The sequence below is a fragment of the Asterias rubens genome, chromosome 11 (assembly GCF_902459465.1).
Source record: "Asterias rubens chromosome 11, eAstRub1.3, whole genome shotgun sequence".
NCBI lineage: Eukaryota > Metazoa > Echinodermata > Asteroidea > Forcipulatida > Asteriidae > Asterias > Asterias rubens.
Window position 1 is genome coordinate 11,243,733 of NC_047072.1, and position 56,646 is coordinate 11,300,378.

The following is a 56,646-nucleotide window of genomic DNA, read 5'->3' on the forward strand; positions in this document are numbered from 1 at the left end:
GGTAACATGTATATTATGGGTCGTAAATGTACGATTGGTGAAACTTTTTGAGTACAAAAAGTAAATCATACATGTTCGGAAAACATAAAATAGATCAGATATGTAGGAACTTGGGGACCCTGGTACTGAAAGAGTTAAGTTTGTGAGAGTCAAGGCCATTCATTGGCCAAACATGTGCATCGCGTGGACAAATTTGTTCGTTTTGATTGTTTTGTCTTCGTTTTACCTCTAAGATGGCGGCCGGATAACGTCAATGCATAAGGTCTATTGTCATGATGCTGATTTCCCACACAAAGCGTGTTTTCCGTTTGGCTGTATTCGGAGGACACCCATAATGATTACTAATGCATAGTTGGTTCTGGTTAAAGGCAGTGGACACTATTGGTAATTGTAAAAGACTAGCCTTCACAGTTGGTGTATCTCAACATATGCATAAAATAACGAACCTGTGAAAATTTGAGCTCAATCGGTCTTCGAACTTGCGAGATAATAATGAAAGAAAAACACCCTCGTCACACCAAGTTGTGTGCGTTTAGATGGTTGATTTCGAGACCTCAAGTTCTAAATCTGAGGTCTCAAAATCAAATTCGTGGAAAATTACTTCTTTCTCGAAAACTTTGGCACTTCAGAGGGAGCCGTTTCTCACAATGGTTTATACCATCAACCTCTCCCCATTACTCGTCACCAAGAAAGGTTTTATGCTAATAATTTGTTTGAGTAATTACCAATAGTGTCCACTGCCTTTAATGTTGTTACGCATAAAAATTACTGCGATAAGAATAATTGTGTGTTGCAATATTTGATATCTATCTTCAAATCATAGAGGATATTTTAATAGGTTGCAAAAAATGTTGTTATATAAATATCTGCCATCTAGACTGGCTTATAATGCACATTGGTTGCTGGAATGCAGTAATAACCTTTGTCTCAATTATTGCATTACAATTTGTATTTCTTTTATGTCTGACTACTGCGTCTTTGTAAAAACATCATTTTCAAGTGAAACTTGATTGTCCGTTACGATGTAACCAGGTACTGTTAGCAGGCATGATATTTTTCCTATTCTAGTCGGAGTGTTTTCCAATGTTTATTTTCCCCTTGGGAAAAAAAATTGTGATTAAACAGCCTGAAATGTCTAGGTAAGCCTACACCGCGTCAGCCTACACCGCGTCAGCCATTGTGTTCAATAAAATATTCCTACTTTTCTCTCCCAAGGACAAGGTATCATGCCTGTGTTTGTCACAATTTAAAATTTAATATGAAATACCACATTGATTCAAAGATTTTTGTTCTGCTTTGTTTTAATTAATTTACATTATTTTACAAATACAGTCGGGTGTTAAGGACTACAGAGGACAATTATTTACAGCTTCTAAGACTACTTTCTGTAACTTACTGCCCATCATGTTTTAAGAAAACCACTTTCCACTTTGGAAAGAGCACTACAAAATCAGAGGTTTCTAAAAAGTAAATAATTGCTAAAATTATGTGCAGGATACCAGTCAAAAATTTAACATTTTACATTGTATTTTGGCTAAATCTGGTCAGCACAATGTTGCTGTGCTAAGCTTCTTTTTGTTCTTCAATAAGTCTAATGAAATTGGGCCCTGGTAGGATATGGACCCCATTTTTTTTGTTACCCTTCAAAACCATTCTCACGCTTCACTGATCATGCATGGTCGAGTACACTTTGATACAATGGTCAATATTGTGCCATGTCACACAAGGCAATTTACAGGCAACCAGTTCCATGCAATCTCAAAGAAGAGAATCCATTCACATTTGCACGTCTCATAATTTTCTTGGGATTCGCAAGATATTGTTTGAAAAATTACCAAGGTGGTCTTATACATATACATGGTAGATCGATATTAGGATTAAACAAATGATGAATTCACCCTTTTTCCCCCAAAATTGCAGCTTGTATATATGGACAACAACATGTGTACATCATTGTTTATAATAAACATACAGGACAATTCTCAGAAATAATATTTTTGTTAAAAGCTGCCAATCTTTTTAAGTCTTGTGGTTTTATAGGGATACATATGTAGAGGATTTAAAATAAATAATATTTAGTGTAAAATACATAGAATGTTGATGTGACTGCAGCAGTCTTTGCGGAATTATGAAAAACTTCTTACATCAGGGCTCAATTTCATGAAGCCTGTAAGCACAACTTGCTAAGCCAAAGAAGAATATTGATTGACAGAAATAGGTCACCAGCCGAAATTATATGAAGTTTTGTGACTGGTGCCCCACTAAATTGTGGCTTAGCAGAGAAATTGCTTTGCAGTATTTTCTGCTTAAGCTTTATGAAATTGACACACCCACATTACAACTCCATAAAAAATGCTTTGGCTAAAATTGATGGAGTGAGAATGTCACCAAAGACTGTCTCACCACTTGCAATTGGAAGTTCCATCACCAATCTTCTTCTCACTCTGGTTTTGGTTCCAATTGTGGTCGTCTTTCCAATAAAAATCTCTTTTATACTTGGGTTACGACAAATTGCATGTTACAACACGCGGGGTTTACAACTGTGTGATACATTGAACCAGACAGCCATTCCTCTTTTTCTGGATGTTTTATTTTGATGATATTTACAATAAACTCTCTCAGTCCTTTGCCAACATTACCGAAGATTGTCCTTAAAACCCCTGTTTTTTGACTTCATGTGCCTGCCTCACTCTAGCTTACATTTGATTTCCATAGTACTTTTGATGTTAGAAAGAGCTTGAAATTAACACTGGACCGCAGGCGGCCCAACGACAGTGATTTTTGCCTCGGCCAGTAAACTCTGGATTGAAAAAGTCTGGTGGTCTTGTGTTTTTCAATTGACTAAAAGTACCTGACTGTGTAAAGAAACATGCATGCACCTTTCCATTGTTTATCATCAAATATAGCGGTCGATGTTGCTATGTGTAATCCATCTATATCCTGGCAAAGTACCACGTAGTTTGACTACACGGCTGTGCCTCTCTCTAAGTTCTGTTTGATTTCTGTGGTGTACTTGCCGTAGAATCTCTCGGCCTTCTTGTTGAATCTCATGTTGCGTTCGTTGATGTAGTCGATGTCGTCCTCCTCGTTGAAGGCGCGTCTTCTGCTGTACTTGGATCTTTTGTCAATTCTAAACGGCGATACGTACAAACAAACAAAACAGAACATCAAAACATGAGAGAATATTTAAAGAGATTTGTTTACTTTGTCAGACAGAAAAGTTATTTTATGTTTTGTGATAGATACAAATATTTTATACGACACTTGTATCATTGAGCAAGATGCTTTACAACAATTGCTTTGTCCTTCGGATGGGACAGTTAGCTATGGGTACCGGGTACTACGATTTGTGTTACATGTTAAAGAACCAAAAACACTTATCGTTGAAGAGTACATAGAGGGTTACTTGGTACTTGGTAGTTATCCTCCTAAAACTTCCGCTGAGGAACTGGACAAGGTCAGGAGAGCTTCATCTGTTTTTGTCGTTGTTCAGGCCTGAATTGTAAAGTGTTAACCCTGGTGTTTCTGGTTCACATAGCAAGCACCCTTGTTTACTAGTTTCCTCAGGCTTGCGAGTCCCAGTGTTAGGTTCACTTATGTGGCATCCTTGGTTTCCTAACCAGTAATTTCTTAAATTACCACCAAACATAACCCTGAGCCTCAAGCCATGTTAATTCTCCGTGCGAATGCGAAGCGAATTTTGACGTCACATGGCTGTCTTCGCAGTGAATGTTTCACGGGAGTTATGCCCAAGTCAACTGATGCGAATTCGCACTGCAAACTAGGTTTATTTTAAGGTTTGCAAAAAGCCTTGGTGTTACTCCTATTTCGTTGACTTACTGTTTTTCCAGGTCGGTCACCATGCGGTCGATCCCTTCGGCCGAGTCTTTATAGTTCCCCTGCATGATGGTGTCCATCCCAGGGTACATGTCATCACCCCTAATGGAACAAAATAAAAAACACCAAAACAAACGTTTTTAAACGGACACAACAAGGTACACCTTAACTTTTGTAACTGATGCCAGCTCTCTCTCTTTCTATTCATGCATTTCCACTTCCCTGTTAATGTTTGTTGTGTTGTCTCTTAGCCATCGAGAAAGACTCTGCTAGGGTCGAAACGTCAGGCTATTAACTATTTTTTGCATTTATACCATAGGTCTGTTTGGTTGGTAACCAGTTTGCAAAAACTAAATCTATTTTCTCATGCCGGCTGGAAATAACTTTACAAAAAACGATCGTAATTAAACTTTTAAAAAAGTAAGACAATCATAAGATGTCTACCCCCAAAAATGTTTGTTTGAATTTCTGCTTACATTTTCTCTTTCTTGCGCTCATATTCGTCCATGTTCACTTTCATCTGTTTGGTATTCCTCTGGTACTGTCGGAAACTCGCTGCTTCGTAACCTAAAACCAAACCAGCAAAAACAATTATGCATAAAACATTTCTAGAAATAATGGGCAAACTTCAATCTCATGCTCGCTTCAAGCTCTTCTGCAATTCGGAAAAAGCAACTGGACCTCGAGCCTGTTGTACAGTGTCAATTTGAGCCCCCCTGTTGTACGTACCAGCGAAGCCTTGATCTGGATTCTTCTTCTTTTTCTTCTTCTCAAGTCTGTCAGCTTCTTCTGCTGACACCTCAAGCAGCTTTAGTCTCTCGTAGTCCTGACCATTCGCCTCTGCTTCCTGGATAAGATTTTAAATGGAACAGTCGTCTATTGTCATAAAAAGTTGGAAGATTTTGTCATGAAAAATTGTGTTTAAATTCTTTTGTATGAAAGTGAGCACCTTTATAGATATTGTCAATGTAGGTTTGCGGCAGCACCATGAGTCTTCAGACGATCAGATCTACACAGAGATTTACACATGGTGCTGTCCAAAACCTTGCCTGAATGTACTCACGCCATGCAAAGTTCAGATCCACGTCTTTTTAGATATAATTCAGTTTGGCGACTGAAAGATGAACAATTCGGCAATAAATTACTGAGCAGGAAGCGGGAAATACTAGGATGAAATGAGTTTTGTCGTCCATACCTTCTTCTTCTCATCATCTTGTAAGATCCAGTCGGCTCTTTTTCTCTTGGCCTCATGGTTTGCTGGCAGTTTCAGACGACGATCTTCTTCAACAACCTCTGCATGGTTCAATTTCCTTGCCTCGTTCTACTCCCAGAAAGTAATAATAAAAACAACATTAATATTACAAGTGGCTGGGCTTGAATTTGACACTGGGCCACAGGCCCGAGGCCAGTGATTTTAGCCCCAGGCCAGTAAACTCATAGCCTCACAAGTCCGGTAGTCTTGTGTTTTTCAATTGAGTAAATATAACCTCATTGTGTAGAATTATCTTTAACTTTGGCGTCAAAAATGTGTAATGCATAACTCGCTATAGTTGAATTGTGCTTGACTCTTGCAAAACATTCCCAGTGAAAAAAAGAGTTTTTATGTCAAATACACTTCACCAGACGAATTCACAGGAAGTATAAATCGTGCTCATCAAGAAACTGTTTAATACTGTCTTACACCGAGACTAACTGACAGCTGTGGTTTCTGAACCAGTGGGGGTCCTACTAAAAGCACATACAGTTCTAATAATTCTAACATAGTTCTAATAATTCTTTGGTTTATTTGCTGTTTTTGAGGTATTTAAAACTTGTTGTCAGCGTGTTGTCGGCACTCTGGACTCGTTGTCCGCTTTTAGCAGGACCGCCAAGGTAGGTACTGTTTCAAAGTATAACTGACAAGGCAGAAATCTGTCAGCCTTTACTTACCCTGCGAAGATGGAGCTCCCTAAATCTCTTCATTCGATCTGTCTTTACAGATGAAGAGGATGCAGTGGATGTCCCAGCATCTTTGCTCTTTAGAGAAAAGTACAAAAAAAATAACAATTATTTTATAGCTGTGGTGTCGCCAAACTCATCAACTCATCAAATGGATGCTAGACTGGAACGGAGTCACAGGAACACCAGCTTTTATACACGTACATCATTTTATTTAACTTGATTAATTAATTCTGGTTGTGAAGCCAAGGAGGACGGACTCTGAGACAAACTTAATCACTATCTACATAGACTTGATTCAAGTCTACTATCTACATGTATACTTTCTCCATGACTTAAGTACATGTGATGTATTGTGTACTCTAGCCAAGAACCCAATGCCAATGGAGAGAAGACAAATGAAGGAAGTTCCAGTTTTTACAACATTTTGTCTTGTGCAAGTGCGTACATACTCCACGTTACTATTTTACTAGGCATTCTTGGCTTACTTACAGTTTACACAGCTATCGTTGAAAATCAGTGCTAGCACGTAGTCGTAAAGTAGAGAATTGTGACCGCAAGCACAAGATTCTGCGCAGGCAGAGCCAGAGCCATGTATTGGGGTCATTGTCATTGGGCCCCGAGTCATTAGCCCCACTTGTGTGGCCAAGGATAGCTGGCCACACAGTCACAGATGCCAAGGATAGCTGAATCCCAGCTATCCTTGGCCACACAAGTGGGGCTACTGAGTCATGTGAGTTTTATTGTAAAACCAAATTATTAAGTAAAACCAATTCTAAAATTCAATGCTCAGTTAACCGTTAAAACGGCAATAAAAGTTCAAAAACTGTATACATAATGGAAAAGTTTCCGTATGGCGCCACCACTTTTTCATTCGATATGAAAGAATATAGTATCTTATTTACCTCAATGAGATATCCCTTTTTGTAAAAATGAGTGAAAAAGTGGTGGCGCCATACGGAAAGTTATCCTAAATAATAACAAACAACATGTTATGTTAGTCCACCACATAAACTGATAAACAGATAAAGAAATAAAGTTAAGGGTCTTTCATAAAATAAATCAATTGTATTTAACATTTTTAAGCAGTAACGTGAACATTTTGAAATTGTTCACGTTACTGTTTAATTAAACATGTTAAATACAAAAGGATCAACGTACAGCTAATGCGACGTAAACATTACATTGCAATGTAAAATGTAAATAAATAATGTAAATTTTGGGTCTAAAGATCATTTTTTATACTCAATGATGGTCAACAATTGAATAAAGATACGTTAGAAGTGTTCTTATTGAAAAGCTTTCATGATCTTTTGCCAAAATACATCCATCTATCCAAACTAACAAAGTTGTCGAGTTAAAAATAAAATACTTACGGATGTCGCCATTGTTATTTTCGATTGCAATGACGTCGTACGCATGCAATGCTGCGCAGCTTGCGGGATAGTCTCGGTGCAAGACGTTCTTGTTGATGTTTTCTAACAGCGCCCGCTATTGCTCAACAGTAGTGTTATAATTCTACCTCCATGGCATGGTCGTACAATGCCAAAACAAGGTGGTCGCGTTTTGTAGATCGCCGAAAATCCGGAGCGGTGGTATACGTCTCTCTGAAAGGCAATGGACACTATTGAAAATTACTCAAAACAATTTTCAGCATAAACTTACTTGGTAACAAGTAATGGGGAGAGGTTGATAGTATAAAACATTTTTATAAACGGCTCCCTCTGAAGTAACGTAGTTTTCGAGGAAGAAGTAATTTTCCACAAATTTTGATTTCGAGACCTCAGATTTAGAACTAGGTCTCGAAATGAGGCATCAGAAAGCACACAACTTCGTATGAAAAGTGTGTTTTTTTCTTTTATTATTATCTCGCAACTTCGATGACCGTTTGAGCTGAAATTTTCACAGGTTTGTTATTTCATGCATCTTTTATGTTGAGACAGCAAGTGAGAAGACTGGTCTTTGACAATTACCAAAAGTGTCCAGTGTCTTTAAGTAAAGATTCAATGGCATGTTGTCGTGTTTTTAGTGGAAAAGGATAACTTTCCGTGGAAAATGTCATACCTCTATTTGGCAAAAACGTTCATGATTATGCTTAGTGCAAATTTGCGGCATGTACCTGTTTGTGTGTACATTCAGATACTTTAAGCAAGATAATGTTGAAATGTGACGTCATCGAACATATTTTCGGGTTTTGACCAAAATTGTCATGAGTTTCAAATAAAACACATTGTGGCATTTTACACCAAATTTAAAGTGTGTAGGTTTGTATTTTCCCTCATTTTCATATAGGACTCTATCTGGGGATGATCAAATTTTACTTTGAACACGGCATCTATTAAAGATGCTATGTCAGATTTTTGTCCGATTGACCAAAAAATTTTGATTTAAAATTCAATAGGTACTTTGATGGGGGTCGAGAAAGTTACAAGCTTTCATTTGAGCCATTGATCGAAAAAGTCCGCCAATTATTAGTAGCAATGAAATAAAGTGCTCAAAATTAGTTTTTGTCGGGATCCCGACAATATATCACGTGACCAATTCTTATGTGTTTTATAAGAAACGTTTTAAATTTTTGTCATTAAAAACCATTGACCATTAAAAGTAAAAGTTAAACTTTTTTCGTTAGAGCGGGTGATACTCTTTGAAATACCATTCACTCAAAAACAATCTATTTTTTAATGTTGGGGGCCAAAAATCTGACATAGCATCTTTAAAGACACTAGACACTATTGGTAATTGTCAAAAACTAGTCTTCACAGTTGGTGTATCTCAACATTATGTATGAAATAACAATTAAACCTGTGAAAATTTGAGCTCAATCGGTCGTCGAAGTTGCGAGATATTAATGGAAAAAACACCCTTGTCACACCATGGTCACACCTTCCTCCATGGTCACACGAAGTTGTGTGCTTTCAGATGCTTGATGCTTTTTTATTTCCTCATTTGTACATTGTTTTTAGGTCAGCTTTTTAAAACTCAAATTAATGTGCACTTCCAAATATTCTTGCTTCATGTAAATAGGTTTTTATTAACATAAACATATTTATTTTGTTCTTCATATTTGTTATTTTCCAAAGTTTATCTTTACTGTTTTTAAATGTTTGTTAAAGATTCCATTCCCATTTTAAGATTGGATTGAACGGCTTTCGAGTCACAGTGGTTAGGTTCACTTTTATTAATCCTGGCCATCTTAGAATGGGCTTGTCCTGTCTGTTTTTATTATTGTCTTGCTTGATTGCCAGTGCTCTGTCTCATTCAATCATTGGTTTACAATTCTTCTAGGTGTCATAAGTTTACATTCATTGTTTCTTATACTGTTATATTTCTTTAGTACGGTAATATTGTATCTTGTACTGTTTGTTGAAATCTTGGCCGAATAAATAATAATAATAATAAAAAATAATAATAATAATTTCGAGACCTCAAATAATTCTAAATCTGGGGTCTCGAAATCACTTGTGGAAAATACTTCTTTCCTTTCTCGAAAACTACGTCACTTTAGATAGAGCTGTTTCTCGCAATGTTTTTTATTATCAACCTCTCCCCATTACTCGTAATCAAGAAAGGTTTTATGATAATAATTATTTCGAGTAATTACCAATTGGAATTAGTGTACGTAGTCCTCAACAAGAAGTACAATTAAATTCAATGCAACGTTTATTTTTCGGTATTGCCCTCACAGTATAATAATACATCATTGGTAACAACAGAGAAGAACGAAGTATGTTTTCTTATGAACTTTATTTTGTTTCACCTTTTTATTTGGTTGCTTGAACTGGGTATTTTAGGCTGTGGGGTTTGTTTCCCACATGAACGATATAGGCCTAAAAGCCAAGTACTTGGAGCACTTTAATTTTAGGTGTGAAAATTCACGTAGGCCTTGCTGTCATTGCACTTGAATTTGAGACGATTTCTAGTATTTCATTATCCTATCAAATTATTCTGTCTCTTTTGTTGTCGTTATAGACCCATTGACGTGTCAACAAAGAGCGTTCGGTCATGTTTGTGGAGAAAGTAAACGAGAAATTTGATCAAGTTTCTGGCCAATGTGATTAAAAATTTAAGCTGGTGAAAGGGTAAATGACACAATCAATGTCTAACTGTGGGAAATAATTTGATCGGGTAGGCTACAGTATTGATTGCAGAGTCCAAATAAATACAGCGTTTTAGTGCATGGTGCACAGTGGTGCGCTTTTTGGCGCATGATTTTTAATAGCTTGACAAAATTGCAAGATTATTTTTTTTTCCCGGCAAAAATGTCTCTCATGAAACCCTCCCAAACCAGCATAATTATCAAAACAGTTGAAAAGGGAAGGCGGGGAAACATTTGCCTAACTTGCATAAACTCCACTTTCGAGCGACTTCGGCTACGAATTATGGTCATTGACTGCAGCGAAAACGTTGACGAATAAATGACTTTTCAGCGATCATAGTGGAGACAGCCGTATTTTGAGGCCGAGTCCGCATTGGAATTAGCTGTGGAGGCGGCTGTTGCTCATTAAGTTGTTCAACTAAGACACACCCACTTCACAGCGTTGCCAGAATGTCTAGCAGGGGGAGGGGTGGCTAATGAGGGGAAATTTTTGGTCTCGCCTTTCACTGACTTCTATGTCTGGCAAGAATTAGGTCAAATCTTGCGGCCATGTGCGGCCACTTTTTATATTTTGGGTACAAGCCGCTTGTGGCCGGTTTAGGAACTTCTAGAGGGACAGTGTGCCAATGATAGCGCTTCATTGACCCCACTGATGGGACTGTTTCTGTGCTTGCTACTTAATGCGATGGGTCTATAGGTAATGATGGACACACTGAGATCAGAAAAAGCCAACGTAAGACATTGAAACCAAAATAATGCCCCAACTTGTTTCGTGAGTGTACACTAGAAAAAGTTTATTCTCATCATCGGCAATAATTTCATGAGTTGCCTCAAATCGCCCAAAATGCGCTTAGTTCAATATGAGCGTGGCAAGGGTTCATAAGTTCCTTTTCTTGAGGTGTGTGTGTTTACTCAAACGGCGGCCTACGATCATTCCTGGTTGCTAGCAAACTGCGTATCGACACCGTGCAGCATGCAGCTGTTGCGAGCAGGAAAATATCTCACCAGTTTTACACAAACATTATTGACTGCAAAAAGAATTTAATTGATCCCGAACGTTAGAAACAACACACAACACGGGAAAACTATACTCCTCGGCTTCTGCGCCCTTTTGAACGGGTTGTCTTCTTGGTCCCTTTTCATAAAAAATTGTGTTTGATATCACATCATTTTTGAGTCCTGGTTGCCATCTTTATCATGTCGTATTGAGTTCTAAAGTGATTGCACCAAGCATAGAGCAACTGTTCCTTGTTCTGTGCAGCAAGGAAGAACAATAATCGCTTAAGATGGGACTTGGATGTTAAAATTAGTTATTGGTCGCTGATCAATGATGTCTTATTGGGATCGATTCAACGTATGATTGGACCGTGGATCCATACCGTTTCTTTTTTAGATTTGATAAAATTTTGGGATACATTATTATATTATGTCGGAAACAGTGGAGCCTTTTATGAAAGGGTCACATATTCTGGAACACACGAGACACGCCAATCTCATTCTCCAACGTGCAAACACCAATCGCATCCTCGGAATAGAGCGACAGCGGAAATTGGTACTCGGCAACCTGACGCGACAGAAGAGACTCATCCAAAAGGAATTATCTACCCATCGAAGTACACCAGTGTCGACATCACCTTGCCCAAGAAGTTGTCTCGAATTGAGTTCGAAAACTCCCGCGTTTTCTCGCCAGGAGACCAGATCGGCGACGCTGCGGCGGGAAGCGATCGCGTTCGGCACGAACAACACGGCTTACGCCGGGCCATGTAGCCGACCCATAGCCAGTGCATTGAAGAAACCGACCGAAATCTTTAAGTCTAGGGAATCGATCGACTCGAGTGACGATGAAGACAGAGAAAGGAAAACATCTGCTTCAAATACTGTCGATCTGCTCTTCGAAGGTTTGACGGTCTCAAGACGGACACAGGAGTCACTTAAGAAGTCTGAAAAAGATAAAGACGCTCTTGGTGATGAATGTGTAGATGACCCCCAGGTAAAATTATCTCGTTCATCCCCTAACCCAAAGTTGCCGAAAACGGTCTCGTTTGTGGAATCTAGAAATCGTACATACTTGAACAGGTCTCTACAGAAACCAAACACCCCTAAAATTTACCAGAACTTGACCCCAAGCCCAACCTTACAGCGTGAAACTCTACCTCGTTCGTGTAGATCAGCTCAAGTCTCTGCAGTGCCACATTCCTATTACAAACGAGGCAGGACACAAAGTTTATCCTTTTCGAGTCACAAAAACACCAGCTTCACGCAAAATCGGGTATCCTCGTCACGCGTGCCACAATCGACACCCTGGGCCATGCGAGGAAACGGGCGCGTCTATCGCTACCGACCGTTCACAAGACCAGCAGACGCGTACGGCAGAGAAAGTCACCACGACAAAAATGAACCCACTCGAAAGAAGACGGCGAAATTTGACCCATGGGCTGCCTATAAATTCCCCAGCGTCGAACCAAACCAAAGCGAAGAGTCGACACATGGTCGACAGTCGGTCTTTGAATCGAGACGGCGGGGAAGTCTGAAGCCGACACTCCAAAGGAAGGAGGAAACCGTTCTCTATCTGAGACGAGTTGATCAAAGCAGAGTGAACGAGATTGTGTTGGGCAAGGTTGGAAAGTTTCTTGGACGAAACTGGACACAGAGCCAGAGTCAGAAAGACGTGGATGAGGATAGTTTGAGCAGTGACGTCATTGATGACGAAGAAGATCAACTCATGATTCAGATGGCGCATGGACGAAAATGACGAGGCTGGTATACATAATAGTTGCGCATGTCGGAAGGTTTACGAAAAATGAATTATAGTTAGGCCTAAGGTAGGGATGGGGAGGGCTTACGACTCGTTTGGTTATGATATTATAATGTCAACGCATTTGCAATTAATAAGGAAGATACAAGAAAATTCAAGTCACCAGTGAAACTTTCAGATTGTGTCTATTAGAAGCCTGAATAGAAAACAGCAGAAACGGTAACATTCGCATATCCCGTGCCGTATTGATGGGTAGCATTCAAACGGACTCCCACGCAAATTTCAAGAAAGTTGTCTTCACGCGAGTTTGGCGCCTTCTTGAGCAATCCGTCTTCGGATAGAAATGACCTCAAAATTAATAATAATTTTCGAGAACCATAGGGATCCTACCTAAACAAAAAATTCAAAACAAGTCTCTTTTAACACTGTTTTTAGATTAGACTTGGGAATAAATTGAATAAATTAATTTATTAATAAATCATCTTTCTCCGAGTGCAAGTTTGATTATCACTGTAAAAGAGGAACAGCGCCACCAAGTGCCCACTACCTGCTCCACGCCAGTTATATTTAACCTCGTCTGCAGTGGTGAACGATAGAGTCGCGCCCTTTGTTTTCTTTCATAGGGCGCCCTACTCGATGTCTACTTCCAGGGTTTAGTGACCAGAAGTAATGATCCGTTACTGCTCGTGGTAACGAGGTTGGTAGAATTGTGCACACACACACAATACACACAGTCTAGCTAAATACATAGGATTTGATTGAACTTGCGAGCTTGAAGTTGAACTGTCCTCCTACGTTTCACTGTGTGAGTATCACTCCCTTTTCAAAAAGGAAAGGGCTTTTCTTTCAAACTTTATGTGCTGACCTTGGATTTTTTATGGAATTTTATTTGAAAACAGACTTAAAAAAACGAATTGGATAGTATTTCAAATGCATATAAATAGGTCGTATTTACTATTATTACATTTAGATTAAGAATTTGCATTTTACTTTTTCAGTTGTATTTTTACCATACTCGGCAGGTCGGGTACTCTTTCAGTTCAGTCTTCAAAATTGTCATTCGCCCTTTATATGGGGCTAGTTCTCTTGCAGTCTAAAGCCCGATTTATACTTCCTGTGTTGTGTCTGTGATTGTGAAGTGAATTTTGGCATTTAATTTAAACAGTGACTGTTTTCGCTGTGAATGTTTCGCATGAGAACTGACGCTGATTTATTCGCTGCAAATTTGCGAAGTAGAAATTTGTATTGCATTTGCATTTACAAGATGTATGAAGCGGGCTTTAATCACGTTGCTCCTTCTGTATGGAAGTGTATTTCAGGCATGGAAAAAACCTGATATAATTCGTTTCGTTTGGATTCTTAAAAATAAAACACTGACACTAAGACTAATTCATGTAAAATTTTGTTATGTAGTTCGTATGGACAGATGGAGGAAGGAAATAATTTTGTTTTCTCTACTTGTATTATTTACGTGAACTCTATCTTTTGAAAAATGAGTACATCACAAAATTAAACTTGACATTTTACTTCCCTTTTTTGGGGGCCTCGAAATAGCCCAAGGCACCCACAGCAATTGTGCTTTTGCAATTGTGCTTTTGCTGTGCTGTGGTGCCCTCTGCAAGGTTCAAATACAAACTTACATTTTCCCCATAGCATTTTCCACCAGAGAAAAATTGATTGCCCTTTCAAATTCAAGAGGGAAGTTCAAGTCCTGTCTGTCAAGACCCGGTCACACAGTCCTCGATAACGAAAATGAGACTGATAAAAATGCAAGCCCTCGATTGGTTGAATGAGTGTGGGCGTATTCTGCGTGGAGCATTTCAATTGAGGACGTGCATTTTTAGGGTTCTTGGTGACCGGGCCTTTAAAACCATTGGACACTTTCGGTAAACAGTGTTGTAAAAGGCCCACACATCGTGTATCACAACTTATATATAGAATAACAAACCTGTGAAAATTTAGGCTCAATCGGTCATCGGAGTCGGGAGAAAATAACGGGAAAACCCTACCTTGTTTTTTCGCATGTTTCGCCGTGTCATGACATGTGTTTACTATAAATCCGTAATTATCGTAGTCGAGAATTGATAATTGTTTTAATGTTTTCTCAAAAAGTAAAGCATTTCATGGAATAATACTTCAAGAGAAGTCTTTTACCATTACCTTCTGTATACCCTGTAAGTTATTTGTAAATCTGTGAACTTTTAATTTTTTTCTGTTCCGAAAGTGTATATATTGGCTTTAACCTACATGTTCACACTGACTTTCTAAAGCATGAATTTCATTTCTTGACAGTCACACCAACCAGGTTATTGTTTTACACCATGAGCAGTCAGCAAACTGGAACTACATCATCTGGGGCGATCCCACCTCTTGCTCCAGTCTCTAGCTCCTCCTTAATGAGCCACTCCCAGTCACAGCTTGGGGGAGGCAATAATCAACCAAGTGTGACTCGTAAGACACTTCAAGACACAATCAAGGAGATTGAAGCACAGATCACGGTAAGTGTTGCGGCCGTGGCTGTGGCTGCCTCATTCTCGATTTTAATGGGGGCGCACTCCTAGAGTCACCATCATCACCTGAGCCCAATTTCATGGCTCTGCTTACTGCCGAGTTTTGCGCTTCCGATCACCATACGCCGCTTACATGCAAGCGCTGAATTACTGCGCTAGCTGTGTAATATATGAATACCTAGTAACGTGGAGTGCACACACGCACAAGCCAACATTCACTGCTAACCGTTGAAATTCGCTTGATGTAAGCGTGGAATTCCCTGTTTCTGTATGCGCCGATTCTTTACTTAAAGTAAGCAGAGCCATGAAATTAGGCCCTGTTCTCGTTCAGTCGTCGCTCTTTTCTCAGCTCTTGCACACTTCTACCAACCCACTTTGTCGCAATTGTAAGCCTAAACAACTGATTGATTTCTCTCATTCAAATCAGATTATAGAAATTAACAATACTAGACTTTACTTCTAGTCCTCTCATCGTTTGATTTCAGCTTTTGGAGCAGACTCCTAATGTGACAAGCAGGCAGCAAGATGACTTGGCCAAGTTAAGGGAGCTCCACACACGTGCACTGGCAGAACAGGAGAAGGTTAGTCAAGTCCATTTTAAATCAGAATTCTGGTGTTTTTCCTGTCAAGTTTGAATCTTCCGGTTTAAACTGGAATTCAAGGTTGTTCCCCGTCAAGTTTGAATCCTCCAGTTTAAATTGGAATTCAGGGTTTTCTCCTGTCAGTTATTCCTCTGGTTTAAACTGTTGCTCAGGATTTTTTCCCTTTCAGGTTTGAATGTTTGAACCAGAGTTCAGGGTTTTTTCAAGTTTTAATCTTCTGGTTAAAACTTGAATTCAAGTTTTTTTTCTGTCAAATTTTAATCTTCCGCTCTAAACCCGATTGCAGGAATATTTCCCTGTCAAGTTTGTGGTCTTCAGGCTCAGTGTGAATTCACATTTGTGTGTGTTTTTATTTATCAATACTTTGACATAATTTCTAATGTGTTCCTAACAATGCAACTTGTTTTTATCCTTTAGCTAAAATCCAGCAAACAGCAGCAGCACTTGCAGCAGCAATTACAGCAGCAACAGCAGCAGCAACACCTTCAACAACAGTTACACCAGCAGCCGGCGACGCCTACAACGGTTCCTGTCAGAACAGGCACCCCACCCTCAGCCTCTTTGAATAGTACGAATGGAACCAGCCAAAGCGTCAACGTGACACCGGCTCCAATTCAGAGTGTCCCTACCCCAGCTATAAGCAAACCCAGCAGCTCTATGGCATCAGGAAGTTCCATGGCAACGGGTGCACACAGTAGTATCGACCCCAGTCAGGTAATTATTCTCGTCTAAAGCCATGCTCCCATTGGACTTATTTTTTAAAGTAATGTGACTTTTCTTTAGAATGACAAAATTAAATCCAATGGGGACACCAGTAAACTGCCCTCGCTCCCTGTCAACTTTATACCGCAACCCTAATGTAAAACTAACAGGGCGAAAGAGGTTGCGGAAGATTGCTGCGCAGCCCAGTTAATTAACAAATTAGTACAATGGGCACAGTTCCTTGCTGTAAACATAGCGCGACCACGCTGTAAAAGGAAAGTCAGAAAAGTGTCGAGTATATTGCTAACACACACAATAGTGTAAGGGTAAAACCAAAGTGAATAATCTTTATCCCCAATGCAAATTTAACTGTTTAAACAGTAGAGCAGTACCCAATTTCATAGAGCTGCTAAGCACTAAAAATTGCTTAGCATGAAATTTCTTCCTTGTTAAAAACAAGATTACCAACCAAATTTCCATTTTTTTGCATAGTGTTTGTTACTGGTATTCAGCTGTTGTCTGCTTATCCTGAAAATCATGTGGAAATTTGGTTGGTAATCAAATGAAATTGGGCCCAGTTCTGAAGCTACTGGAAGACATTGCTAAAACAAACTTAGAAATTACCAGAAATTTGTGTACAATTCAAAATATTAGTTTTTGTTTCATTTCAGATTTTGGATAGGAAGCGAATCCAGGACCTGGTGAAAGAGGTAGACCCAAATACCCAGCTAGATGAAGATGTTGAGGAAGTGAGTTCTTTGTCTCTTTCTTTCTTTCTTTATTTGAATTTAGGGTTAAACATTGTTGTGGAGCTGAAGCAAAAATTTGACTCTACAAGATAACGAACCGTGTTGATTACACAGAAATATATCCTGGAGAACGCTGAGCTTGGCCCCCCTCTGTGTCGGCTGTGAACGTGGCGTATTGATCATCCCGTGACACATGGGTATGGCGAATTGGCATCACACTGTCACACATAGACCGTTTCTACGTGTTTTCATTGGTCAATGTTCATGACGCCAACTATACGGCAAAGTATTTTGGCATACACGCGTTAAAAAAAATGCCGTATGCACTTCCATGAAAATGATCTCCCAACAAAAACCGTGCGCATAATGACGCACTCAGCATTCTGCGGGTTCGATTTCTATGGTTGATTATAAATATGATGGTCTTTTAAACATGTTCCTTTAAACATGCCCACGTGAACTTCTCTCGACCAATCATTATTGATAAACTGTTCCAGGCAGTTATGACTAACAGATTCCGGTGCTATACAATTTTCTTTTGTTAATACTATTATTTTTAAGAACAATATTTAATTTTGACAATTTTAATTTTAGATGTTGCTGCAGATTGCTGATGACTTTATTGAGAATATAGTGACATCAGGGTGCCAGCTTGCCAAGCACAGGAAGTCAAACACCTTGGAAACTAAGGACATACTACTGCATTTGGGTAAGAATTTCAGAAACGTGGTTGAACCCACCTCTCTCTGACTTCAATCTTTTTAAAGGGTCTATGTACTTTTTTTTAGGACAAAAAACATGATGTCCACAGATTTACATTAAATTCACACAGTTTGAAGATGATAATAGTAGAAAACTTTCCTGAAAATATTACTTGCTGAGGTGCTGTAGTTTTTGAGAAATGAGTAAAACAATGTCATGAAAATAGTGTTTGTCTCAGTGATCGTGAGACGAAAATTTTATCATTTAAAAACGTATTTTCATGAAATTGTTTTACTCATTTCTCAAAAACTACAGCACCTCAGCAACTAATTTGAAGGTACTGTGGACATTGTGTTTTGTGTTACAAAAAGTACCCAAATCCTTTAAAGACATTCTGGACACATTTGATAGTTGTTTAAGACCAGTATTCTCACCTACCAAGAGTATTCGTCAAGAGCTTAGGACGCTGATGCTGGACCAGGATGTGTGGAAGACGACCATCAGAGTTTCCGGAGAAGGCTTCGGCTGAGAACAACCTCTCGCTCAGCTACTATTCTCGAATGGTGTACCCCAACATATTCATAAAATAACAGATCTGTGAAAATTTAGCCTCAATTGGTCATAAAATATTTTAAGAGAATAATGGGAAAAAATAAACACCCTTGTTGCACAAATTTGTGTGCTTAGAGTTGCCTAGTAAAAGGCATCAGGCCTGAAGTCTTTTAATATTTGAGTAAGAAATTACCTCTTTCTCAAAAACTACGTTACTTTAAAGGAAGACGTTTCTCACAATATGTTTTATACTATCAACAGCTCTCCATTGCTTGTTACGAAGAAAGTTTTTATGCTAACAACTATTTTGAGTTATTACCAATAGTGTCCAGTGCCTTTAAAGTAACGGACGGACCTACTTTTCTTTTTAAACATACAGAGCGCAATTGGAATATGATGATCCCTGGGTTCTCCACCGAGGACAACAGACAGTACAAGAGGCCGGCGTCAACCGAAGCTCACAAGCAGCGCATGGCTCTTATACGCAAAACCCTCAAGAAATAAAAGACCTTCATGAACGAAACACCTGTTGTCACCTTTTGAAGGCAAAAACTACCCGATACTCATTGCATATTGTATATGTAAGGGCTTGACAAGAGTGTCTATGTGTTCTTGAACTTCCATACTGCCTGACCATTTAGTATCATCCACTGTGGTTTTGAATTATTGATGAACTGTGCCAGCCTGCATCGATATGTGATGAGTGCGTCTGAGCAGTACACGGTCAACCCTCCTACTGTCTGACCATTCAGTTGTGGACTGTGGTTTGGAATCCTTGATGAACTATGCCAACCTGCATTGATATGTGATGAGTGTGTCTGAGCAGTACACAGTCAACCCTCTTACTCTGTGACCATTTATTAGCATCAACTGTGGGTTTTAATAATTGATGAACTATGCCAGCCTGCATTGATATGTGGTGAGTGCATCTGAGCAGCACACAGTCAACCCTCCTACTGTCTGACCATTCAGTATCATCCACTGTGGTTTGGAATCATTGATGAACTATACCAGCCTGCATTGATATGTGATGAGTGCGTCTGAGCAGTACACAGTCAACCCTCCTACTGTCTGACCATTCAGTATCATCCACTGTGGTTGTGAATCTTTGATGAACTGTGCCAGCCTGCATTGATATGTGGTGAGTGCGTCTGAGCAGTACACAGTCAACCCTCCTACTGTCTGACCATTCAGTATCATAGACTGTGGTTTTGAATGATAGATAAACTATGTATGACAGCCAGCAATGATATCAAGTTGTGAATGCATTTGCGCAGTACACAGTCATCCATCCTACTGCTGACAATTCAACAACATCCACTGTGGTTTTAAGTAATGAAGTTTTTAAGTAAACTATGCCAGCCAACAGTTAAACCATGTACACGGTCAACCCTCCTACTGTCTAACTGATCCTGCTTTACATGAGATCAGGCATACCACTACAATCAGACTCCATCAGTTTGGATGTTGAGTGGACTGAGGACTGCACTAGTAAACTGATCATGCTTTACATGGGATCTGGGATACAATTACATGGGATCAGGGATTATTGCCAAAATCAGAGTCCGACAGTTTGGATGTTGAGTTACTGTATGGTGTGGACTGAGGGCTTAACTAGTAAACTGATTATGGGATCAGACATATCACCATAGTCAGAGTCCAACAGTTTGGGTGTTGAGTTACTGTAGGGTGTGGACTGAGAAGGCTGCACTAGTTAACTTATTATGCTTAACATAGGATCAGACACCTCCAACAATCCAACAGTTTGGATGTTGAGTGGAATGAGGACTGCACTACAATGATATGGGATCAGGGATATTGTGAAAATCAGAGTCCTGCAGTTTGGATGTTGAGTTACTGTATGGTGTGGACTGAGGACTGTACTAGTAAACCGATTATGCTTTGGGATCAGGCATACCAGCATAATCAGAATCCAACAGCTTAGATGTTGAGTTACTGTACAGCGTGGACTGAGGACTGTACTAGCAAACTTATGCTTTACAGGACTGCACTAGTATAAAGGATATTGGTCATTGTACATGTATCATAACTACGTATGTTATTTCTTGAGGTGCCAGTCAGAAGTCATCAGAAGGATCACACCCAAGTTCACAAAATGTACAACCTGCCTTCCTCTTTGAAGTATTAAACAGAAAGTAAAAACGTTGGCTCATGACTATTATTGCAACATTATGGAGCTCCTGGTAAATGGGAGTTTATTAATCAAGAGTGGTCTCCAAAGTAATTGTTTGTAAAAAGAAACATCTACTTTCTAATATTCTAAATTTCTAGTATATCCTTCTTAGGGCGTGTGTCTCACAAAAAAGAATGACGATACGCTAAATTGAACAGAGTGCTTAAGGAATTTGACTTGACTCAAAACGAAATTGAATAGCCGAATTCTGAATTTGAAACGCAGTACCAAATGGAGAGGCAAAACAGATTTAATTTGAATGCATGAAAATGAAATTGACTGCTCATTTGCCGAACTTGACAGAGAAAACCTATATACCAACCAAAATGACCTATGGTATAAATGCTAAAAATAGTTAATGGCCTGTTATTTCAACCCTAGCGAAGTCTTTCTTGAAGGCTAAATGACAACACAACAAACGTGAACAGTGTAGCATACATGTAAACAGTGGAGTAGAAATTCATGGAGAGAGAGATAGAGAGTCAGAAATCACATAGAAAATAGCAAAGGGGTAAACAATTCATATGGAGACAGAGTGGGGGGGGGGGGGTTAGAGGGAAAGGGTTGGTTTGACCACAAGAAGATGGAAACACAAAGGACGATATGAAGGGTGGGTAGAGAGACAATTAGTGAGTAAGGCGAGCTAAAACGGGGATATGTGTGGGGAAGGCAAGGACAAAAGGTTATTAACTATAAGTCGTTATCTTCTTTGATGTACGGACCATTGGGTTGAATGGTCTGAAGGCGCCTTATCCTAAGTTTCTCCCTACTCAAATGAACAGTCTCATAATGAATAAGCTAATGAAAGTTTATTCAAATGAAAATCAGTTTCTTTAGAGAAGTTTACTACAAGTTTTCTAATACTTAACTATTTTGGTGAATGTCACTTTCATTTTGCCTAAGGAAAAAATGTGCATTTCTCTCTATTGACCTTTTTCCTCTTAGGTTGGTTGGATCATGGAGGAAGGAAGAGCCTCCATGATTGGATTTAATTTTTATTATTTTATTTATTTTTCCTTTCCCTATCAACCTTATTAGATGATTAGATGCATGGAAAACATTGTCACCGTTTGTCACCGTTTAATGATCCAATAAACAGAAAATGAAAGTTATTCAAACATTCATGTAAATGCAACGAATAAATTATATGAATTTGTGTCCATAGATTGTGATTTAGCAGTTTGCACAAGTACAAGCAATAGCACTGGTAAATTTCAAAGAGTGCTTTTCATTATAGTACCGAAAAAACTAGTCCCAAAAATAGGGCCAATTCACTTGGCGGGTCCGAGGATACAAAGAATTCCCAGCCTTATTGTAGACTCTTCCCCTCTCTATCTGAAAGTGTTAGACTGAAATTCACTCTATTACATGTAGATTGAAATTGGGAACAACATTATCTGCAGTAGTCAATAGTTTGAACAGGTTGCAAGAGTAGATTTCAATCTAAAAATGTAAGAGAGATGTGTTTTCTTTTAGGTGGCAGATTGATTTCTAATGCGTGTTAGAAACAAGTGGTGTCACCAGAGCTCCCCCACCGAAACTGAGACTGTCACTTCTCAGATTTTCAGAATGAATGTCAGACAACTCGTCCGGGGGACAACTCGTCCGCTCGGACAACTCGACGGTTCAGACAACTCGACGGTTCGGACAACTCGACGGTTCAGACAACTCGACTTTGAGATAACTCGACGGATGGCCGAGACAAGTCGACGGTTGAGCGACCGACCTCCGTAACTGTCATGTTTACACGAACCCTCCTGTATAATTCCTGCGATTCTATAAATTTACAAAAATGAAAAAAATCAATTATCCGTTTACCCACCCACCATAATATACCCCCTCCCCCGGGGAACGCCCTTGCATGATTGCCAAGTCGCTAGTCAGTACATCCCCAACCCAGGCCGCTATTACCCCTCCCGCCCCGGCAAATAGACAGGGGTGAATATGGACCAATAGCATAAAGCTTTACATAGCCATTTAGCTGGTGTTTTACCCCCTCTGTTGCTTGTTGAACGAAGACTTTGCACTGCGGATTATTGGAGTTAGCGTGTTTTGAGATTGCGGCGAGCCACAAAATGTTGGGTTTTGACAGCATTCTCCACACAACTTCTGAGAAGATTGTGTTTCAATCAAACAAAATGACAGAGGTTATCATTGTTTAAACAAACTGAAGTTTCCACAGACAAAAGTTAAATATTTTTTGTTAGTTTGCCATTCGAACGAAGGAAATGCTAGGTCAGGTTTTTGAGTTGTATGACAAAATGTCCCATTTCCCAACACAATTTGCAATTTTTTTCTCAACATTTAGAGCGCCCTGGTGGTTTAAACGTTAGCTTAGACGTGAAATAATTCAAATAGTATTCTTGAATGACTTATTTAATTTCAATAGAGGGCGCTCTTCAAATTTAGGTTCCAAGTCAGAACAAGATGGCGCGTCCCACCTAAACGAAAGACTAAAACATTGGCCATGAAAGGGGGCGGGGGTAACATCACCTCAGGCAGGATTATGATAAATTTCACGTTTTATAATAATCAGTACTGATAATAATGGTTCTTTTGTGTAGGAAAGTAATGTTATTCAAAATGTGTGTGAATGGTAGTACCATGTAGTACTAGATAAATAATATATCCGATCTGATCGTTGTCTTTCAAATGAAATGACTGTGCCCCCAATTCCTTCAAAACGAATCATGATAAAAACAAAATCATATTATTATTAAAATCCTGGGAAACAGATGAATACAAAATGGTATTGTCACATTCTCAAAGATGAAATCATAACAATTTGCAAAAACATCTTAAAGTCTATGGGGAACTTTTGAAGGGGGCCGGCATATTGCAAGACATGTGGCCCAATTTCATAGAGCTGCTGTAAAGCACAAAATACTTCTTACAAAATTGTTGCTTAGCAAATATGAGCAGAACACCAGTCACAAATTGTACATATGAAATAGCAGTTTGGCTGGTAACCATCTTCTGTAAGCATAATGTTGTTGTGCTTAGCTACTTTTTGTGCTTAAAGCAGCTCTGTGAAATTGACACCAGTCACAAATTGTACATATGAAATAGCAGTTTGGCTGCTAACCATCTTCTGGTAAGCATAATGTTGTTGTGCTTAGCTACTTTTTGTGCTTAAAGCAGCTCTGTGAAATTGACACCAGTCACAAATTGTACATATGAAATAGCAGTTTGGCTGGTAACCATCTTCTGGTAAGCATAATGTTGTTGTGCTTAGCTACTTTTTGTGCTTAAAGCAGCTCTATGAAATTGACACCAGTCACAAATTGTACATTATGAAATAGCAGTTTGGCTGGTAACCATCTTCTGGTAAGCATAATGTTGTTGTGCTTAGCTACTTTTTGTGCTTAAAGCAGCTCTATGAAATAGGCCCCCCGAGGACATGGTCTCTTATAATTCCAAGCCAGAGTCATAACTTCATAATATTTTTGTCCTATTTATCTTTATGGTGTATAGTACATTCCTCTTGACTGAGACCGGTTCGTTAGCGATGACTCTTACCACTGAAACAAACAATAACCAACAAACAAACAAAGAGACAAATAACTAATCAAATGAGAATCCTCATAAATATTTTTAATATAAAATCTCACAATAGTAATTTATCATAAAAATAGTTTACAGTACTGGTACTCTCTCTGCATAATTTGCAATTGCTTCCTGCTAATTAATTGCTCCAAAAAAATAAAAAATAAAAAATCAATATTTTCTGTCTTTCAAAGCAGCTCTCCGAAATTGGCTCCTGGATTTCTGCAGGGCCCGGTTTTCAGTTTTCATAGAGCTGCTTTGGCAAACAAAAATTGAATTAATAAAACATGATAGCAAAAATATGCACAAAATATCCGTAAACTGTGATCAGCCAACCAATGTCATACAGGCAAAACTCGTTTAAAAAACAGCAGGGTGCAAACCGGTTCTGCTGTATAAAGAGTTCATTTTGAAGTCCTGAACCTCATTTCTGCTTGGTGTCTCTTTGGTTTGCTGTCTTCTAATCGCAATGTTCCTGTTATAAAGAGGTTATCTAGCAAATCATAAACTAAAAAAAAATCATATTATATCAATGTTCCATCCTCTCTTTATCAGGAAAGAACATTTTCTGAAAAATCTTATCCCCAATTTTACTGAGAAAACTTGTTTTAAGACCCTCTCCTTGATGTGCAGAAGGCTCACTAGTTATTGGGTGGTTTTTCTGAGTCCTTTCCACATAGTTTTTTTCGTACTCCTTCAGAACTTTGTCAATTTCTCTCTGGGGACAGAAGTTCACCATCTGCAGACGCATCAACGGAACAATCAGATTCCGTCTCTCGACTTTCTTATTCAGCTTCTTAATACCGTCTGCAAAGCTCTCCTGAAGATGCTGCCACTTGTTCCAGTTGAAGTCATTCAGGGGTTCGGGTCCTAGCTTAAGTCTGGCCTTCAGGAGGTCTGCTTTCAGGTCCTGAAGCTTCCCTCTGATTTCCCGCTCTGCTTGGATCCACTCTGGGGCGTAGCCGTTATTCACCAGGACTTGGTTTAAGTTGTACTCGCTGACGTCCCAGTAGGGACAGGAGATGGTCTTGTCTGGGAGTCGCTTCCCCGTGTATTTGAGATTGTCAAACTCCCCTTTGTTGATTGCCTCCTTGATGAGGTCTTCGACAAGCCTGTCGATAAAGTTGGAAGTCTTAACCTGCTTGGCTGCCTTCTTGTCTAGACTGACCAGGGCAGAGGTTTCTCTGTCATACATGATTTTCTCGATCCGGCGCTCGGAGACGGTGTTCACCGCTCTTTCCACGCGGAACTTCTGGTAATGGTTTTGTCGCTGGGATGGGGTGCCAGATCCGATGCCTTCAAACTCTAAATATTGCCGATGCTGTGGGGCTGTGTGATTTATGTCAAACTCAAAATGCTTCTCTTCCATTGAGTGTCTCGCCTCATGGTCAGCGCGGATCGCTTCATAAGCATCTTTTGCTTGGTTAAACTTCTGCACATCTGCTGTCTTGGACCTACTATCAGGATGATATTCCTTGGCTAGCTTCAAGAAGGCCTCCTTGACATCGGAAATGTTGCTGTTCTCCGGGTTAACGTTCAGCAGGTTGTAACAGTCTTTTAAGTTATTCTTAAGTTGATACGCAGACCGCAAAGACGTTGTGTGGAATGATACATTTCCTGAGACGGTGTGTCTCTTCAGACCAAATATTGGCCTGGGTACCCAGGATCTTGGCATGGTACTGGTGGTAGGATATGTTATTGTTCTTCGTCGATCATATCCATGCATACCACACAAAAACACACCTGGCTGCTTATTAATAAGGCAGTGTGAGGATGATTTAGTGATAACACGCTTCATTTTAAACAAATTTTCTGATAACTTAACCAATAGAGAACTTAGTTGAAAAAGTATGGTTGGAGGTTCTTTTGTGTGTCATGTACATGTAGTATTGAACCATGGTTGAACTGTTTACATAACAAGACTTTGCTTGAGGGCGCTTTTCTTAACCCTTTTCTTCACAGTGTAAAAAGTTCGTTCACACGAAAAAATATGTAAACACAATTTTACAACTTCGCGCGGCGCCAGACTACGTTCCCTGTTGTTCAACGTTCAGCAGCGGTTCAAGGTCAGGTACCAGACGCAAGGCCAGGGTGCGTCCATGGTGGCAAAAAATGGCAGCTGTAGGGAATTCTGGCGACGAAAACACGCCAGAAATCGACGAAAATGTCGAGGAAAAATTCAGCTTTTCGGCCCACGAGGACATATACGAGGTAGAGAGGATCCTTGGTGTGACAAAACACGAGGCAAGTATTTATGGCACGCCTTTTTAAAATGTACATTTGTTGGTAACGAAACCCCCACTAAACATAGACCGACCGGCGGTCTTCTATTTTGTTTTACTTTTGTTAGTACTTTTTTTGGAGTGGGAAAATTTGACCATGGGATTTTACATTCTTTTTCTATTCATACATTCCGAATACATTGGGTAGCTAAGCAGGCGCAGAGGCAGTAGTGTAGAACGGAAGGATTCTGCTTATTAAGCGAGGAAGAACAAATGCCAATAGGTTATTTTTATGTGATTTGCTAATGTATGAGGAAGGTTTCACTTTCTTCAATTATTATTGCCTTCCCTCTTTCTTTTTAGGTTATTTTTGTCTGTGTATTAATCATGGCATATCCTCCGATACCCTAAATCTGCGCGTTACAAATATTCCCGTGACACCTTTCCTGCCGCATAACTTTTTGTTTACAAAACGCAATGACATAATTTTTTGATTTCATGAAAGTATACAACATGTAATCTCAGGCCTGTATGCTTCGTTTTTGAAAAGGCAAGGGCACCAAGGCTGTTTCTCTTAAGCAAAGGGCACCCTATGAGGAAATTGTAAATTTCTACTGGAGCATTTTAAGGGCACCAAGGCAATGGCAAGGGGCAACGGAGGCAATCGCCTCCGTTGCCTCCGTGAAGTATCAGGCCTGTAATCTTCAATCTCCTGCAAAGATAGAACAAATCGTAGCCTTTCTGGTTGATATTTTAGATAATCTATAATTTTAGTAGAAAATCTTACCTTACAGGCAGTAATTACTCAAAATAATTACTGCCATAAAACCTTTCTTGGTGCCGAGTAATGGGGAGAGGTTGATGATATAAAACATTGTGAGAAACGGCTCCCTCTGAAGTGCCATAGTTTTCGAGAAAGAAGAAATTTTCCACGAATTTGATTTCGAGACCTCAGGTTTAGAACTTGAGGTCTCGAAATCAACAGTCTAAACGCACACAACTTCGTCTTGCAAGGGTTGTTTTTCTTTCATTATTATCTCGCAACTTCGATGACCGACGATTGAGCTCAAATTGACAAATTGATAATTACCAATAGTGTCCACTGCCTTTAAGACTTAACACAAAATATACCTAGCTAAAAGGGTTGAAAAAAACACTTAAAACACCCTGAAAGTTCTTTGCGCTTGTTGTCTGCTATACTTCACTATTTCAATTACAAGATCACATGATTTTTACATGACAACAGAGGGGATACAAAAAACTGAAAGGTTGAAGTGGATGTGCGCCTTATAGGGTGTAAGATGGGGGTTCAGCTAATTAGCCTGGTAGAAACCCAACAATTGATGGGGTAAATAGTTATAACTGGCAGTTTTGGCCTTCTAGTTTCCCTGCCGTACGGACTCAAGTGCTTAGAAGAAAAGGCGGCATAGAAAGGGTCCCCTATTAATGTTTCAAAACAGGTGCGTGAATTTATGTGACGCAAAACGTATGTCGACAAATTGGGAATTTGCATACGACGACCTCCGTTGTGCTTTGATGGCATTCTACAGGCTTGAAATTCTCCTCTCTGGTGGGCTATGATATCGGACAAATAAAAATAAAGCTCAAAGTTGTTCTTGGTTCTGTTAATAAAACTAAGAAAATGCCTTGGTGCCCTTGCCCTTCCAAAAACGAAGCATACAGCCCTGCAACCCTTATCTTAAAGATGAATCTTAGTGCTTTGTGAATTAAGCCCAGAATCACAATAAGAAAAAATAAATAAATTTGTTTGGATTTGAACAAACGTAAGAGAAGATGTAGCTTTACTGTGAATGGCATCAACTGGGCTCGAAATGACACTTGACCACAGGCCCTCGTCAAGTTATTCTAGCATTGGGCCAGTAAAATCATGACCGGACAAGTACAGTGTTCTTTTATTTTTTAATCCAATATCTGTAAACAAAATATAGTATCTTTAAATGTTGAGTTTGCGACTGGAAGCTTACAATTTTGCTGAGTATCAAAGTTTTTACCTTTTTTTACCCATGCGTAAGACAAAAAAACCTTTGTTTTTAGATATAAAAACAAAAACAGCTGAAACGTTAAAACACTCTTCTTCAAGGCAAAAAAAACAAATCTCCTCTACGTTTGTTTTTTAAATTTTAATATAAAAAAAACAGCTGAAATGTTAAAACACTCTTCTCTACGTTCGTTTTTTTAAATTTTAATATAAAAAAACCCAGCTGAAATGTTAAAATAGTCTTCTTCTTTTGGTTATATTGTCTTTTGATTCTGGTCTGGGAAAAAAACTGAGCCACATGTACATGCCCTGTGGTTTGGGGGATTTTCCCCTCAAATTTGAGTTCTGCAGCAAGTAAAAAAGTTGATAAAGTATACAAATCTTGGCAAACTAATTATATTATTCACTTGGCTGGTTATGAGTTGACCGACAAATTTCACTGGCCGTGACACATTGCTTTCAGATTCTATGCATTGTAGGGTTTGCCCTAAAGTTGTGGATTTTAATCAATCCGAAGAATGATGTACTCGGATCAGATTTATACACTTATTGCTCATTTTTGATGGAGAAAATACATTCAAATTCAAGTCCATGAAATGGTTATGGAGTTTATGCACTGTGTAAATTGTGATACACTAGATGACATTATTTTAGTGTGTCCATTTTTTGAAAACATTTGTACTACCATAGAGAAATGACCCCTACTTGGTCAATTGACATTTATGAGCACTTTGATTGAACAAAGGTATGCACACAATGGGATGTACGTTTATGTACCGTACATGGAATTTGGGTCATCTCGTACCCAAGTCAACTCGTACCCAAGTCAACTCGTACCCAAGTCAACTCGTACCCAAGTCAACTCGTACCTAAGTCAACTTGTACCCGAGTCAACTCGTACCTGAGTCAACTCGTACCCAAGTCAACTCGCACCCAAATAAATGTTTACAAATTTTTTTAGCTATTCATTGTTGCAATGATTTTGTTTTCTTGTTTTTTTTTCATGTTGCAGTTTTTTTTTTACTTAGGCCCTACGGTGGGGAAAATTAATCAGAGAACTTTTTTTTAATATAGGCTTGTTAGAATGAATTTTTGGGGTTTTTTTATTCGGAAAAAGATAATAAGAACTTACGCAAAGTGTTTTGGTTGGAAAAAGTGGAACAGTATATTTGTTAAAATGTACTTGTTATCGGAAAACGATAATCAGAACATAACGCAAATGAATGAATTGAATGAATTCTTACCATGAAATTTTCTTTTGGGAACACTTTAACAGGAAAAACACCAAGGTAAACGTGAAGGGTTACATTTTATACATAGTATATTTTTTCATGAAAATAATTGACCTCATGAACATGGAGGTCGAAATTTACGAAAAACTAGTGTGCATCTGATCTGCTCAACGCCTTTCACGGCGACCCTTTAATACGGGAATTTAAAAGAAACCACAATGGATCTTAATGAACATCCTAGCGGAAAAAAGGCAGAAATGAGATGAACAAACATTATTAAAAACGAAATTTGTGAGATTATTATTAATAAAAGTGAGCTCCATATGATGGTAGAACATCATTTTTATTTCCTATCGCTTACAAAATCACGCCGCACGGAAATTCTCCGTTTCGGCATACAACGTACGTTGTACGGTCTGAGTTGACTTGGGTACGAGTTGACCTGGGTACGAGTTGACCTAGGTACGAGTTGACTTTGGTACGAGTTGACTTGGGTACAATATTTTGGGTACGAGTTGACTTGTGTACGAGTTGACTTGGGTACGAGTTGACCTGTTTCGCCGTACATGTACAATGTACCATAAATGACTGACTAATGAATGTGTATGGATTGATTGGTGGCCAACCTTGAGCTTTAAAGTGGTCTGTGTACACACTGTACATGCACTAGGGCTATGCATTGTACACACACAGAACAAAGGAATGAATTAGCACACCTGTGACCCCTATCTTTATGTACCTACATGCAGTGGTGTATGGTCAATCATGGTGGCATGTTTTACATGGTACTGTTCAAATGCAGTACAGTAATTTACGTACATGCACATTATTATTGTAGCATGAGTGTTGAGGGTAGAAGACTGCAATAGACCTTTTCGCAAATACCGGGGCGCGCGCGTAAAGCTTGGAATTAGGTGCATTGTGGTCTAGCTGGTATCCAAATTTGATCCATATATATCCCACAATGCACCTCATTCAACAGCTGCGTTTGCGCATTGGTATTTGCGATAAGGTCTATGATCTGCATTGTTTCACAAAGCTTTTCTACCCAAATTCTAGTCCTGTTTTTGTATGCAAAATATGTGAACCTGACCCTCAAAACTTCCATCAAAGAGCAAGACTGCTCTAATGTCAACACAAACCAGGCGTAAATTGCCATGGGCTGGTGTAGTAAACACCACTTGTCAGCTTGCCCTTTAGGATACTAAAAAAAAACATCTGTACGCATAACAACTGTTCTTTAAAAGTGTTAAAGGAACATTACATAATTGGGTTTTGCTAACAAAACAATTGCTGGCAGTGTAAGCACTTAATGTAATCCACCATATATACATAAACTGACAACCCTGTAGAAGTTTGAGATCGATCGGCCATCTGGGTCATGAGAAAATAGTGAAAAACCAATTACAAATTTTGCAATTGCGACCTAAATTTAGATGCCAAAATATAAATGAATAAAAGGCTCATTGAGCGATAAACTCCAAAAGCGAAGTTAGATTATTTATTTCTCATCAAATATGACATTTCAGACGGAAGTATTTCAAGGGATGTTTTCAACTATCATCATTTAGACCGTGTTAGTTTTATGTAAATCTGTGATCTTCACGATTTTTGTTTCTTTCTTTCTTACTACAATTCTGTAACTTTCCTAAGTTATTTTGAAGTGTGTGAATATAACTTTGACCAATAAACTTGTTGTGATCACCACCATTGATACAGATTTTTTTACAAAATCTGCGCTACTAACACAAACTTCCTGGGGGCAAGATAAATACACAGTTTACTGGCTTGGTGGGCTAGTTCACCGAAAGGTCCATGTGTGTACTACATTATCCTTTCTTTTCTTTATATTTTGTCCCCCCATACAGATGACAAATTTGCATACTAAACAGTAAGCCTTATAAGGCTGTCAACATGCCCACAATTTACTTAGTAGGTGGATATTCAAATAATTCTTCCAGAAAACCAGAAGTAACTTCACAAATTTCATTGATGTGTTCCTTTTTTCAAGCAAATTGGGTTTTAATTATCGTACTAGCTCAAACTTCAAGTTGGTGTTTTTTAAGAATTTGAGCTTGTCGTGTAGCAGAGACTTTGTCCTACTTCACTATGAATTTTGATAATTGTGAAAAAACTTGTCCACATTGCTTCAAAAAACATAACATCTAGGACGGAAGTAACTATAGTTTTTATGTTTTAGGGGAAGCCTCTCTACAGAGTTCGTTGGCAAGGTTACGGGCCGGAGGAAGACACTTGGGAGCCGAGAGAGAATCTACTGACATGTGAAGACCTCGTGGAGGAATTCATCGAGAATCAGAAACAACGCAAACAGAAGATCAACCAGACTCTCGCCAAGAAAGATAAGGTAAGGATTAAAGAAGATTAGTTTGAGAAAGCCTCCTGTGAGATTTTATGCACTACAATACCTCTAGGAAGATGCTTTGGTGTTTACTTTTACCTCTGCATTCTCCCTTAAAAGGGTCATCCATTGTGTAGTTAGCAGGCCTGTATGCTTCGTTTCTGAAAGGCAAAGGGCACTAAGGCATTTTTTTCCCTTGATAAAGGGTATCCTATGAGGAGATTGAACATTTCTACTACAGCATTTCAAGGGCACCGAGTCAATGACTCAGGGGCACGGAGGCAATCACCTTGTTGCCTGCGTGAAGTATCAGGCCTGAGAAAGGTTTTTTTTCTTCATCGCAATGCTTATTAGGCAAAATTATCAAGAAAGATAACAATAGTCACCTGTGAAAGTTTCGTCTGAATGCAGTATTCTACGACTTGATGGGAAAACAGCAAAAACTGTCATGGTATTTCCACAAGAACTTTGAATCAAACCACATTTAGGGATGTGACAGCGGGTACCATCTACATCTCTTGCAGCAGCATTCGCGAATAGACATCAAATCACAGAAACCTGAGAAGCAATTTTCATGCATTAGCGTTTCTCAGACTTTATGTTTTTGGGTGACTAATTATCCAAACCACTAAAGGGAATCCTTTTACCCAAAAAGATAATACCAGGGCCCAATTTCATTGCTCTGCTTACCGCCAAATTCTTCGCTTACGATCACGATTCCCCGCTTACGTGCAAGCGCCGAATTTCTGCGCTAGCCTTGTAAGCGTAGAATGCCTAGTAACGTGGAGTACGCACGCGCAGAAGCCAAACTTCGCCGCTAACCCGTGAAATATGCTTGCCGTAAGCACAGAATTTCCTGCTTCCGTAAGCGCAGATTCTGTGCTTACGGTAAGCAGAGCCATGAAATTGGGCCCTGGCCTGTATGCTTCGTTGTTGAAAGGGCGAGGGCATCAAGGCATTTTCTCCTTGGTAAAGGGCACCCTATGAAGAAATTGTAAATTTCTACTGGAGCATTTCAAGGGCACCAAGGCAATGACCACGGGGCATAGAGGCAATCGCCTTCGTTGCCTCCGTGAAGTATCGGGCCTGTATACTGTCAACAGCTGAGAAGGGGTTTGCTCCAGTGTTTCTAGCAGTGGCTGCTGAATGTCCACAGCATTTTGTAAAACCCTTATACATGTAAATGGAATGGGTCTCATACATTTTAAAAACCTTTCTGCAGAAATATTACATGACATAGGTATAAATAATTATTTGTTACGCCGTGAGATGCCAGAAGATAAAATGTAAAAAACCAGTCATGTAATTTCTTGTACTATAGTCAGATAGTGTGAGCTCTTCAGTGTTGCAGACTTCGCCTTGCCCCAATTTTACTTCGCCTCAATCATCCGATTTAATTTGTTTACCACCTGGCACAAATGATTAGCGTGTACAACAGTGTGCAAAATTTAAACAGGAATTTGCAACAGAAATTTAAACAGGAATTTGCAGTAGAAATTTGCAACAGAAATCAGCAGTCAGAAATTTGCAATAGAAATGTGCAGTGCTAATTTTCCATTTTGTTCTCCACCGATGTGCAAATAAATTAGGTGTTTTTAGGTTTGTAATTAATATTCACACTGTGCTTGGCGCTTTCACAGATGGTGAAAACAAAAATACCAGACATTTCGATGAATAAAGTGGAATTTTTTTTACTGAAATCACAGCTTCAAGAAAATTTTAAAAACGACTTCTTGATGCTTATTCGTAGGTTTATTTAAGTATATTGTTAACTTACTCACCATCATATATTAGCCTCTGTCGTGTATTCTGTTTGTCTAGTCTGTCTTGTGTTTTCTTTCTCTGTATAGTATTTTAGGTTGTTTGTCTGTCCATAGGTTAAGGCACAAAAGCCTCTGCTTCACCCTAACCTAATTGTTGTCCTACTTTAAAAGCTTCCTAATATATAACTATCTAAATCATTGTAAACTTTCATATCCTAAGATACTAAGTAATACTGTAAACTACTCATAATTTGAAAACTATAATTAATTAAATAACTAATTATAAAACTTTGTAAAATGTGTAAGTTCAAATGTAGGGCAGCAATGAAATAAATGTGTGCAAATACAAAAGCAACCAACAAAAATGAATAAAAATATGAAGTAATCAGTATTTTTCAGTTTTTAGCAAAGGGCCTACACCTGTACACACATTGTAATTTACAGTGTGTGTACCTCGACTGTAGCAATTTGACCCCAATGTCAGTCATTTGGCCCCTTCAACACCTGGGCAGTGCACAACACATTCTGACGCAGGTGGTCATGTGACTGACAGCAGGGGCAAATTTTCTGTCTGGATAATTGTATGTGAAATGTGGGCCACATGCATGTAGTATGACATGATTTGCATCTGATTATGAGCTATAGGCCTTCATTTTTTACATGGCACATGAATGCATTGTGTTTAAATGCATCGCGTTCAAACACAGGCCTACATTTTTGTACACTATTTGATCAATTTCCACATTTTAAGATGTTTTGATTGAGACTGACAATTTTCATCGTAAAGTTTGTTCTATGTATGGCCTGATGTTAGTTTTGGCCCTAGCAGAGTCTTTTTCTCAAGGATTAACATATTACAACACAACACAGCACACACATATAAAAAAATGTGCATTCATCTTGTGTTCTTTCCTTTGTCCACTCAATGTACCGTAGTTCAGATTGAATTTCCCATAGACTTTGAACACACAATTCATTCTGTTTGTAGCTAGACCCAATTTCGAAGAGTTGCTTTTGAAATCACAAAGAGTGCAAATTTAACATCTCTCATAAAGAGTTAGCTAGAAGCATAACAAAATAATGTTTACCAGAATAAGGTTACCAGCCACAATTTGTGACTTGACATGTATCCTGCTTAATACTTATGTTTAGCAGAAAATATTTTAAAGCATTATTTTCTGCCTGCCAGAAAACTCAGCTGTATGAAATTGGACCCAGGCCTGGTTTAAATGTAGTGTAGTTGAATCCATGAACTTGATTACATCAGCAACATTTTTTAATATTTAAAGGTCCCCAGATTAAGATGAGAAATAGTTGCTACAGTGTACTCCTACTGTATCATCATGTCATTGCTTTACAAGCATGACAAGTGTCCCGTATCCAAAACAACTATCAAATACTCAGTGTGCACACATCAACAAAATTGGCCTGTGCCACCCAAAGAGTGGATTTGTATGAAAAACAAACTTGCTATGGAAATTATAATTGGATTTAAGGGAGAAAAGCTTTTTTCTACACTGGTAGACCGTATATGTAGGCCTACATATGTGGTGTACGATGTATGTACATTGTAGACATTTTAGCTTTCAGTGAATTGAGTTTATTTCCTACAGATTGAAAGAAGAAATATCACAGAAGCCTTAATTATGAGGGAAATTCAGAACATGCAGAACTACCAATTCTCCCTGACTCTGCAGTGAAGTCTCCCTTGAAATAAACCAATATTTCAATGTGCTGATATTTGTATAGTTTTTTGAATTGAGTGCATTTATTGAAAGAAAACATCTCACAGTTAAAGTACATGTAAGCATTGTCAGGCCTGATACTTCACGGAGGCAACGGAGGCGATTGCCTCCGTTGCCCCTTGCCATTGCCTTGGTGCCCTTGAAATGCTCCTGTAAAAATTTACAATTTCCTCATAGGGTGCCCTTTGCCAAAGAGAAAATGCCTTGGTGCCCTTGACCCTTCAAAAACGAAGCATACAGGCCTGCATTGTGAAGGAAATTCTGAACCCATGCAGAACTACCGATTTTCCCTGATTCTATGGTAAAGTCTCCCTTAAAATAAACCAATCTTTCCATGTTCTGATGAACAAATTTGACAACCTCCCCTGATTTTGGATTGTCCTTCTTATAAACATATCCCCTTGCTGATTGTTACTGTACGAATTCTCACTGATTGCAAGATGCAAATGCGTTGCCAGGTTTGGAACATGTCTGTGCTTGTCTGGGTGGAACCGTAGAGGATGGACACAGATTACTGAGCTCTGTGGTGAAGGCACTCTGCAGTGTTCAAATACGATATTGTCCCCCTTTGGCTGGCTCTCAATGACGTGGTGTTGATGGTGGAGTGGACAAGTGCACTGGGGTAACACCATGCAATGACTCAAGGTCTCGGCCCAGTTTCATCATTAAGCCTGTAAGCACGAAACTTGTTAAGCGCAGAAAAATATTACTTACCAGAAATGGTTTTACCAGTCAATATTAGATTAAAATTACATTGTTGTGACTGGTGCCAGCTCAATTTTGCTTAGCACGGAAATTTGTCAAGCAGTGCTTTCTGCTAAACAGCTTTATGACATTGGGCCCTGAGCATATGTTACAAAACTGAGTTTTGGAATTACAGTGACATAAAACAGGCCAATATGAATCATTTCTCCGATTCATAAGGGTTGGTGTTCGTTCACGAATGATGCAGCCAGATTTTGTACCCACTGTCACTTAAACCATCACATTATTTATTTATTTATTTCTTGTTTATCCTGGGAAATCCATTCAGTAAGAAAAACTCACTGATCTCCCATGGATCCCAGCTAATAACAATCTACAGAAGTGAACTTAAGATAAAATATAAAAAATTTACACAGAAAAACATTGCACATTCATTTAAAAAAGCACTAGGTCCAAGCGCACATACATTTTGAAAACTACAAAAAACGTTTTTAAATAGGACAAAGAAAAGTAAAGGGGGAATTTAATTATGACTTTTATTTTATCTTTTTCGATACATTTGCCTGTACATCGGCAGTTTGAGTGAACCAGTTTGAGTGTACGTAGGCCTACAAGCCAGACTCGTTGTGTACTCTGTGTACGGGGGTAGTGAACAAAAATGCATTGTGATCGGCTAAATCGGCTCAGCATTGCACACAATCACGCTGCAGGATCTAGGCCTACTACAGTGTATGCCACACACTGCAGTGTTTCTATTGTTACTCTGACTAATAAATTAAAGGTTTTCAATTCAAACACAAATCGAGGAGCTTAAAGGCACTGACTTGTTGGTAATTGTGAAAGACCAGGGCAAAATTTCATGGCTCTGCTTATATCGTAAGCACAGAATCGGCGCTTACGGAAGCAGGGAATTCTGTGATTACGGCAAGCGTAGTTCATGGCTTAGCGGCGAATTTTGGCTTATGCGCGTGTGTACTCAACGCTACTAGCATTCTACGCTTAAAAATGTGCACAAATTTGTGTGCTTTTAAATGCCTAATGAAGGGCTTCATGCCTGAAGGCTTTTTCAAAGTCTCTTTAACATATTTGAGTGAAAAATTACCTCTTTCTCAAAAACTATGTTATACTTCAGAGGGAGCCGTTTCTCACAATGTTTTATACTATCAACAGCTCTCCATTGCTCATTACCGAGTAAGTTTTTTATGCTAACAACTGTTTTTAGTAATTTCCAATAGTGGCCACCAGTGCCTTTAAAGTCTGTCTGATGTCTGATGGAATGAAAGGAAGGAAACTGACCGTGTCTGCAGTCTACAGGATCCATGATGCTTTTAAATACATTTTGTCCGGGTGATAATTTGTTTCCCATCACACATGCCTACTGTATGGTGACTTGGCAACAAATTAGAAAACCTGACAAATTTGAATTTCCCAGATCAATTAGGGATTGAGCCTTCCTTTAAATGTCAGCAGGTGCTTCCATGTACACTGTATGTACAATGTACAATACATCAATCTGCTGATGGGAGGTTATGTATTTTAGTTCTCCCAAGGATTTGTCAAAACTGGTGGCTTTCTGGACCCAAGTTTTTGAAGTTTGGCCAAAGCACGCTGCATATTTTACATACATGTTCGCCATACACGCCTGTAATGTTTGGTTTTTAAAGCCCTACTTTGCAATCTTGGGATCCACATTATTTCATTATGATTTGGAGAATTTGATCTGAGATTCTGCATGTACTTCCATAACTCAAAGCGGTCTAAGTAAAGGTCCAGAAATGAAATTTTATAAAGTTTCCTATGTTAAAGACACTGGACACTATTGGTAATTGTGAAAGACCAGTCTTCACAGTTGGTGTATCTCAACATATGCATAAAATAACAAACCTGTGAAAATTTGAGCTCAATTGGTCGTCTAAGTTGCGAGATTTGTTTAATGCAAAAAACACCCTTGACACACAAAGCTGTGGGCTTTCAGATGCTTGATTTCGAGACCTCAAATTCTAAATCTGAGGTCTCGAAATCAAATTCGTGGAAAATTGTGTCTTTCTCGAAAACTACATTACTTCAGAGGGAGCCGTTTCTTACAGTGTTTTATACTATCAACCCCTCCCCATTACTCATTATCAAGTAAGGTTTTATGCTAATAATTGTTTTGAGTAATTACCAATAGTGTCCACTGCCTTTAACTTAGCATTCCAATAAAATAAAATAAAATTGTTTTGTTATATTCATTTTGATACTGAAAAATTTTACTTTCAATAAGTTTTTTAAAACAATGTTAGCAATGTCTTTGCAATTTGTGATAATTCTACATCAGCCATACAGAAGGAATGGTCTCCAAGACTCCAACATAGTTAATAAATGGTACCTCTAGCAGAGGAAATAATAATAATAATAAAATAAGAATATGATGACTTGTGCATTGTGCACATCCACCCTGCTGGGTGTTCAAGGTGCAGAGATGTAAATCTCTACCAATATTTCAATGGGCACTAAGGTCACCGAAATGACAAACTACACATTTCAATTTCATCAAGTCCACCTGCATGTACATAAACAGTAGTAACTTGACTATACGTGCCGCATACAGACTTGTTTATGTGCACAAGAAAATGCAAAAAAAAGACAGTAAAATGCATGCACTCAGGAAAAAATAATCACCAAGCACTCTGCAGCCAAAATGTATGCAGATCTCTCAAAATGTGAAAGGTTGGTAAGAATACTGCGTCTAAGACAAAAATGATGTGTTTCTGTCTGAGATTAGGTCTTCTGGGGATGTGTTGAGTACGTTTGGCTGTACTAAGTATATTACCTCAGGATGTTATTTGCAAGATATGAAATTTCATATTGTGAATTATTTTAAATGCACTCCATATAACCTTTTACAAAAATTAGGGCTGGTTACTTTGCAGCAATGTCCAGGTTGAAATTTTTTACACTTTCCTCGATTGAGTCGCCTTTATATCAAGAAACTGTCTTGCCCATCATACAAGAACAAACAAATTTTCAATGCGCTTTACAAAATGTCCCATGAAAAACTGCACTTTCTTATTTCTATCTCAATTTATATTTTTTAAATTACATTTTCAACGTGGTCTAAAATATCCAGACTAAAAACAATCGGCTAATTACACAAAAATTATTTTATTCAAAGAAGGTTTTATTCAAAGAATGTAAATGTCATTAAAATAAAATCATTACAAATTATACATTATTTTGTGCACATTGTGCTTTGCAGTTTTTACTATGCTCATTAAGTTTTTTGCTCCTACATGTACATTAACAAAGAATGGTCAATGTGCTTAGTCCCTTGGGTGCTTGGCAAATTGTTCTCTAATTGCACTGATACTAACGAAGGCCTTAGGAGTCTGGTAGGCAGGCATTGCACAATGATCCGCACTATGTAATGTCGTGCCGCATGCGTTTCTGATACAATGCAAAAAAGTGCCAACCATTGGTAATCCAGACATTATTATTAAAAGAAGGCCCTTATAAATCTGGTGGAGTATGTATGAATAGAGTGCACAATGATCAGGGCTGCACTTTGTAATGTTGTTCTGTATAGTCTCTTCGGTGCTTGGCGAAATTGTTCTCTAAATTGCAGTTTGACATAAAGAACGCCTTAAGAATTCTGATGGTACACGTACTGAGTGTAGTCTTGAATGAATTGCACAGTGATCAGAACTGCACTAATGTACTTAATGTCATTCCGTCTGCGTTTCTGAAACATTGCAAAAATGTGCCAACCATTGGTAATTCTGACATTACTTTAATCAAAAATCTCAACTAATTCATTCCGATTTTTTCCCCGACCGGGCCCAGATAACCCAAGCCATGAAAAGATGAGAATGTTGGGGAGGAAAAACAGCTCTGAGGAGAACTGTTTGAATAAACGGAGCCCTGGGGGTTAAGGGGGGATCGGTTCCAACAGGGAAATATGATTGAAGGGATTTTCATTTCTGAGGCAAGGGCGTCAGTCCAGGGGCCGATTTCACAAAGGTCTCAAATTGATCGTAACTTCAAATCAATCGCAGTTGCTAAGTAAAGTGTGATGTCACAATACAAATCTCTATGGTGATACTGAAAATTTGTCTTGCGATGAATTTTATTGCTTTGTGAAATCGGCCCCAGGTCGCATTTTTTGTTTCTATAGTATAGAATTGCCATCCCTTATTTGAATTGATTTAGCAGGGTTCTGCCCACAGTGGTCGGTGCCGGAAAACCCATCCAGCACTTTGGATTTCCCCAACCATCACTGGAAGAATTTCCTCTGTTTTATCTTTTTGACCACCACATATTTTCAAATTTTTAAAATTACACATTGCAATTTCCTTTCAAAGGTTTTCCACAAAATTTAAAAATGTAAAATTTGATATTTACCAGCAAAAATGGTATCCAAAGCCTTTAAATTTGAGCACTTCTTTGATTTGAGTCTATTTATACGATCTACCATGTTACGGATCCATCTCGCAATGGTTTCATTTTTCCACCACTTAAGAAAACCTGGGCAGAACCCGAATTTAGAAGAAAAAAAAACATTTCCCCATTGAAAAGTACTACGGCAGTGGAAATTTTGATGTACTATAAAAAACTTGCGTCCAGGCCCGCTTACCTGCTACTCATGAATGCGTGTATTCTTGCCATTGTGTACGGATGTGGCATTCTGAATTTGCATCCAGTATTGGGTTACAGCAACTGGGTGGCAGGTTGGGGTCCCGATGGAGGCACAAAATGTCAGGTGAATGGAGTGCACTGTAGGGAGGCTGCTCTTAGCTGGAGTGGAGAGAAGATTGGGGGATGGAAAAGCCACAAAATCCAGCAAATACTATGTGTTTGTGGTCGTTGCACTGTTGGTGTTATTGATGTGTAAAAGAATATGTGGGCTGGGTGAAGTTATTATATAAAATAATGCCATTTATGTAAAATGGTATAAATAAAAATAAATTATATTGTTGATTGACTCCATGCCCCTTGATCACTGCCTTGGTGCCCTTTTACATGCTGTACAGTAGAAATTTGCAATTTACTCATAGGTGCCTTGATGCCCTTTCAAAAACAGGCATACAGGCCTGATGGTTTAAGCTACATATTGCATGAAAACATGTGCTAAATTATGTAAAATGTGTTTTATTCATAGAAATCATGATTTCTTCTCCAGCTTTTCAAAAGATTTGAGAGGAATCTAAAACACGTTCAAGTTCATCTTTCTAGATCTTGACCCCCATGACCTGTACCTCACTGGACGTTTAAATATTTAAAATAAGATATTACCAAATACATTTATAATAGACAAATACACAAATTTCTTCTTGTTCGTCAACAGTGTTTGTGTGTTTTTATGGCTACTCCAGGTTAGTTACAATGTAAGCAGAAAAAGCATTAAGCATTAAATTTGAAATTAAAGCATTAAATTTGTCTTTGGGAAACAAAAATTACATTGAAGCAATTCAGACACCCATGTTGATTTAAAACATTGAAGGTTGATTGCCATCAGACATTTTATAAGATGCTGAAAATCAGTACTACAACTGGCATGGCTGTAAAAGTTATTCAACAAACACAATAAATAATGTAAAGAATTAAAAGAACACGTTGCCTTGGATCGGTCGAGTTGGTCTTTAAAAAGCGTCTGTAAGTAACCGTTTGTTATAAAATGCATGGTTAGAAAGATGATTTAAAAGTAGAATACAATGATCCACACAAATGTACCTCGAAATTGTGTGGTTTTCCTTTTTTTTTTGCGAACTTATACGGTCGGCCATAAGTACAAAATATGACTCCCATAAATGGCCGACCGTATTAGTTGCCGGAGGTAAAAGGAAAACCACGCAATTTCGAGCGATACTTGTGTGGACAATTATATTCTACTTTTAAAATATTTATTTAATCAATATTATGTATTGCATTTTATAACAAACGGTTACAAACGCTTTTCTAAGACCAACTCGACCGATCTATTGGTTCCATTGGTTCCTTTAAAGTTGACCTCACAGGCTGTGCTTTCACCCCTAAAGTGTGTGTTGTTGTATGCATGACTGGGGTTTTCTGACCTTCACCTAAACCTACCCATTGACTTGTGTTGAGTTTAGTAAGAGAGTAAATCATGCAAAACAACAAAAACACAAATTTTGTCCACACTTCACAGCCAGTATAAAATTTAAAGGAACGCGTTGCCTTGGATCGGTCGAGTTGGTCTTTGAAAAGCATTTGTTATAAAATGCATATGATTAGAAAGATATTTTAAATGTAGAATTTAATGATCCACACAATTATCACTCGAAATTGTGTGGTTTTCCTTTAACCTCGTTGACAAACACAGTCAGCCATTATGGCCGACCGTGTTAGTTCGCAAAGTTAAAAGAAAACCACCCAATTTCCAGGCAAATGTGTTGATCATTGTATTCTACTTAAATTAAAACATCTTTCTAACCATGCATTTTATAAAAAATGGTTACAAACACTTTTCAAAGACCAACTCGACTGATCCAAGGCAACGTGTTCCTTTAAGATCACTGGTGGCTGACCACTAGTCAACCATAGATTTCTTTGATTGAATTGAAAATAGATGATTTAATGCTGTAATTTTTTTTGTTTTACCACAAGGGAAACTGACTGAGGGGTAAATTTTAAATAATTTGGGGTTGGACAAAGAGAGATTGATGAGAGTGTGACTTTAACCTGCGACCTACATTTAGGGATTTACAAGCTGGCACTCTTCTAACAGAGCTTTGGCAGTCTCTCTGTTTTGTCAAAAGATATTGACAAATGGAGATATCTTACCTGGTAGAACGCCGGCACATTAATCTGGTGACTGGTTCAAGTCTCACTGTAGTCAATTATTCTTTGTCCAACCCAACATGATAATATGATTTTGTGAGACTTTTGAAACCTCAAGTCGAAATAGATTCATTGATAGTTAATAGTTGTCTTCAAAGATGAAATTCCAGCTCTGGGTATAATGTAGTACACCCATGTCTGATACTTAATGGAGGCAACAAAGGCATTTGCATCCATGCCCCTTGGTCATTGCCTTGGTGCTATTGAAATGATACAGTAGGAAAAATACATTGCTGCCATTGCCCCATAAAAGATTAAGCATACAGACCTAGCACAATATATTTATGTTGTTTTATTTGTGATATTTACTTAAGTTTTTCATATTCATTCCCCAGAAACCTTCGAAGAAACGAACCCCGCCCAAGCAACCAGCCACAGATGGACCACCCAAGAGAAGACGTTCCTCAGAGAAGGAGGCCTCAGATGATAATGAGGCCACGCCCTCCCCGACGAATCCAGAGGAGGAGGGTAAATCGCCCACTGCCTCCTTGAGCACAGAGGAGGGACCCCCGCCTCTCAAGGACCCCTTCTGGGACAACCTGGAGAAGGGTCTCATCACCTTTGAAGGAGACATGTACTCCAAGGTGAAAAGCAGAAGAGCAATTCTGGATGCGAAGAAGGCCAACAGTACCTCCCCGGAGGCGGAGTGCAAATCTTCAGAGAGACCGGTGAGGGCAGTTTCCAGGGTGAGCAGCGTTATTAGTGAGGATGATGAAGAGGAGGAGCAGATGGAGGTGTCGCCAGGATGCGAGGAGTCGCCAGGATGCGAGGAGAGTAAGACAGACGTCTTGAAGGATGAGATGTTCCTGGGAGACGAGGGGAATCAGGCGGAGGACATGTACTCCAAGGTGAAGAGTCGACGGGCGTTCCTGGACGCCAAAAAGCATGAGGACGCCAAGCAGGAAGAGGAGAAGAGACGCAGCAAGGAGGCCAAGAAAGCCGCCAAGAAGGAGCACAAGAGCCATCGCCATCATCATCATCATCATCACCACCACCATCATCATCACAAGAAATCCAAAAAGGACGGTTCGAGAAGACCCAAGGTCTTGATCGACCTGGAGGCGATCGGATCCCTCGAGACCGCCACTCAGAAAACTCTCAGCATGAGCCCCTCGGTGTTGGAGAGGGAGACCAATGCCGCAAATCTGTTTCACACGCCGGACACCTTCTTGCCCGTTGAGGAGGTGCTGACCGTGGCCAAGCTGGAGGAGAAGACTAGGAACAGAGAATACGGGAGACAGATGTCTGGCCAGTCGACAGAGGAAGAAGAGGAACGAGTGTTACCGATGGCAATTGAGACTGACAGAAGAACATCATTGACATCATCGCCTGATCAATCAGTAAGTTGGTGGGATTTGAAACTTTGCATGGTGTGAGTACATATTTAACTAGGTGAGATTTGCGGTAGCCCCATGTGTAAATCTCTTTTGAGTTGTGTTGGTTCAGAAAAGCACTGGTGGTTGACAACTCAATGTTTCGTTCGGCCAAACTTGCACACTTCAGTTCCTGAAAGCCCCCCCCCCCTCTTACCCCCAGGTTTGATCAATCCTGGGGAAAATTTGAGAACCCTGACACCAAACAGCAATTTCCAAACAAGCTCTTAAAAAACATAATAAAAAATGTTTTTATTGTTTACATTTAAACCAGCCATTGAGCACATTAATACAGTATTACAAAAAATTCTAAAAGCATAAACCCAAACCACAAATGTAGTTTACAGTGATAAAAATACAAGTTATTTATAAATAACTAGCCCCCCAAAAACAACAGTCCAGTTCAAACCTATAGGCCTACTGCACAGATTGGTTAAGATCCAAGCCTTGCTCAGCATTCTTTATCTTGATAAAAATGGTTCAACAGTTGCTTGCAAGGAGTGCAAAAAAACAACGTGGCAGAATAATTCATAATTACAGTGCATTCAGTACACTGACCAGTGTTTCTGTGTTCTGAGGTAATGCGTGTAACACAGCTTTGACATTGCAACTTTGACATGTGAATACCTGCATAAATGTACAGAATTATCCATGCATGTAACTGATTAAAGCGGCACTCGATGATAAAGTATTAGCAGTTTGATAGTGCTCATGTTTTACGTGAACAACCGTATATACATGTACATGAAATAACAAACCTGTGAAAATTTGAACTTTAACCTTTGTGTGAGGCAGGGGGAAAAAAAAGTGAGAAACCATGAACAATTTTCAGCATGTAAACAGAACTGTCCTTAATTTTGCTTGTAACAACCCAAATCAGCAACACGTTTTTTTTATGCATTTTTTAATATACAGTTTTTCGAATACGACTTCATTTCAGAGAGAAATATTTCACAGAAAAATTTGTTCTATTATGAAACATCATAATCAGTAAGCTTTCAGACTAAAATTGAATACTGATTTTCATCCTTACCAATCCTGTATTATACCATTCACTTTGGTCTCGGTTTTCTATTTTTTTATGAACAAATATATCAGAGTACGTGATCATCAGATAAGATTTGATGGTATTTGATGATCAATTATTCCGACGTACAAAATCAGGTCATGTATACTACGCATATCAATATAGATACAAAAAAGTGAAATATTTGTCATTTTTTACTGTCGTAGGTGAGGATGGGACCAACAGAAGATAGCCCTATGCAAACATATTATGTCTATAAAACAAATATATAAACAATTTAGAAATCACATTCAAACTTTAAACGAAACTAATCAAGAAAATAGTTGACATATTTAATGATCATGTCAAAATTAAAAGATTGAAATATTTTTATATCGATCACAACTTAAATGCATTTACCAGGGCATGTACTGTGAGCAAGGATTTCAAGACTCCATTCCAGTCTGGTTAATTGTTGAATATTTCCCAAAAGTTGTTTAAAAAAAAAAAAGCTGGTCAATGACAACCCATTGTGGAAAAGCTCCATTAAAGAGCTTGGGTACTTTTTGTAGGACACAGATTTACATTAAACTTACGTGGTTTGAAGATAATGATAGTAGAAAGCTTCCCTTAAAACATTACTTGCTTAGGTGCTGTAGTTTTTGAGAAATGAGTAAAACATTGTCAAATGTCACGAAAATAATTTTTGTCTCGGGAGATAACAATTATTTGAGCATGTACATGTAGGTACTGGTATTTATGCCACTCTCCTGAAAACGTTGCTTTTTCACACTTTTCTCCAAAACTGGACGACTAATGAAGCTGAAACTTCTACATGTTAATCATATTACAAACATTGTCATTCACAGTGTCATGGCCAAAAACTTGATTTCCAAAAGGTATCAAAGCCCTTTAATTAAGGAGTTTCCAATATTGGCCTCGGAAAGTATAAATCCTTTTTAGTGTGTTGATATTGAATTACTTGGGTTATTAAACTTAAAGGAACAAGTTGCCTTGGATCGGTCGAGTTGGTCTTTGAAAAGCGTTTGTAACCGTTTGTTATAAAATGCATATGGTTAGAAAGATGTTTAAAAAGTAGAATACAATGATCCACACACATTTGCCTCGATACTTTGTGGTTTTCCTTTTACTTTGCGAACCAATGGTAGGCCATTTATGGGAGTCATAAATTTGACTCCCATAAATGGACGACCGTGTTTGTGGACGGGGTAAAAGGAAAACCGCGCAATTTCGAGTGATAACGAACTTGTGTGGATCATTATATTCTACTTGTTTTAACAAGTAGAATTTAAAAATATCTTTCTGATCATATGCATTTTATAACGAACGGTTACAAACGCTTTTCAAAGACCAACTCGACCGATCCAAGGCAACGTGTTCCTCTAATGGATGACCAGTTTAACTTGCATGGGACATTCATTGTTAATCATTATTTAGGAAACAACTACATTGCTGCCGTAATATATAACATTTTTTATTTATGATAATCATATTTGACATGAAACATTTATACATTCACTATGAGGTTTTTTACACTTTATCAACCATCATAATGAAAGTGACCTCAATCTGCGTATCATGCAACTTCATGAGTGTTAAATTGTTTATACCCATCAGGTCAGGTCACAGTATCATGCTGCAGAATTTTGCAATTTTATAGTTTTTTTATTGATCTTATAGTGGGCGTTTGTACAATTTTTGAGTTCATTTCTAGTAAAATTTGTGTTTGTCCATTAATGAAATAAAAAAAAATGCTCCAAAGGTTAATTTTACAGGGTGCTTGATGTTATAAACAAGATTTTTTTTTTTAATGAAGGCCAATATCATTTACATAGCTGCAAAGAATCAACAGAACAACTGTGCTTAGCGGGAACGAGTAATTGTCCAATGATGACTGCATCGTTACTGCTTAGATTCATGCTCATTTCGCTTAGCAAATTTGGATATTTAACAGCTGTTTGATATTGAACCCTTCGAAGGTGTTTCCACATTCCTTGTGAGTGTTGAGGTTTGCGCCGGGGAATTCTCTCTGCACCCTGTGGCCGATGAATCCTATCTCGAGTTAGGACGAGTAATCCGTCCTAACTTAGGATGGGTTCATTGCGTCCTACGTATTTGGATACGGAACTGAACCCGTCCTAAGTCCTAAGATTAATCCTAAGTTAGGACGAGTTTGGTGAAATCGACGGCTGGTCTGTGAGATTCTGTTTAACCACATGTCGGTATTCTGAAGAAATAAAATGTCTATGCTTCGTACAGTATTATTTTTCAGAGCTTTTTGGAGCTTCTCCTTTGAAAATATAGTTGGCACAAAATGGAACCCTTACTTGACAAAGGCAAGACAAAGAATGTAAAAAGACCTTTTGCAGGATGACAATACTTTGAGGTCATCTTTGGGAGATTCCTTTGTTATATCTCAATGTTGCAACAAAGCAGTTATACAAAATGGAGCTCCAACATAACAGGGCCCTATTTCATGGCTCTTCTTACCGTAAGCACAGAATCGGCGCTTACAGACGCAGGGAATTATGTGCTTACGCCAAGCGTATTTCACGGCTTAGCGGCGAATTTGGGCTTCTGCGCGTGCGTACTTCACGTTACTAGGCATTCTACGCTTACAAGGCTAGCGTAGAAATTTGGCGCTTGCACGTAAGCGGGGAATGGCGACCGTAAGCGCAGAATTCGGCGGTAAGCAGAGCCATGAAATTGGGCCCAGGACTTTATGGTCTTATGATGAGGATGTTCTCATTGATTTTGCCATGAGAGAAAATATGAGAAGGCACTCACCGTGGATACACCTTTGGAACTGTTTTGGAAAAAAAATCTTTAGATTAATGACAACAAAAAATGCTGCAGTTTTGTGGTCTATAAAGAAAATGGGCTTGTCTGTTTTTGTACTGAGTACAGTAAACCTACTCCACAAATTTATACCAATCTGTCAATGCAAGTTTTAAAAGTGTATTTCGTGTACTTTCTTGAAACACTGAACCCAATTTGAAATTTGTGTTCCTTCTTAAAAGAAACTAAAATATTTAGAGGATTTTTCCCTCCATGTTGGAGTTGGTATTTTTCTATTTTATCCCCGAATGCTCTTTTACTTTTGTAACAGTAACAATAATTAGTTACTAGATGATTAAATAAATACAAAAATGTTGCCTTGGTTTTCAGTATTGTTTTAGAATGTTAATTCCTTGTGATTTTTGTGTTAAGTTAACTAAGGCAGTGTTATCTTGTGATAGGTAGTAGGCTGTACTATGGGCTTTGGAAATGTTGGGAATAAAAGGCAATTGATTTGCATCTGCGGCCATCACTGAAGGGTGATAGAAATGGTAATGGATGTATGTTTGTGCGTCAAGCGCAAGTATCAACCATTGTTGAACAGTTGCTATGGTAGGTGGACTTACAGTGCTCCCATCTGTAGATATTTCCCTAATAAATGCCATCTTTTAGGGCAACTTAGGCTTTCAGCTGCATCAAGGGTTCTAACCTTATTAATCTGCCGAATTGTTCACTGATGAACAATCGTGCATCATACCCGGCAGCACGCAGTTTTTGTGTGCAAAATGCATAGTTGTGCATTAATAAAAAGGAGATATCACTGCCTTTGAACGCCATATTACGCCAAGTGGGACCTTTCTATGTCAGATGGGTAATATCTTAGTTGTCAATGTTGATATACATGTCCTGCCATAGAGTTGGCATGCAACTTTTCAGCTGATCGGCTGATTTTTTCTTTTTCTTTTCAAAACAGTGCCAGAGAAAACTGAAAAACACTGTACAAAAGCTAGGTGTGATTGGCCATTTCCTCTTTTTTTGGCAAATAGAAAGTTGCATGTCGGTTAAAGAGTTGAGTTTGGAGCCTGTTTATCGCAGCGCTTATGTTGCAAGTGGTACTGCCTAAAAAATCTCTTTCTGTATATTATTCTGTATAGTTGTAACTTGTTGTAAGTGAGGGATTTAAAAAGGTTAATGGTGTCTGAATTGACGGCTATGGCTGTGGCTATGGCTAATCAATGATGAGATCTCAATATCAGTGAAGCCAGTAGCCAAGAGCCAGAGTCGCTAAATTTAGACTTATGCTAGGGGCATTTCTCAAACCTTGGCTTGGGCGTGGACTACGGCTCCATACGCCGTCTGGTGTTCGTACCACCACCGTGCAAGTGCAAAACATGTGCTGTAAATGTATAGGCCTGAAGAATGGGTTAAATTTCGCTGTGTTTCCACTGCGTACGCAGCGCGCGGAGCCCAGGCCGGTTTGACAAAGGCCCCTATTCTTTGAAGTTGCTAGATGCGGATGCAGATTTAGTTTGTGTTGGCATTTGTAAAGATGAAGGATGGATGCCGGGTTGGAACCCATCCTTGTAAAACTCTTTGTAAGAAGCTGCTTAGCACAACAAAAAGCTTAACAGATCGATTTGCGAAGTGGTCACAAACACATTAACAACTCTGTTTCTACTAAGCAAATTGTTTTGCGCTTAGCAAATCAGGAAAGGAAGGGGGAAAGTTGTGGAACAAGAGTGTACATAATCATGGAGGGCTCGTTACTGTTACCTTTGTAGAATGTATTGAACAGAATCATAATATTGTGAAAAGAATGTGAAAATGTGGATTGTAAAAAAAAGGAAGACAAAAAAGCTATAGAGAGTCATTGAAGCAATTGGATATATTATATAGAAAGAGATAATCTATCTGTACACAGAATTTCAAACGTGTTTAATGAGTAGAATGGGTAGACGGTGTATTTAGATCAAGAATTAGCTTGGATTTTATACATATTGAATAGAAAGAGAGTTCGTTTTGAGGGGTTATTTTTGTTCCGGTAACGTCAGTATGTATCATCATCAGTGGCACTCCTGTCTGATTTTGGTTGATATTTTGAGCAAAGTCTACTCTCTTAATATAAAACAAGATCATTACATATTAAAGGAACACGTTGCCTTGGATCGGACGAGTTGATCTATAAAAACCGTTTGTAACCGTTTTTTATAAAATGCATATGGTTGGAACGATGTTTTAAAAGTAGAATACAATGATCCACACAAGTTTGCCTCGAAATTGCGTGGTTTTCCGTTAAATGTGCGAACTAACACGGTCGGCCATTTATGGGAGTCAAAAATTTGACTCCCATAAATGGCCAACCGTGTTAGTCGACGAGGTAAAAGGAAAACCGTGCAATTTCGCAGCATGTTTGTGATGTGTGGATAATCGTATTCTACTTTTACAACATCTTTCTACCCATATGTGTTTTATAAAAAACGGTTATACACGCTTTTCAAAGACCAAATCGACCGATCCAAGGCAACGTGTTCCTTTAACAAGATCATTAACACTGGTCAAAGTACCTCATTATAACAGGAAATAGAATTTGGTTTTGTACCCTTAAACTGATGTGTGTCAGCACTGTTTACTGTAAAAAAAAAATAAAAATACACAGGCAAATCACTTCGGTGGGATTGAAGCCCAAGACCTTTGCCTTTTTAGAGCAGATGTCTTACCACTAGACTCGAGCTAGCCCTGTGTGGCTAGAGGTAGTTCGACTTGGCAGCACGGAACACATATCCTCTTAGGGAAGAAAATACAAGGTTGTGCTGTGTCCAAGCTAGAAGTTTGTTTGTGGTAAGAGAGAATCCACCATAAAATGGTAGACCCCTTTAAGTTCAGGCAACGTGTCTCTCTACTAAGAGTAGACCACTGCCTAGCCCTGGTAGGACGTCAGTCAGTGCCACGGAGGAGCCCAACCTGGGCTGACCACTGCCATCTTTTTTATTGCTGCTGTTTTTTGTTTGGGAGTGTCACTGATTGTATGATGGAGTATAGATTGAGAGTGTCTGGCTAAATTATGTCATTTGTCTAAAGTTGTTTGATCGCTTGCTGACTATTTAGAGCCATTAAGTTGAGTACGCTGGTTTGTTACTCTCTTTGTTGTAATATTTGCTTTGCAAAGTACATTTTATGCTAGCATTGTTACTCGCTCTCGTGTACATAGCTCCAATTGTGGGTACTCTTTTGTTTTTTGAACCAAAGTAATTTACCAAAACGTATGTGTTTTTGAAGCTTGTCTTTGACAAATTGTTTGTGTTCTTGAGGTAAAGTATTGCTTTTAGGAACACCTCCCATAATTGCTGTTGTTATGGTTGACCATCAGACCATCAACAAGGAAACTTACATACATATACAACAAAATATTTGTTAAGCGCCTTTTCATCAAGATCAAAGCGCTGAAATAGGCACAACCAATGTAAACTATAACTGCAACATATTATATCAGCCGTCGATTTTACAAAGAGTTAGGACTCGTCTTATCTCGAGTTAGGACGAGTTACTCGTCCTAACTTAGGATTAATCTTAAGGGCTGCATGCTACAGTGCAAGGCTGGGACTCGTTTCAAGTCCCAAGATTAATCCTAAGTTCGGAAGAGTTTGATGAAATCGACGGCTGATATAAATGAGTTCTGAGAGATTTTTTTTAACAATGTCAAAGAGTTTCAATTTCTGATGCGCACTGTGAGGTTGTTCCATATCAGGGGAGCATCAAAGGAGAAAGTCAAGTTGTTATATTGATTGATTTCAAAGGATAAAAAACACGATACAAAATATACAAACTGCTCTATATGAAATTTTAATTGGGGTTTGAACAAAGCACACTGTTAAAAAACTTGAAACTAGAAAAACAATCTTATTTAAAAAAAAATTCTTGTGTCACTCCCAAAAATCTAAATTGAAATAATTTCAAAAATGTTAGATAGCTGTGTTGAGTGTCACACTAATCAGGAGGTCTCAGGTTCAAATCCGTCTCTAGTGAATTTTTCTTTGTTTAACACCAAAGAAGCTAGAAACCTACGAACGAACAAAAGTGTAGTTATTTTGATCATAACCCTACAGTATACACCTGTAGAGCATACTGTAGTTTTACAACCAGCACATTTTGGCCGAGCAAGTTTTTTTTATAGGCCTACATGTGAGAAAGGTGTACTTCTACCACCATGTCGGCTACTATGCATATCATTGCTTAAAATTTACTTTGCATCTAATACAGAGATGTACCCATGGTTTATAGGCTATGCTCATGTGTTCAACGTCAAAAGTGTCATACTGAATTGTGCAAGTTTAACTTAAGTGTTAGTTGGCTTAAATAAAAAGCGCTGTTACTTCCTTTGTTATCAGTATGTAGGGTTTCAAAAGCGGTATAACGCACTGATTTTTTGTTGATGGTATAAGAAATGCTATCTTGTTCCCTGGGAAAATGTTGTTTTCACTAAACCTGTTGGCTGTTGCCCGCAACAGGCAGACTTAAAGGAAGTTCTGATGAAGAAGAAAAAAAGATTTTCCCTTGGAACAAGATTACAACCAATTTCTTTCACGATTAGTGAAAGATGATTTCAAATAGATGAAAAACCTTTGGTCATTTAATGGATTAGATCAGGAGTGGAGATCTCATTTATTTTGCAGCCATTCAACTTTAGAGATAGGCTCTGAGGTTAACCTAAGTTTTTTAAAATGCACACATTTTTAAATTGTGAGATTTAGAACGAAATTAAAAGTCCCTATATAACCTCAAAAAATTTCAGTTTTCGTGACACTCTTCCAGAGCGAAATTTGAAAGATGGCATCATCAGACATAAAACCAAAACAAATTGGTCCATGTATTCCAATACATAATTGGTTCATGAAAACATCAGAATCGTTGTCGTTTTCTGATTTCACAGCATCAAGTTTCAGGAATAAATGGAAAACTATCAAAGATTTTAACGTACTGATCATATTGTTTTATTTTTGGATTTTGGAAAAAATTCATTGGTATCAAACAATTTTAAACATCGTAAGGTGAGAAACCTTTCATTTGGTCACATTTTCAAAAATTTTAAAAATGAGTGCATTACAAAAACTTAATTTGACTTTTTAGACACTATGTGCATTTTGTATGTTCAGGGCCCAATTTCATAGAGCTGCTTAAGCACACAATTTTGCTTTAGCAAAAAAATCATTGCTTAGATAAAATCAGATTACCGGCCAAGATTAAACTAAATTGTTATGCTAAAGTAAACAACGGCTAAATACCAGTCACAAGCGATGTATATGGCATGAAATTTGGGCCAGTAACATGTGTAAAATAAGCAAGCTATTTTCATGCTTAAGCAAATTTTTTGCTTAAGCAGCTCTATGAAATTGGCCCCAGGTCATTAGTGCAATTTCTATCAATAACATTTCGAAACTCCTGGTAAATCAAGTTTATTGATCAAATTCGAGGTCAAACATTATTATTTGTTGATTGTTCATTTAATGAACTTTTGATTTAATTATCTTTTGATCATTATAGTACTGAGCCGGCAATTTGTAATTTTGTACACCTCTGGCATAGAACCCCATTAGTTAGTTACAGTTTGTGTAAAACACTTTGAAATAATTATCTGTAGTGTATAAATCTGCCCTTGATAAAATTAAAAGGGCACGACTGACTGAAAAGTTGTAACTAAGAAAAGTTTTGAGAAGGATGAGAAATGTTGAAACAGTTGACATTATTCAATTATTTGCAATTTACTGCCATTGAAATGTGTTTGAATTTCGTGTTTGGATCCGAAGCCCGACATATGATGTCCCAAGCTTAGGTTATCAATGTATAAGTGTAATAGTTAAAAAACCCTAAGTATTGAAACTTTGTTTTGCAAAAAAAAGAATGGTTTAAGGAGTAGCTTGGAGTTTGAAGTCCTAAAATGGGACTTGTTTTTTTTTCCTGAGCAAAATGTTAAATAACAATTGCGTTAATTAATGGAAGTATTTTTTGTATGCGTAAAATGTGATAGAAATCTAAGGAAGTCCAGGTATTTTGAAATTAAGGTCAAGGTGAAATTGTTGATCCTATTTTTTTTCCGTTTAACTTTTTCAGGAAATTAAATTTCTGTCTGCTGTGTTGTATGAAAATATATCTGGCCTCATTTTTGTGATTTTTGGGAAAAGCAAGGAGTTGACACCAAACTCTACATTATTGTACTGTGATTTATTCCCACCATGGGGTTGACCTCATTTTTTTTCTTCAATTCAGTTTATTACATATCAATAACGATACATGATACCGATAAATAAAAAACGACCACAAAAAATTCACCAATGATACAAATTCTTAGTTAAAAACAACAGAGACATAATAGTTAAATTTAAAATCACATCTGGTAATGGTATATAAAGGCACATCAATATATTTCAAGTGGAGAGGAGAGATTAAGGAAACCCAATCACGGAATTGGCTGACTTTGTAGGATACTTGGCTTGGTTTGGCTGCATTAAGTATGTGCTACATGTACATGCTAAGCAGGTCTTACAAATCCAATCATAGCTCGGTCAAGTACTTTGGGACGCCCTGTGCATGTAAATGTGCACGCTTTACACATAAGAACCAAATATCATAAAGCGCTGCATTTTTCTTTTTTAAAGCATTGGACACTTTCGGTAAACAGTATTGTCCAAAGGCCCACACTTCGTGTATCACAACTTATACACAAAATAACAAACCTGTGAAAATTTAGGCTCAATCGGTCATCGGATTGGGAGAAAATAACGGGAAAACCCGCCCTTGTTTCCGCATGGTTCGCCGTGTCATGACATGTGTTTAAAATAAATCCGTAATTCTCAATATCGAGAATTGATAATTGTTTTAATGTTTTCTCAAAAAGTAAAGCATTTCATGAAATAATATTTCAAGAGAAGTCTTTCACCATTACCTTTCAATCTGTAAACCCTGTAAGTTCTTCGTAAATCTGTGAACTTTTTTTTGTTTTCTGTTCCGAAAGTGAATAATGGCTTTAAAGGCAGTGGACACTATTGGTAATTACTCAAAATAATCATCAGCATAAAACCTTTCTTGGTGACGGGTAATGGGGAGAGGATGATGGTATAAAACATTGTGAGAAACGGCTCCCTCTGAAGTGCCATAGTTTTAGAGATAGACGTAATTTTCCACGATTTTGATTTCAAGACCTCAGATTTAGAACTTGAGGTCTCGAAATCAACAATCTAAACGCACACAACTTCGTGTGACAAGGGTGTTTTTTTCTTTCATTATTATCTTGCAAATTCGATGACCGACTGAGCTCAAATTTTCACAGGTGTGTTATTTTATGCTTATGTTGAGATACACCAACTGTGAAGGCTAGTCTTTAACAATTACCAATAGTGTCCACTGCCTTTAAATTAGTGTAGAGTGGAGTATGTCAGTGGGGTAATGGAGGGTCTGTAGTCAAAGACACTTGATGAGGTTAAGGAACTCTGATATAGTTACATGTATGTACACAAACAAAAAATGAATTTTTTGTTACGGCAGCAGACAATTTAGGCTGATAGAAGAAACATGAAATGCAGAAGATAGAATGTCGAAGGGTATGTCGCCGGTATCAAAAGTTTTTACAATAAAAAAGTGGCAAGGTGGGCAATCACAATACTATTTCATAGTTAGAATAAAACAACAATACAAAATCCACACGTCAACTATCAACACCATCGGGTTCATACACACAAATGACACTGTAAATTTGCATGAGTTGCTTTTTTTTTTTTTCCTTTTCAGATAAAGGAACATTACAGAATTGGTTTTGCTAAAAAAACATTTGCTGGCAGTGTACACACTTTATGTAATCCACCATATACATAAACTGACAAACCTGTAGAAGTTTGAGATCGATCAGCTATCTGGGTCACGAGAAAATAGTGAAAAACCGATTACAAATTTTGCATTGCATCGATGCCAAAATAAAAAATGAATAAAACGCTCACTGAGCGATAAACTCCAAATGCGCAGTTAGATTATTTATTTCTCATCAAATATGACACTTCAGACAGAAATATTTCAAGGGATGTTTTCTACTATCATCATCAATAGACCGTGTAAGTTTTATGTAAATCTGTGACCTTCAAGATTTATGTTTCTTACCAGTTCTATAACATTCCTTTAATGAACCAGACGCGATATTCCTCCTACTTTACATGTAGTCTGATATCTGAGTCTTTGGCTTTTGGAAAATACAAAAAAATGTGGTTATAAATAGCCTGAAAACTCTTTGAAACCCTACACTATATGAATAGGTAGGTCAGCCCATGTGCTCAAAACGTTTTTCGCACATTTAATTTTTCTCAAGGACAAAATATCAAGTCTGACATGGTTAATTCGCAGCAATTTTTAAGTAGTATTGTTTGCCATTTTTTCAAAATGAA

The 56,646-nt window shown here is 38.3% G+C and overlaps 4 protein-coding genes across 4 annotated transcripts; 2 read left to right on the forward strand and 2 right to left on the reverse strand.

The window, feature by feature from the left end:
- Nucleotides 1–805: 805 nt before the first annotated feature.
- Nucleotides 806–7,228, reverse strand: LOC117296462 (pre-mRNA-splicing factor SYF2-like). Its single transcript, XM_033779404.1, has 7 exons — nucleotides 7,152–7,228; nucleotides 5,767–5,853; nucleotides 5,033–5,158; nucleotides 4,567–4,684; nucleotides 4,314–4,404; nucleotides 3,841–3,939; nucleotides 806–3,130 (listed from the first exon to the last, which is right to left on the reverse strand). The coding sequence occupies exons 1-7, from the start codon at nucleotides 7,194–7,196 to the stop codon at nucleotides 2,965–2,967; spliced, it is 732 nt and encodes a 243-aa protein (XP_033635295.1). The 5' UTR covers nucleotides 7,197–7,228; the 3' UTR covers nucleotides 806–2,964.
- A 6,118-nt stretch (nucleotides 7,229–13,346) lies between these two features.
- Nucleotides 13,347–20,838, forward strand: LOC117296465 (transcription initiation factor TFIID subunit 12-like). Its single transcript, XM_033779405.1, has 7 exons — nucleotides 13,347–13,431; nucleotides 14,919–15,124; nucleotides 15,622–15,717; nucleotides 16,156–16,452; nucleotides 17,112–17,189; nucleotides 17,784–17,898; nucleotides 18,823–20,838. The coding sequence occupies exons 2-7, from the start codon at nucleotides 14,948–14,950 to the stop codon at nucleotides 18,945–18,947; spliced, it is 888 nt and encodes a 295-aa protein (XP_033635296.1). The 5' UTR covers nucleotides 13,347–13,431; nucleotides 14,919–14,947; the 3' UTR covers nucleotides 18,948–20,838.
- Nucleotides 20,839–24,125: 3,287 nt separating this feature from the next.
- LOC117296598 (dnaJ homolog subfamily C member 28-like) lies at nucleotides 24,126–26,130 on the reverse strand. The gene has a single exon (XM_033779617.1). It carries the CDS (start codon nucleotides 25,979–25,981, stop codon nucleotides 24,713–24,715), a length of 1,269 nt encoding a protein of 422 aa, XP_033635508.1. The 5' UTR covers nucleotides 25,982–26,130; the 3' UTR covers nucleotides 24,126–24,712.
- A 145-nt stretch (nucleotides 26,131–26,275) lies between these two features.
- Nucleotides 26,276–44,421, forward strand: LOC117296704 (chromo domain-containing protein cec-1-like). The gene is made up of 3 exons (XM_033779743.1): nucleotides 26,276–26,427; nucleotides 31,837–32,001; nucleotides 43,381–44,421. Exons 1-3 carry the CDS (start codon nucleotides 26,296–26,298, stop codon nucleotides 44,419–44,421), a joined length of 1,338 nt encoding a protein of 445 aa, XP_033635634.1. The 5' UTR covers nucleotides 26,276–26,295.
- The last annotated feature ends 12,225 nt before the right edge of the window (nucleotides 44,422–56,646 follow it).

Bases quoted from the DNA above. Each gene is read 5' to 3' on its own strand.
- LOC117296462 (XM_033779404.1), bottom strand. From the start codon at position 7,196: ATGCGTACGACGTCATTGCAATCGAAAATAACAATGGCGACATCC. The intron at 5,854-7,151 runs GTAAGTATTTTA...TTTTCTCTAAAG, and splicing joins AAATAACAATGGCGACATCC to AGCAAAGATGCTGGGACATC. The intron at 3,940-4,313 runs GTAAGCAGAAAT...TTGTTCCATTAG, and splicing joins GAGCGCAAGAAAGAGAAAAT to GGGTGATGACATGTACCCTG.
- LOC117296465 (XM_033779405.1), top strand. From the start codon at position 14,948: ATGAGCAGTCAGCAAACTGGAACTACATCATCTGGGGCGATCCCACCT. The intron at 15,125-15,621 runs GTAAGTGTTGCG...GTTTGATTTCAG, and splicing joins AGATTGAAGCACAGATCACG to CTTTTGGAGCAGACTCCTAA. The intron at 17,899-18,822 runs GTAAGAATTTCA...TTAAACATACAG, and splicing joins GGACATACTACTGCATTTGG to AGCGCAATTGGAATATGATG.
- LOC117296598 (XM_033779617.1), bottom strand. From the start codon at position 25,981: ATGAAGCGTGTTATCACTAAATCATCCTCACACTGCCTTATTAATAAG.
- LOC117296704 (XM_033779743.1), top strand. From the start codon at position 26,296: ATGGCAGCTGTAGGGAATTCTGGCGACGAAAACACGCCAGAAATCGAC. The intron at 26,428-31,836 runs GCAAGTATTTAT...TTTATGTTTTAG, and splicing joins TTGGTGTGACAAAACACGAG to GGGAAGCCTCTCTACAGAGT. The intron at 32,002-43,380 runs GTAAGGATTAAA...TTCATTCCCCAG, and splicing joins CTCTCGCCAAGAAAGATAAG to AAACCTTCGAAGAAACGAAC.